General features: G+C 34.3%; 5 protein-coding genes across 9 annotated transcripts; 2 read left to right on the top strand and 3 right to left on the bottom strand.

Moving 5' to 3' along the window:
- The first annotated feature begins 24,229 nt into the window (after positions 1 to 24,229).
- Positions 24,230 to 29,551, top strand: LOC136234268 (uncharacterized). Its single transcript, XM_066024088.1, has 6 exons — positions 24,230 to 24,755; positions 24,831 to 25,478; positions 26,506 to 26,955; positions 27,715 to 27,887; positions 27,979 to 28,162; positions 29,298 to 29,551. Exons 1-6 carry the CDS (start codon positions 24,351 to 24,353, stop codon positions 29,391 to 29,393), a joined length of 1,956 nt encoding a protein of 651 aa, XP_065880160.1. The 5' UTR covers positions 24,230 to 24,350; the 3' UTR covers positions 29,394 to 29,551.
- LOC136234269 (uncharacterized) lies at positions 29,524 to 35,970 on the bottom strand. 4 transcript variants are annotated; one of them, XM_066024090.1, is made up of 8 exons: positions 35,814 to 35,942; positions 35,289 to 35,400; positions 33,865 to 34,120; positions 33,649 to 33,777; positions 33,394 to 33,552; positions 30,671 to 30,843; positions 30,477 to 30,582; positions 29,524 to 29,803 (listed from the first exon to the last, which is right to left on the bottom strand). In XM_066024090.1, exons 3-8 carry the CDS (start codon positions 34,096 to 34,098, stop codon positions 29,774 to 29,776), a joined length of 831 nt encoding a protein of 276 aa, XP_065880162.1. In that variant the 5' UTR covers positions 34,099 to 34,120; positions 35,289 to 35,400; positions 35,814 to 35,942; the 3' UTR covers positions 29,524 to 29,773. The 4 variants fall into 4 exon arrangements, with proteins under 4 accessions (XP_065880162.1, XP_065880161.1, XP_065880163.1 ...); XM_066024089.1 differs by lacking the exon at positions 35,289 to 35,400 and having other exon boundaries at positions 35,814 to 35,970; XM_066024091.1 differs by lacking the exon at positions 35,289 to 35,400 and having other exon boundaries at positions 33,658 to 33,777; positions 35,814 to 35,969.
- A 1,623-nt stretch (positions 35,971 to 37,593) lies between these two features.
- On the top strand, positions 37,594 to 43,302 carry LOC136232437 (aminomethyltransferase, mitochondrial). Of its 2 annotated transcripts, XM_066021612.1 has the most exons (4): positions 37,594 to 37,891; positions 41,163 to 41,726; positions 42,430 to 42,548; positions 42,673 to 43,302. In XM_066021612.1, the coding sequence occupies exons 2-4, from the start codon at positions 41,166 to 41,168 to the stop codon at positions 43,217 to 43,219; spliced, it is 1,227 nt and encodes a 408-aa protein (XP_065877684.1). In that variant the 5' UTR covers positions 37,594 to 37,891; positions 41,163 to 41,165; the 3' UTR covers positions 43,220 to 43,302. The 2 variants fall into 2 exon arrangements, with proteins under 2 accessions (XP_065877684.1, XP_065877685.1); XM_066021613.1 differs by lacking the exon at positions 37,594 to 37,891 and having other exon boundaries at positions 41,132 to 41,726.
- A 9,890-nt stretch (positions 43,303 to 53,192) lies between these two features.
- On the bottom strand, positions 53,193 to 54,573 carry LOC136233280 (probable F-box protein At4g22030). The gene has a single exon (XM_066022898.1). The coding sequence runs from the start codon at positions 54,560 to 54,562 to the stop codon at positions 53,336 to 53,338; it is 1,227 nt and encodes a 408-aa protein (XP_065878970.1). The 5' UTR covers positions 54,563 to 54,573; the 3' UTR covers positions 53,193 to 53,335.
- A 4,327-nt stretch (positions 54,574 to 58,900) lies between these two features.
- On the bottom strand, positions 58,901 to 60,123 carry LOC136233896 (probable F-box protein At4g22030). The gene has a single exon (XM_066023628.1). The coding sequence runs from the start codon at positions 59,621 to 59,623 to the stop codon at positions 58,994 to 58,996; it is 630 nt and encodes a 209-aa protein (XP_065879700.1). The 5' UTR covers positions 59,624 to 60,123; the 3' UTR covers positions 58,901 to 58,993.
- Positions 60,124 to 72,089: the final 11,966 nt, after the last annotated feature.

Below are 72,089 nucleotides of genomic sequence, written 5' to 3'. Positions count from 1 at the left end.
TCAAGGGTCTTAAGTCGTTTAATCTAGAGATTTTGAGTTCGAATCCTAACGTACGCATAAAACTTTAATTGGAAGAAAATTCATCCAAAAAATTTTCAACGAGTCTCGAACTGAAAAATCGGAGAAACTATAAAAAAAAACATCAGTTTCATACATTCTCCAATATCCGAAGTAAGCATTTAACCCAGGAAAAAAAATAACTGGATTTTATTTAAGAATTTTGCACATAAATGAGCGGCTCGATAAAAGCTCGGCTCGACTCGGCTCGATTTGTAAACGAGTCACTCGTGAACACGATTTACTAACTCGGTTCATAAACGAGCCGAGCTTGAACAGGCCAAAGCTCGGCTCGAAAGCTCGCGAGCAGGCTCGATTAGAACATTTATGAACAAATTTTAGTTTTGTAGAAAACTATATAGTTTTGTGTTAGTTCACAATATCTAAACTTAATATTATTTTATTTGTTATTAGATGAGTTCGTTCACAAACATAATAAATGAGTAATATACGAACTATTTGTAAGCATCTTATTTATTTATTCACGAACTTTACTTATTAGCTTGTTTATGTACACAATTAAAGAGTTATTTGCGAGCAAACTTCACAAATATAATTAACGATTTACTCACAAACAATTCATGGTTAGATAATTTTCTTAATGAACAAAGTCCAAAGAGGATTTTGGGCTCGAAACAAGCTCGAAGCTTGGCTCAAGCTCGTTGAGCAAGCCAAAGCTCGGCTCGGGCTCGGCTCGTTAATTTTATAGCAAGCTCGGCTCGGGCTCGAGCTCGTTAATTTTATAGCGAGCAGAGCTTGAACAGGCCAAAGCTCGGCTCGGCTCGGCTCGGCTCGTTTACAGCCCTAATTACAATAAGGGGAAAATCCCATAATTAAGTGCGGAAAATTTTGTTTTTGTTATTTAATTTGTTTTGTTTGTTTATATATTTTAAATATTATGGGTAATTACATATATAGACGTTATATAGTTTTGCCGATTTATATATGGGTATTTGTGGTATTTTATTTTTACAAACGCAATCATGTGGTTTGCAAAATTTTGCATTTGAGTTAACTTTGTCAGAATTTGACGGATAACGACCATGAAATGAAAATTTTCAAGAGTTAAATGATATTTTAAGCAACTTTAATTCTTCAACTTTTTAGATTTGAGGTCATTTAGGTATTTTTTATGAGAGAGAAAGTTAATGTTTAGAGGGAGAAAACTCAAAAAATGATGGTTTTGAAAAATTAAAACTATAATTCCATAGTAAATATAATATTAAACAACTTTAATTCTTTAAATTTTTCATTTTGATGTCGTTATCGGCTAAATATGCCAAAGTAAAACAAAATACAAAATTTTGCAACCACACGGTTGCATTTGTAAAGAACAATACCATAAGTATCCATCTGCAAATCCGTGTAACAACAGAGCATTTACTTGTAATTAACCTTTAAAATTTAGTGTAATCATGTATAATTTTAGGCTGAATATATCGGTATATAAATCAAATATCAGGGGCGGAGCCAGCCCAGGGCTCGGGGAGCCTGGAGCCCCCGACCACCGGCTCTGCCCTTGAGTACGAGTTGTTTTGTCCCTTGTAGCCCCTTCTAAATTTAGTATATATAGATTCTATATAGTATTATTCCAATGTCCAAAGGTAGATGAGATGGTATAAGATGCATGTTCATACTTAAGAAATCCGGTTAAACTCTCATTAACCTCATTTTATTTTAGAAATTTTTTATTTATTTTACCCTTATTTTTCAATATGTATAAAAATATGTTACCATTTAAATGGACTCTTTATTTTGATAACACTTTTGAATTCAGTTTTATTATGTCTTTTCCATTAAAAATATAATTTCTTATTTTTGAGATTCAAATAAATTAATTTATAAATTAAATTTTAATTTATAAAAAATTTAAAACTAAACGAGGGTGTAAAACATTAAAAGTGTCTAACGTGGAAAGAGTAAACATATTTAACTTTCTATTAGTCCATGCTAGTTTCTAACAAATTATAACATTTTTACAGTTTTAACGTGTTGCACGCTAAAACAATTTTGTCCAGCTCTGACGGGCTGGGCTTTAAAATTTTACCCTCAATTGCACAGTTAAAATTAGCTCCCCAAATCTAAATTTCTGGCTCCGCCACTGTCAAATATATATACACATAGTCAGCTTTTAGGGAGAGCTAACCTAGCCTATTTTTAGGGAGAGCTAACCTAGCCTAGGGCATCCACTTTAAAGAGGGCCTCTGATCAAAAAGATATTTTAATTATTTTGAGATCTCAATTGTTAAAAACCATATCGAAAGAAAATGATGGATTTTCGGAGCTCGAGTTAATCATTTCACAATGTAGGCTATTGTTTCAACAGGTTCTGTTGCTAGTCTCTCTTTTAATTTTAGGCAAACGAGCGGTGTTGCTCATGCCTTGGCATGAGGGTCACGCTCTTATGCTAACCCTTATTCTTTTGTTCATTTACCGGATTGTATTCGGCCTCTGTTACGCTCTGATTTGTTTGATATTAATTCTTAATAAAGGTTTACTTTAATTAAAAAAAAAAGTTAAAAACCATATTTGTAAATAATTATTCACTATCTAAATTTAATATAATCATATATCGAAAACAATAATATAATCAACTAAAATGGAATCGAATCGACAATAGTAGCATACACTATCATTTTTTTCCCGATAATCGGCTTTCAGCAAGAATAGCACAAATAAAACTGGTGTTTTTTTTATAGTTTCTCTGATTTTTCGGTTTGAGACTCGTTGGACATTTTTCTTATGATATCAATATTAAATCAAGCTCTTATATAATTTTTGGATTAATTTCAAATAAAACCATGGTAGTTTTCACGTTTTTGCAAATCAGTACCTGAGGTTTTTCTGTTACAAAACAAACTCTGTGGTTGGCATCGTTAGTCATTTTAGTTTGACTTTAGCAAATTTGACCGATAACGACCCTAAAATGAAAATTTTCAAGAATTAAAGTTGTTTAATGTCATATTTACTATGGAACCACATTTTTTATTTTAAAAAATCATCATTTTTTGAGTTTTCTCTCTCTAAACATTAACTATCTACCTTTTCAAAAACAATACCTAAATGACATCAATCCTAAAATGTTGAAGAATTAAACTTGCTTAAAATATCATTTAATTGTTAAAAACTTTCACTTTGAGATCGTTATTAGTCAAATTTAACAATATCAACCCAAAACTAGCGATACCAACCACAGAGTTTGTTTTGTAACAAAAAAATCATATGTATCGATCTATAAAAACGTCAAACCATATGGGCTTTATTTAAAATTAACACTATTTTTTGGGATAATGTACCAAAATAGACTTATGATTTTTGGAAAAGTATCAATTTAGACTCCACGTATAAAATAATAGGTTTAACGTTTAAAAAATGGTACCAATTTAGGCCTTGATAATGGAACGAGACACGTCATTGATATTACTCTATTAAGTTCTGTCAATTGTACGTGGAAAGAGAAATCAGAACTTAACGGCATAATAAGAATGACGTGTTCAATCATTTTTTAAGGCCTAAATTGATACTCTTTTTAAATGTTAAACCTATATTGGTATTATTTTGTACGTGGAATCCAAATTAATACTTCCCAACAACCATAAATCTATTTTAATACTTTATTCTCTAATTATTTTTTTTTATATATATTTTAGTTCGATAATTGTGGAATCCTCTCCTAATTAAATTATTATTTTTTTTTTTTTGTATATTTTTAAAATGAATAGGGAGATAAGGATAGATATTTTGGTAGTTAGATGAAGCCATGTTGGCAGTACTGGATGCCACTTTGAATTTGATATTATATATAAGTAGATAAAGTGGAGTAGTTAGAATATTTGGTCATTAAAACATTGTTGAAAATAGCTTGTTAATAAAGCATGTGTTTCAATATTATCAAACAAAGAAAATTCTATTAAATAAATATTAATTGCTAAAACAAGGAAAGATCTCTGAAGATTTTGTTGCTCAGTTTTGTTGCATTCCTCTTTTTTGAGATATTAATAATAATAAAAATATATCTGGCAATGATTATATTATTCTATATTAATTACATATATACACATACAGTAAATCTCGATAAATGAATGTTCGATAAATTAATAACCTTGTTTATATAATAAAGGGATAAGTACAAAAAAAAATGTCTGTGGTATACACTTTTTGCAAACTCGAACTGATAGCGTGCGCGCCTAGGTAGAGTTTTCTTACGACGATTAAATATGTATTGCGGTGAATGTGCTATTATCTATGGATGTGATCTTTTAAATGTTCTTAACTCTACTAGATGCTACGGCTACTTAGGGGCAAATGTACCCCGTCGTATCAAGTAATAATCCGGTTAAGACCGGGTATCGAATCCACGGGATTTATAAGTACAAGTATTAGATGACTCGGTTTCGTATGTTATTTAAGCCGCAATTACCTTGGGGTGAAGCAAGATACAACTACACACTATCCTAACTATTGGCGACTCAGATTTGTGTAGCTAAAACTCTATGAAGTGGGATGAATATTGATAAGTTATAACCACGATAATTAATGACTCTAAATGTATACGGGTAATAATTTACTCTTGCAAAGACGACTAAGTATAGTAGGACCGACCCGTGAAGCACTTAAACTACGTAATTCCTAGTCAAGGCGTGTCTAATGCGGGGGAATTAGAAACTAGGGCCCGTAAGTTCCGTGGCTTGTCAATTCCTACGGTTTCCGGTTTGTCACTTCCGGTAGGGCAACACCTATATAACTCCCTAAAGATAACTCGAATGGCGTCGGAAATCGCGTTCTCCTACACAATAGTCAATTATCAATATCAAAACAAGTAGCAAATACTAACACGTAAAGGGAAATAGAGATTATAAATCATGAAATTATAAATATGAAATGTATATAAATGGGATACAACCAAGCCTAGTACATAGGAAGAGTACAAGCTAATTAGCACGTAAAAGGGGAGAATCCGCCCTTGAAACTAGCTAACCGGACTCAAAGCCGTCTCCTAGGTCGTGGAGGTGGAACTCTCGAGCTTGGTGACGAATGGTGGAGCGGAACTTCGATGGAATGCCGGAACAACCGAACAAGCTCTCGAGGTGGAGAGTTTAGCTACAAAAACTGAATCTATACTACAACAAACAACAAAACAAGCATAGTTTGTTCTCTAGTGTGTAAATTATTTCTTGGTGTCAAATGAAGTTCAAGAGCTTCTTATTTATAGACATCAAGCAAGGGCAAGTTTGTAATTTCACAAAGCACAAGTATGGAGCAACATTATTTGGTGCAGAAATCCCATGATACGCCCCGCGTAAATTGGTCTACGCCCCGCGTAAATGCCCATTCCGTCAGAAATCTCCTGCATGTGGACCAATTCGTTGTCTTGTTGTCTCAAGCACGCCCTGCGTAAAGGATTGTACGCCCCGCGTGTTTGAGTTTCTGAAGTTTTATTGCTTGAATTGGTGCTTTTACGCCGCGCGTAGCTGAAGTACGCCCCGCGTAAAAGAGTCTCTGATCTTTTTACGTTGAAGAACTGCCTTTTACACCCCGCGTATATGGTGATACGCCCCGCGTATGGAGAGTTGACTCTGGGAGACAATGCAGTCTGACTTTCAGGATTAGGCCAATTATTGCCGACATGTGTCATACGCCCCGCGTAGAGTGGCATACGCCCCGCGTATGCTGAGTCAGTTCCACATGGCTTCTGCGGATAAGGCAATCATTACTGACACAATGTTTCACGCCCCGCGTAGAGGATTATACGCCCCGCGTATGGAGTGGATTTTTGCTCCTTTCTCGTACCTGAAATACAAAGCTTGAGAGCCGAGTTAGCTTGACGTTTTTATTTCCTAAACTAATCAAAAACGAGGAAAATTAACTGAAAGTACGAGATTTATTTTTATTTCTTTATTTTATCAAAACACTTTATTTTTGTAATTGAACTTATTTATTTTATCCAAAATCAACCCGTAAATCACGCTAAAAGATAGGGGTAAAATACCCCTATCACGAACATGTGGTTTTTTTTTTTTTTTTTTTTGCAAACAGAGGTATGTGTTACAGGCCGTTAGCAAACAAATGCTAAATTGACTAACGGTGTTAAAATTCAAAGAGAAAAGAGTTAATTTGGTCCTTATATTTATTTATTTTATAAATTAACCCCCCTAATTATCTAATTATCACAAATAAACCCCAAAATCAAAAATACCATCTTTTCCATCTCTTTTTCATTTTTTATTTTCCTTCTTCTTTCTCTCTCTTCTCTCTCTCTTCTTCTTCTTCTTCTTCTTCTTCTTCCTCCTCCTCTCCTCTTCTTCTTCTTTTCTTCTATTTTTTTTTCAAAATTTTGATTCCAGAATTCTGGAAAATTCCAGAAATTCCAGAAATTCTGGACGTCTGAAATCCAGACGTTCATCACGTATGGATTTCAAACGTTGTTCGGAATTTCTGGAATTTTCCAGAATTCTGGAAAATTTTAGAAATTCTGGAATCAAAATTTAAGAAAAGAAGAAGAAGAAGAAGAAGAAGAAGAAGAAGAAGAAGAAGAAGAAGAAGAAGAAGAAGAAGAAGAAGAAGAAAAAAAAAATGGAAAAGAGATGGAAAAAATGGTATTTTTTATTTTTGATTTTGGGGTTTATTTGTGATAATTAGATAATTAGGAGGGTTAATTTATAAAATAAATAAATATAAGGACCAAATTAACTCTTTTCTCTTTGAATTTTAACACCGTTAGTCAATTTAGCCTCTGTTTGCTAACTGCCTGTAACACATACCTCTGTTTGCAAAAAAAATACCACAGGTTCGAGTTTGCAAAAAGTGTACACTACATGTATTTTTTTTGTACTTATCCCTATAATAAATACTTCGGTTCCGACTTGGGCCAATGGACTAAAGTAATAACCTCGCTAAATGCATTAAGTAATAAAAATATTTAAATTCTTAAGGACTAAATAAAAATATAAATTAATAATTATTGAATTACATACAATATATATACCAAAATGTTTCAATCAATCAACTAGAAGCCATTTTTTCTGAAAAAATGCATCTATAGTTGATTGTTTTTTCTTTCCACCTAAACCAAAATGAACATCATCCTTAACTTTTTGTAGTACAAACAAAACTTCTGGTATATTTTGCTCATGTTGTAGCAAGTAGTTGTTTAAGGTGGCCATTGGAGGAGAAAAGAGTGTGTACTTCAAATATATCTTCTACCTTTTATAGCTAAATACTAAACCTTTTTATTTGCTATGTACATGAACTTAGTTTTCAATGCATTAAGTTTCACCAAAAAAATTAAACGTCTCTAGATTCAAGTAATACTTTAATTGATGTCTTTTGATTTTTCTTACCAAATACAATGTATGCATTTTATAATGAAAAATTATCTATAAAATAATAAATATTGATTTATCGATAAATGAATAATTTATTCATTTATCGATAAATAAATAATCTCGGTTAATGAATATTTTTTTTCGGTCCCAAGGATATGCATTTATCGAGATTTTACTGTACATAATTAGTAGGGATAAGTCGAAAAAATACCGCTAACGTTTACGGTCATATGAAATTTTAACTCATAAAGTTTAAAATGGTGCAATTTTATTCCTAACGTTAGCAGGAAAGAGTAAATTTACCTCTAATATTAATAAGTTAGGGCAATTTGAGAAATAATTAATCAAAATATTTTCTCAGTCATGAATCGTGTTATCTACAGTTTACATGTGTGTCATTTTATCGTTTATTAGTAACAGATCACGATTGAATGAATGTACATGAATTTTAAAAAAAATTATAAAGTTATATTGTATTTTGTACGAGATGGACAAAAGAAGTCCAAATATTTCGTCGAATTTAAAAATATTAATATCTAATTCTGTTATTAAATCACAAAAAATATGAAATCTTTTTTTAGAACCAACGGATAGGCAACTAGTACATAATAAAGAACAAAATATGTGTGATTTATAATAATGTCTAAAATTGATACAACTTGTCAACTTTAAGGGTAAAATATTTTTAGCTGCCAATGTTAGGAGTAAACTTGCACAATTTTAGACGTGAGGAGTAAAATTATTCTTGACAGGGATATTTTCGCACTTTATCCCTAATTAGTATTTTTCCAAGTTTAATTTTAAAAGGGATAAGGTACAAAAATATAATCAATGTTTACAGCTAAGAGCAATTTTACCCTAACATTTAAAATGATGTAATTTTACTCCTAAAGTTGGGAGCAAAGATCAAATTTATCTCTAACATTGGCAAGCTGGATTAATTTGACAATTCATCAAACTATTTTTTCGGCCATGAACATTACACTTACTTTCATTATTATGACATTTGAACTTTAAAATCGAACATTATGGACCCTAAACTTTACGATGTTCAAAAAAAATAATCCAAAAGGTAAAGTTGCTTAGAACGATAATTCATGGAACCATTGTTTTCTATTTTACAATTTTAGGATATTTCTCTCTATACAATCAGGTGAATATAAACTCGTCATGTGGCAATTAAGAGACCCGAAGTAGCACTCAGAGAAAGAGAATATGTGATGTCTCCATAGTCAAATTGAACCATACGACTCCGTATTAGAAACCTCGACTAAAGACCCAATGAGGATCCATCTGTTACAGCAATCACGCTCGATCTCGTGAATCACGAGCCTCGTGGACTTAGGGAATATCATGTCTCGATATCCGAACGCATATTAACCTATCAACAGGTGACACGTAACAGACCCCGCTCCTCAGCACATAATTGTCTTCTACAGTTCGATCACAGTATAAATAGAGTAAACTCGGCTCAAGGCACTACTTTATTTCATTAATTAAACTTACATTACATCTTCAATTTACTGTTGTGTTCATCCTCGAGTCTTGCCTCAAACTGACTTGGACATTAGAACGGATTAGTCGGACAACGGCACCCCTTTGACATTGTTTCTGTCCAATTGTGGGCTTCCAAATGGACTTTCAGGATTCAACCACATCACAATCATTTTTTCTCTCATGACCAAACAACATCTAACGAATCTCAAAACCAAAAAAGTCAAGACTTAAAATTGTTTAGAATATCATTTCTACCAGTTCTATAATGAAGACTTACCTGCTATTAGACCTGTCCATGGGTCGGGCTGGGCCAGGCATGTTGGGTTTTTAGGTAAAAATGCTCGGTCCAAACCCAGCCCAGTCCACTATTAATTTAGGCGGGCTCGGGTTGGACTGGGCTCGGGCTTAAAAATCAAATCATATGCCCAACCCATCTAAGTCCACCTAAATATAAATATAAAATTATTAATTATAAAAAATAAATATTTAATATATAAATATATATATTTATTAATTAATATTAATAGACGGGCCGGGCTGGGCCGGTCAGTGTTATTTTTATTAACCCGTCCAAAAAATAGGCGGACTTTAACGGACCTGGGCCGGCCTGGGCCTATGAACAATTTTTATTGTCCAAACCCGGTCCAAGGGACACAGGTCTGGGCGGGCCAGGCGGGTATCCGGGCCCGTAGACAGGTCTACCTGCTATTGAAAGGATCATATTGATCAATGTTAAAATGAGTATTATATTAGTAAAGTGTAAAAATTAAGGTCATATTGTTGGGTTTTGAAGTTCATGATCCATAATAAAAGTAAGTGTAAAGTTAATGGGCCACAAATGTAATTTACCCAATTATATATATATATATAGGAGAGATCAGGTGTGACACATCTCTTATGGTGTGACAAGCCTTATTGTGTGACAATGACCAATTTTGTAATTAACCAAAAGGATGTGGCAAATTTGTAAATAAAAGGAAAGAGAAAATTGTTTTATTTTTTTTCTTTTAAAATGCATTTTCCCGACTTTTCCAACCTCGTTTTTAAAAAAATTTTATACCGTTGGACTCGTCTTAATTAAACTGTCATTTTAAGATCCATGAAGCTCAAGTAAAAAAAATTCCGGTGAACGGAATCCGGGTGGGCGTTTTTCGGCAAGAAAAAAGTGTCCAGAAAATTCTCAAAAACTTTCAGAACATGTAAAATATTATTCTAAGAAACTTTAATTCTTGGGTCGAAGCGATATTTTTTACGGTTTAGTCCCAATAAAATTTTTTTCTTAATTTTATCCATTTTACATGCTTCAACAATTTGTTGGGTAAAAACTGTAAGGAATCTCGCTTTGAGCCAAGAATTAAAGTTTCTTAAAATAATGTTTTATATGTTTTAGAATTTTTTGATAATTTTCTGGACACTTTTTTAGTCCTACTTACATTGTTCCAAATCAATGTACCATTTGTTCCAACATAATACTTATATTGTTCCAACAGAAAATTGTTTTATTTCTTTTCTTTAAAATACATTTTTCTGACATTTCTAACCTCATTTTTCGAAAATTTTTATACTATTAGACTCGTCTAAATTAGACAGTCATTTTAAGATCCCTGAAGCTCAAGTAAAAAAAAATCCGGTGAACGGAATCCGAGTGGGCATTTTCTGGCAAAAAAAATTGCCCAAAAAATTCTAAAAAAATTCCAAAAAATGTAAAACATTATTCTAAGAAACTTTAATTCTTGGGTCGAAGCGGGATTTCTTACGGTTTAGTCCCAATAAAACGTGTTCCTTAATTTTATCCATTTTACATGCTTCAACAATTTATTGGGTCAAAACTGTAAGGAATTTCGCTTTGAGCCAATAATTAAAGTTTCTTAAAATGATGTTTTACATGTTTTCAAATTTTTTGATAATTTTCTGAGTACGTTTTTTGTCCTACTTACATTGTTCCAAATCAGTGTACCATTTGTTTCAAATCAGTGTACCATTTGTTCCAACATAATACTTGCATTGTTCCAACAGAAAAATGTTTTATTTCTTTTCTTTAAAATACATTTTCCCGACATTTCTAACCTTGTTTTTCGAAAAATTTTATACTATTAGACTCGTCTAAATTAGACGGTCATTTTAAGATCCCTGAAGCTCAAGTAAAAAAAATTCCGGTGAACGAAATCCGGGTGGGCGTTTTCTGGCGAGAAATAAAGTGCCCAGAAAATTTTTAAAAAATTCCAGAAAATGTAAAACATTATTCTAAGAAACTTTAATTCTTGGGTTGAAACGGGATTTCTTACGGTATAGTCCCAACAAATTGTTGAAGCATGTAAAATGGATAAAATTAAGAAAAACATTTTATTGGGACTAAACCGTAAGAAATCCTATTTCGACCCAAGAATTAAAGTTTCTTAGAATAATGTTTTACATTTTCTGGAATTTTTTGAGAATTTTCTGGACATTTCCGTTCACCGGAAATTTTTTTACTTGAGCTTCAGGGATCTTAAAATGACCGTCTAATTTAGACGAGTCTAATAGTATAAAAAATTTCGAAAAACGATGTTAGAGATGTTGGGAAAATGTATTTTAAAGAAAAGAAATAAAACAATTTTCTCTATCATCTCTTTCATTTTATTTACCAATTTGTCATCTTGCCCTTTTTAATTATCATCAAAACTACGTAGTTTTGTTATGTCACACAATAAGCTTTTTGTCACAACTTAAGCCCTTGTAACGCTGAATCTCACCCATATATATATATATATATATGAAGGTGGCAGTGGTTAATATCTGCATATATTCCTAATCATTGCATGTTGGAGAAATTGCTGCCTAACTGTGCTTCTGCTTTTTTAGACTTCTACTTCAAGTGTCAATTTTGCCCCCCATGACCTCACTGTACCAAACTATATTTTTTTCATTTTTTTTTTAAAAAACTACATATATTTTAAAGGGTAAAATCAAAGAAAAAAATGTCCAAACAAGAATTTAGGCTTTTGTTTTGCTTAAAAACTAGTATTGTTTAGTTTGACACTATAAAAATAACCGTTAACGACCTTAAAATGAAAAGTTTAAAAATTTAAATTTGTTTAGTATTACATTTACTGTAAAACTAAATTTTTTATTTTCCAAAATCATAATTTTTGGAGTTTTCTCTCTAAACATTCACTTTTCTCTCTAATAACTAAACAACACCTAAATGATCTTAAAATTAAAATGTTGAAGAATTAGTTGCTTAGAATATCATCAAGTTTTTGAATTTTTCAATTTTGAAATTGTCAACTCTGATTTTAATTTTGAGGTTATTGTTTTTAGTAAAACGAAAAACCTCAGTCATCTCCTTGTTGCAAACGAAAACCTCAACCATTTCGACAAAAAAAAAATCACATACCAATTTGACAAAAAGTAAAATTACAAGATTTTTTTTTGGACTTACCCTCTTTTTGAATTAATATAATTAATTATGCTCAAAATGAAAGGCATGAAATTAATTACAGATTTAAAAATCTAAAGGGTATGTAAAAAGTTTTAATTGAGAGAGGATCTATTTAAAGAGTAGCCGATGAGTCTCGAACTGCAAAATCAAACAAACTATAAAAAAACTCCAAACAAATTTCTTAAATTTTTTTTGGTAGGCAAAGGAAGAAAAAACAAAAGCCAGAAAAAAATTAACCCGGGATTAGCCTGGGAAAGCTAACCCCAACTTGATCAGCAGACAGTAAAGAATGAAGGAAGTCCAGAGGCGACGAGAAAGTGGAGACACCAAACATCCTCTCATGGCCCTCCACAGCAAGGCGGTCGGCAACTCTAATCAGTAAGGTGGAGACACCAAGCATCCTCTCATGACACCAAACAAATTTCTTAATTAATTACTCCCAACTAGTTATTTAACCAATAATTTAAAAGTGATATTTGTTTTTTTTTTTGAATTTTTTTACTTTATGCCCGTATACCAAATCAATAATTTAATGATATATTAACTAATTAAATACTTTTTTCTCTAAAAAAACTAATTAAAGTTTTTAGTCAATTATTTATATAAAAAAAATATATTTTAAAATATAAATCCTAAAATCTAAAAAGAATATAGTATTATCAAAAGTATTAGCCAGGACATATATTAAAATTTCTCATTTTCTAGAGAAAATTTAAACTCTATTTATATTATTTCAATTTTCTATCCATATGAATTATAAACAAACCAACTAGTTGGTGACTAAATTATATAATTTTTTATTATAAACTGTGCACTTCATTTCTCACATGGCATCCACATGGATTTTCTTTCCCATCCTACTTGTATTGTATCCCACAAGTGGAATGCCAGATAGGACTTTAGAAAAATTCCAATTAATAGTACACATATGGGTTATTTTCCAATACTATTTCATTCCATATACAAATACATTCTAGCAGTAGTAGCGGAGCGAGGAATCCATATTTAGAGACTATTTTAAACCTTGGGAGTAATTTTTCAAAATCCAATCCGTTAGGACTGGACATAAAATTTAGCTTCCAACACATTAAAATTTCATCGTTTTAATGTATCAGCTAAAAAATTAAAAATTCACAACTTGAAAAAATAGACATATTTAATTTTTTTCATAAAATCAACACTAATTTCATGATAACAGTTTTATACTTTTCCTATTTTTAGTTATAAAATTTAGGGTAAAGTATAAAACAAATACTGTGATTTTCGCCATTTGTAAACAGGTTCTCGATTTTTAAAACTGTACAAATAATGGTATATAGTAAACGGTGTTACAAAACAAATATTTTTTTTAGGATTTTTAAGTTGTTTTCAAAAGATGTTCTAAAGAAAATATACGAAAAATCCCCTATTTGATAACGAAGACCATTATATGTACAGTTTTAAACCCCGGGGATCTATTTGCAAACGACGAATTTTTGTATTTTACCCTAAATTATCTATAATTTTCATAAATTAAAATTTAATTCAGAAATTAAGTTATTTGATTATCAAAAGTAAGAAATTAATTTTTTTTATAGAAAAGAGATACAATAAAAATGATTTCGTTATGAAAATAAAAACTCCATTAAAATAATTAATAATAGTAACATAGTTCTATAATTATTTAAAAGAATACATCTTAAACCAATTCAATTACTTTAAAATTTTAAAAAATACCAATAATATTAGATGAATTATAAGAGACAGTATCACCGACCGGTGGCCGGAGGGCTCCGACCTCGGACTCTAGACTAACTCCGTCTCTGCATTATATTATATATATATATATATATATATATATATATATATATTTGATAGGTCGGATTTATGATATTGAAAATATTATGAACATAAAGATTTAGCTCAGTATCAATACATAAAATATTAATTTAAAGAATATAAAATGTTACCTAATACTCCACTATCACATACATATTGCTAATTTGTGTATAGATTAAGGCAGAGATTAACGATCAATTATTTGAGTTTCAAATGCTGATTGGGTTTTATATTATTTTTTGAGGGCTAGGGTTGACCAATTTAAGCCAACTTGATCTTAATTTTTTGACTAGCATGCTTTGTTTATTGGAAAAAAAAAATCAGATACTAAAATATAAACTTTGAGTTTATAATATAAAGGCTAAAAGCATTATTTGGTCTCTGACCTATCTAAAATTTTGTCATTTGGCCCCTGATCTATTATTTGGTCACATTTGGCCCCTGACCTATCCCAATTGATGAAATTTCACCCAATTTGTATTCAAACTTAACCGAATCGTTATCTCATTGATAAATAACGATATTTTGACACTTGAACTTAATAGATTTTAGTTCAGGATTTGTTTTTTTATTATTTTTTATTTTTTTAATCTAATTAATTATTTCCACATAATGTGGTAAAAAAAACTTTAAGAAATATCGCGTTTCAAGTTCAAGTGTCAAAATATCGTTACTTATCAATGAGATAACGATTCGGTTAAGTTTGAATACAAATTGGGTGAAATTTCACTAATTGGGATATGTCAGGGGCCAAATGTGACCAAATAATAGGTCAGGGGCCAAATGATAAAATTTTGGATAGATCATGGGCCAAATAATGCTTTAAGCCTAATATAAATTCTAAATCTTAAATTATAAGACTCGGTTTAATAATCTATTTAATAATTTAAATTAAATTATTAATTACTTATTTAATTAATTTTTTAAATTATTCAATTAAATTAAAAATTACTTACTTTAATAAATATTTAATTTAAATATTTTAAATTAAATATTATTAACTCTAATATTTTTAGGGCAAAGTAAGAAAAAAATACTCGTGGTTTGCCTTATTTGCAAATAGAGGTCCGTGGTTTAAAAGTTTACAAATAGAGGTATGTGGTATGTTTTTTTTACAAAACAAAGTATTTAAAATTAAACTTTTAAGTAATTGATGACAATAAGAGTATTTTTTTACTTTTTTTTTCAATTATATTTATGTATTCAGATCCCAAAATCAAATTGAAACGGTGTAAAATGAATTTAAATATCAATTTAGTTCATAAACTGCCAGATTAGTAAAAAACATAAAATTCCACCATATTATTTATTGTTTCGATTTAGGAAGATGTTTATTCCGGGAGTTATGTTTTGCTGATATGTAAGAATAATTTTTTTTAAGATAAAAATGTTTTTAGTTGTAATCAGAACTTAACTGTGTAATTGTAATACTTTGTTTTGTAAATAAAACATACCGTAGACCTTTATTTGTAAACTTTTAAACCACATACTTCTGTTTGCAAATTGGACAAACCACATGCATTTTTTTCGTACTTTTCCCATATTTTTATATTCAGTACTTATTTTTAATATTTACCAAATAATTACATCATATAGTTTTAGCACTTGTAATATTCAATACTAAAATACAGTTTTTATTTTTCTCAGCACATATTCAGTTTTATTAAACAACTAGTTTTTGGTCCGTGCGACGCACAGATTCATTTTCGTATATAAATATTAAAAAAATTATAATTTAATAATTAAAATTAATGACATAAAGGTGTTATCTAAATTAAATTTTGTTATTTTATTTTTTGTATTTATTTTAAATAATTTTTTTATAGATAAATATAATAATATAATTAAAATTAATAAATTTATATTATATTATATTTCTTATCAGTAAAAAAAAGAAGGAAGTGTCAGTTTTATTGTTATTATTTTATATTATCTATAGATATTATATCTTAAACTCTATATAACAAAATGTTAATTATTCCACATTTCTTAACTAGAGAGCTAAATGACTCGTTACATGTGCTATATTAGTTTCATGCTCGAAATAGTTTGCATCGTCGGTAAGAGCGATTTGACATAAAGATCTCCCGATTGATGGCTGAACCACATCATGTCGCTAAGAACTTGAAATAAGATTAGTTTTATTTATTCTCGGATTCACGCTGCAATTGAGCCACTGCTCTTCAGGGCTTAGGTGGACAATTCCTAAACCCGGAGGCAACTCTAGGATATTAACATTCTATTCGATTATTCACTACGTAGTCTATTTTAGTCGAGGAACGGATCAACGATCAATGGGGGGCGCCTTCGGTCACGGGAAGGAGTGAAATGAGTTGAAGCTTGCTTCTTCTCCATAATTTTTTTTTGGTCATCAATACGGTGGGCATGGTGGCCAACCAAGGCAGTGAAATCGAGATAATCAATCGGCTCAGAAAAAAGTAAGCTCGAATGTCTCACACACACCCTACACGCGCAATGTTCCAAGGTTTGAAGCGTGTAGAATACAAACTCATTTTTTGAAATGTTGAAATTTAATCAACAAATATGTAGTTAGGATTCGAATCTTGGACCACTTGATCTAAAAAGTTTATAAATTGACAGTTAAAGCTCAAATATAACTTTTGTTATTATCTCATATACAAATTACTTGAATGGGAGGGAGTGTTAATTATCTACTAATGTTCACATGAACCCTAATGACCGAAGTTATTAGCGTCCATATAAACACTATTGGTTAATTATCTCATATTAATTAACTACGAATTCTTATACGTGTGAGACAATTTTTGCTCTTTTAGATAACTTTTGATGTGAATTAAATTTTCATTTACATAAAATATTAAATTATTAGTTTAACATATAAACATGTGGATCCGGAGAAATTCTAGTATACTCCAATGCAATATATTTGGCCAATCAAATAATATCACTTGTACACATTTATTTTTTAACACCAATTATTTTCATTTGTACACATTTATTTTTTAACACCAATTATTTTCGTGAATTGATTTCATCCATTTTCTAATTGGTCGAGTGTATTAGACCGGTGTACAGTGGACGACACATATTCTAAAATTTCTACGTTTAAAGTAATTAATCATTAATTACTAATTAACAATAATTATATAATTAAACAATTAATGATAGAATTTCCAAGTCACTACTTCACTCTTATAAATAAGAGACAGAAGAGAGGAGGAGATCACCAAGCGATTAAAACTTTTGGCCATGGCTGCTAAATTATCATTCGGAGCTCTTCTGGTTTTGAGTATTATTTGTGCTTTGATCAATATCGGAAATGGAGGTAATGCGGTAGACGAGAAATTGAATTTCGACAATGATCAAGAAGATTCTTGCTATCGGAATTGGAGAAGTTGTGGAAACTTTTACGGGCGAGGAGGGGGTGGTGGTGGTGGCGGCGGCGGAGGAGGAGGTGGAGGTGGTGACGGAGGTGGTTCCGGACATGGTGAAGGCTATGGAGCAGGTGTAGGGAGTAATGGTGGAGGTGGAGGAGGTGGAGGTGGAGAAGGCGGAGGTAGTGGTGGGATAGATGGAGGAGGGTCCGGTCATGGTTATGGCGCTGGAGCTGGAGTTGGAAGCGGTGGCGGTGGTGGAGGAGGTGGAAGTGGTGGTGGTGGTGGAGGTTTAGGTGAAGGGGCTGGTCATGGTAGTGGATTTGGTGGTGGAATAGGGGCCGGAGGAGGAGGTGGTGGCGGCGGAGGTGAGGGTGGTGGAGGGGGTTCAAATGGAGGAGGGTATGGTGATGGGAGAGGTTTTGGTGGTGGTGGTGGTGAGGGCGGAGGAGGAGGAGGTGGTGGTGGCGGAGGAGGAGGAGGGGGAGGTGGCTTTAGTGGAGGGTATGGGCATGGTAGTGGATATGGGGCAGGTGGTGGTTTTGGTAGTGGTGGTGGTGGTGGAGGAGGTGGCGGCAGCGGAGGTGGTGGTGGAGGTGGTTCCGGTGGAGGGTCAGGTTATGGAAGTGGTTTTGGTGGAGGAGCTGGCGGTGGTGGTGGTGGAGATAAAGTTGGGAATGGGAATATTGGCATGGGATTTGGAATGGGGATTGGTTTTGGTTTTGGGATAGGTAATAATAATAATAATAATAATAATAATAATAATAATAATAATAGTAAAAATCCTTGAAGTATATAATCCTTTATTTTTCAATACTTAATACATTAATTAATCTCTGATTAGTAAGAGCAAGAACTTGTAATTTTTGCAGAGATGGAAATATAAATTTGTTTAGAAATTAATTAGTTTGTTTTTTTTGCTATTTGTTTCCCATATGATGTTTGATTAATTAGAATTCATATCAACACTATTTTTTTTTAAAGCAATCAACACTACTAATTTATAGGAGGCCAATGAATCAATTGCGTTTACAGACCGCTCCCTGAATTTGTTCAAAAAATTTGATTGACTTCTTGAACTTTCAAAGTGTTTCGATCCTTCATTTGTACAAAATATTCAGTTAGCCTTTTAAACTTACGTAAAATATAATCAATTAATCACTCGGTTGCATAAAATGTAAGCTGCATATGAAAGATGTGTTACACGAGCCTTAAAATGTCATTACATAATTCAAATAATAGACTAAAAATGAAGTTTTTACTTACTCAACTGTCAAATTTGTGTTCCCTAATATTAGAACGGTATACCCCGACTTTGGTCGTTTTACTTTTTTTTTTAGATGCATGCAATACATCTTCCGCATTTAACCTACTTTTTTTTACAACCGATTGATTAATTGATTACATTTTACGCAAGTTCAAGAGGTTACCTGAACATTTTATACAAATTGAAGGGGCTATCAGGATACCTTGAAAGTTTAGGAGGCCAATCAAACTTTTTGGACAAGTTCAGAAGACAAATGATGTATTAAGCCTTCATAGAACTAACGATACACCCTGAAAATTCGACGAGCTAATTAATTTTTCTTGCTATAGGAATTAGAGAAGCTGTGAAAATGTTAACAATCATGATCAAGAAGATTCTCAACTATCATGATCACGAGGTAATAAAAATTCTTAATGAGAACTATACTTCATTTGGAGTGAAGTATCTAGTTACAAGACTATTTATGATAGACTCACTTATGTGATCGTGGGAGTGAAGTCGCTTCGTGTGAATTTTGGGTAGAAATTCTAGAGCGTTTAATATATCGGTGTAGACGTGCATGGACATTAAAAACACGAGCTTTTTGAACTACAATCTGAAAAGGTTTGGCATGCTATAATGTTAGAGATAGAGTCCAAGACTACGTGTTACTCTAGTAAAATCTAAATTTTAATCACTACGTAAAAGTTCAAGTCAAAAAATACCTTTGTCTATGCCCGATTTTAAGTTTTGAAGTTACTGCTTAATAAAACGTTTAAAAAGTTCAACTAGGGAAGTGTCAGGTTGAAGTCTATTTGTGAATTTAGAAAAGTATTGTATTATATCTCACTTATATAACCTTAGAGTTTCACAAGGGATATATGATGTATTAAGAATCTCACTGAGAAAAACTTATCATTTACAAGAAGGGTTTATAAAGTGGTGCCTCCTAATATTGGAGTGTGCACAATAGGATGCCCATTTATAGAAGGGAGATAACCTATATAAGACTTGTTTGACTTTTGACCACAATAAATACACATGCGTCGCTGCGGTCTATCTGATCGAACCGAACCAGACCGAGTTAATATGTTGTGAACACATATTTTTGGAGAAAATATTGTATTTAATTAAATTATTACTTTTAATTATTTAATTAACTAATTTTTAAAAATTGTATTAGAATTATCTCTTAATCAATCTTCTTTTAACTAATTAATAACTTTTCTGTGTTTTTTTATGCAATTCCCAATTTTGTTTGGAAAAAACTAAAGCAAAAAAAAAAAAAAATTATCTTTATTGAAATATCATTCTAAAAAAAATTGAGTTGTTTTTTTTTCATCTTTCATCTCTCTGAATGTGGTTATTGAACGATTTTGATTCGTGCATATCCAAATCGATTTACAGAGTGGCTAGACTATTTTATCTTGAAGGCAATCAGTTATTAGTCTGCTTGCACATTCTCGAGGCAGTACTACAGACGTCTTAAATAGAGTAATTCCGTCCTCCACTCATCCCAAAAACTTCTCATTCAATATTTTGTAATTGTTCAACAAAAATCCTAAATGTGATATTGCTTTTAAAAGTGTGTCGTCCCTAAACATATTCTAAGGTCGTAAAACACGTAAAACTTGTGCATTGTGAACCAACTGATATACAACTGGTATAAAATACGTAAACCAAATATTCAATTGTTTTAATGATATCTAAAATCGGTTCAGTGTGTTAATATTAAACCCTTAATTGATGTTTTTTTTTTGGTAGAAACAGGAAAGGAAAAAACAAACAAAACACAACTAACCTGGGATTAGCCTAGGGAAGCTAACTCCAATCCTATCCTCTAAAAGAAGAGAAGAGAGAAAGATAGGGGGGGTCAGAAAGGGTAGTAACACCTAACATCCCCTCATGGCCTGCCGCAGCCAAGCGATCCGCAACACGGTTCTGCTCTCTAAAAATGTGACTGAACTCTAAGATCTCAAAGGAAGAGCAAAGCCTTTTAATAGCTTTGATAAGGTTGCGGCTATTAAGGCCCATAACATGATTCTCAGAAATCATTTTGATGGCCTCCATGTTATCAGACTCCACAGAAAGCCTCTTAACGCCCAACCTTTTAGCAAGTTTGATACCAGAGAGAATACCCCAGAGCTCCGCTAAGAAGGAAGATCCCAACCCCAAATTCTGGGTGAACCCAGAAAGCCAGGCGCCCCCCGCATCTCTAAGAACACCTCCGGCAACAATCTTACCATTGATGAGGCAGGAGCCATCAGTATTGAACTTCACAACCCCCTCTCTCGGCCTGCTCCATCCCACGAGATGGACATCACTAATCTAGGAAGACCTGACAAGGGACTCTCCTTTGAAACTCTCAATAATAGAGGAGAGTTTATTCGAGAAGAACTCAGCTAAGTTTGGCATAAACACAGTATTATTACCAAAAATCTCCTCGTTTCTCCACTTCCAAACTTGGTGACAGATAATAGCAAAGAAAATGTCACCATGCTCCATGTAAGAAAGTAACTTTCCACTAATACCATCAAAGAACCAGTCATTCACAGAATGGGCCATGAAGGAAGAGAGAATATGGTGTGGGAGAATTTTCTTCCAAACCTCTTTACTTTTAGAGCAATCCCCAAGAGCATGGCACAAAGTTTCAACATGGCCTCTGCATCTACTGCAAGCTCCTGAGTCCGCCAAATGTCGTTTGTGCCTATCCGAATTAGTAAGCAACCTGTCCTTAACTCCCAGCCACATGAAACTCCTAATACGGTAAGGGACTTTGAGGGCCCAAATGGACTTCCAAACATCCGAGGGAGGATCGGACCTATTGAGGGTAAAAGCTCCAAAGGCAGATTTGCAAGAATAAACTCCATTATTAGTCAGCGCCCAGCAATGCCTATCCATGTCTTCCTCTTGATTACTAATCTTCACTCCCCGAATTCTAAGGAGAGTCTCTAGGCTAAAGAAGGTATCAAACTTTGACCAGATCCAGTCCCCCTCAGAGTCCACCACATCGGCAATCCTCCAGTTACGGATATCACTAGGCGGGGGGGAAGTACACACATCTACTAATGGTTTATCCCCAATCCAGGTGTCAAACCAGAAACTAATGGTCTTACCATTACCCACCTCCAGACCAACCCCCAAGCAGAACTCTGCAAACACGGCGCTAAGCCCTTTTCAGAGGAAGGAACAATTGACAACTCTCTCCTTAGGGCCCCCGAAGATTTTATCTTTCCGATACTTACCACAAAGAAGGCGAACCCAAAGAGAGGAGGGGCATTGCCACATACGCCAAAGGAGTTTCATTAATAAAACTTTATTATTGTCCTTAGCTTTCCTAATGCCCAGACCACCAGAATCTTTCGGCTGATAAACCTCACTCCAAGGCACTAGATGGATCTTTCTTCCCTCCGCAGCTTCCCCCCACAGGAACCTACGGTTAATCTTATCAAGATCATTAAGCACAGGATCCGGAAGCTGACAAGCCTGCATGATGTGATTGGGAGCTGCACAATTAACTGATTGAATTAACGTGAGGCGGCCAGCGAGAGAAAGAGTCTTGGCTTTCCACGTGGCACACTTCGTATTGGCTTTATCCAAAGTATCTTTAAAGGAAACTTTATACACTCTCTCACTGTGGAGGGGAATACCCAGATACTTCCCAAGAGAATCAGTAAGAGGAATATCTGACAGATCACTTAATCTTTTACAAACTCTCGGATTCATATTCTTAGAGCACATCATCCTAGATTTCTGGATATTAAGTTTCTGACCAGAGGCCGAACAAAAACAATCAAGAATATCCATAATGACACTCAACTGCTCCTCATTACCTTCCAGAAAGATAAAGACATCGTCTGCAAAGAATAAGTGAGTCACCTGGGGACAGAAGCTATTGATAGCCACCGGGTGGAAACTCCCATTATCAATTGCATCTTGAATCAGGTGAGATAACCTCTCCATAGCAATAACGAAAAGGAAGGGACTCATAGGATCACCCTGACGGATTCCCCGGCCCGGGGAGAACTCCTCCGACATATCCCCATTAACCATAACTTGAAACACATGAGAAGATATACATACCTTAATTAACTTTCTCCAGCTGTCCGGGATCCTAGCTCTCTCCAGACTCTCCATCAGGAAATTCCAGTTGATGCGATCATAGGCCTTCTCCAAATCCAGTTTCGGAGCCACAATGCCTTTCTTCCCCTTCCTAATCTTCATAGTGTGGACCATCTCTTGGGCAATCACCACATTATCCATCATTTGTCTACCAGGCACAAAACTACCCTGATTCTGACAAATGATCGTCGGAAGAATGCCCCGGATTCTATTAGCCACAATCTTTGTAACCGTCTTATAAAGAACATTACAAAGACTGATAGGTCTCATATGCAAAAAGGAAGAAGGCTTATCAATTTTAGGAATTAGAACCAGGAGGGTTCTATTTACCAGCTCAATATCCTTAGAACCATTAAACACACCTATGATAAAATTATAGATACCCTCATTCACAACATCCCAATGCTTATGGTAAAAGCCAGCAGGCAGACCATCAATCCCAGGAGCTTTAGACGCCCCAATGCTGAAGATGGCTTGGTCTATCTCTTTTCGATGTTTTTATAACATTAGAAATAAAATTATTTTTGGATGACAATAATATATATATATATATATAATTATTTTCAAATTATTTTTGTGATGTTACTTTTTGTTGCAATATATAGTCGTTAAGCAATTCAACTACATAGAAATAGAAACAGAAATTCAAATTTGAAAAATTATTTACAAGTATATCAAGTACTAATTTAAATAATATTAAATTAAAAAATTTATTGTTTTTTTATATTTAAAAAATATGTTTTATGAATTAGGGGTTTAAAGGCTATGCTTACTTTGTTTTTAACAAAGTAAGCCCTACTTTGTGTGTTTTCATCATTGGATTAATTTTATACTCCATCATCCAACAGTGAAAACACACCAAATAATGGTACTTTGTCAAAAACAAAGTAACCATAGAAGGCACCGGGGTTTAAAATATATTTTTTTGGGTGCTTTCTATGGTTACTTTGTTTTTGACAAAGTACCATTACTTGATGTGTTTTCACCATTGGATGATGGATTAGAAAATTAATCCAATGGTGAAAATACACAAAGTAAGCATAGCCTTTACTTATTTTTTAGGGTTTAGGATTTATGAATTGAGATCTAAAATTTATAAATTAAGGTATAAAATCATAAGTAATTTGTGATATATAGAAAAAATGATATATATTTTTTTTGTTTAACGAAAGAAACAATGACATATTGAGAATTAAGTTTTGTAACATGATTTAATTGTAATTTTATAATTAGATATGATTTTAATGTAACTCGAGAAAGATATCGCCCATGGGCCATTAGAGGAAACTAACACTAAAATGGAACTGGCCCATTAGGGCCCAATAAGATATCAAATATGGGCCTCAGTCCCAATAGGATTATAGGATCAAACCGCGCAGTTTTCCTTTTCCGTGCGTCTTCCTCGTTCAATCGTCCTCTGCCTTAAACCCTACTATAGTATCAAATTGAATCTCTTCTAAAACCTCCGACTCCAATTCCCCCGTGTCAGCTCACAGAACTCGAAAACAATGGCGGACACGGTGCAATTCCGGCTCGAGCGCATGGTCGGTGAGCTCGATGATTTAGAGAAGCGCGGACTTTTCACACGTTCCGAGATAGCTGAGATAGTCAAGCAGAGGCGAAAGTACGAGTATAGATTGAAGCGACCTAGTCCGATGAAACAGGATTACTTGACCTACATTGAGTATGAGACTCAGCTGGAATCGCTTCGCCGCCTGCGTAAGAAAACGGTGGTGCGTGATCTCAAGAAGAGCGGAAACAAGAAAATGAAGATCTCGGTTTCTGATTTTGCCGGTGTTTCGAGAATTGTCAATATTTATCGGTTAGCCGTAACTAGATTTAAAGGAGATGTTGAGCTTTGGTTTCGATACTTGGAGTTCTGTAGAGAGCGAAGGAATGGAAGAATGAAGAAGGTAAGTAATATGAATTTCTATGATTTGATTTGAATGGAAGATTGAAATCTTATATTGTTTTTCTTTGCTTTTTAGGTTTTGGCTCAATTAATTAGGTTCCACCCGAAGGTCCCAGGGGTTTGGATTTATGCTGCAGCTTGGGAGTTTGATTATAACTTAAATGTTGCAGCTGCTCGTGCTCTGATGCAGAGTGGTTTGAGGATTTGTCCAACTTCAGAAGATCTTTGGGTTGAGTATCTTCGGATGGAACTCACATATCTTAACAAGTTAAAAGCCCGAAAAGTTGCCCTTGGAGAGGACAAAGGAACTCTTGTTCGTGATCATGACGAACAATGGAGAGAAGAAAACAGTGATGTGTTTATGTCAATTGATGAAGAAAGAAGAAATAGTGACGAGTTAAATGTTAATGGTGAGGATTCTGAAGGGAAAGTGGATTTGTTTAGAGAACAAGGGCTGAACATTCTTCAAACTATCTATAGTGGAGCAGTAGAAGCTCTTCCTGGTAGTATGAGCTTGAGAAAGCGGTTATTGGAGATATTGGAGGCAACAGAATTGGCACATTCAGAAGATATGCGTAATACGATTTTGAATGATATGAAGAGAGATTTTTGTAAAGATGCAGAGTACTGGGACTGGCTTGCTAGACTTGAAATGACTGACTGTAGAAGTAAGCAGGAGATGAGTGATGGAATCATGCCACTGCAACTACAGAAAGCAATTGAGGTAAAAATGCTTGTAACTAAGTGAAATATTTGTCACTTAAGATTCATTGCTTAGTCTTTTTAATTTCTTAGGCTTAACTCTTGGCAAAATTATCCAATTGTCGCCCTTAACTTTTGAGATATCTCATTAGCCCGTCAATTTACTTAAAGTGACATGATTAACTCCCTAGTTTCTATGTGGCAGTGTAAGTGGAGGATTTGGGTAAGTTGAAATTTATATCACTTTAACGGAGTTTAGTAGGTCAATAAGTCATTTTAAGCAAGTTGAGAGGCTAATGAGACACTATGTTGCACGGATTTGGACACGGAAACGGGCACCTGGAATGTTATTTCTAAAACATAACCTTGATAGAATAGCCTTCAAACGATAATGGACATGGACACGGACATGAAAAGCAGAAATGCTACTAAAGAGGAGTGTCCGTGCAACATATATGACACTTTTTTAAAGTTTAAGTCATTTTAAGCAAGCTGATGGGCTAATGAGACACTATGTTGCACGGATTTGGACACGGAAACGGACACCTGGAATGTTATTTCTAAAACATAACCTTGATAAAATAGCTTTCAAACGATGATGGACACGGACATGAGACGTAGAAAAGCTACTAAAGAGGAGTGTCTGTGCAACATAGATGAGATATTTTTAAAGTTCATCATGGACTAGTAAGATTATTTGGCCAAGTTCGGAGACCTTATGTATTAAGCCAGTTTACTATTTATTTTTGACTTGTGTGCAGCAGGGTATCAAAATGGGTTTTCATGTCATAATCTTGTTATGTGCTATGTTCCAAATGATTATATATGATATAAATGCAACAAAAATGATGATGAGTCAAGCGGGCTCTCTCTATAAATCGTGTTGTCGTGTCTTAAATTGACAGCCCTACACTGTGCAGTCTTCATAGCTGATATGTATTCAGAATGTTTTCTCTGATAGTGAAATTGAAATCTAATTTTATTCATGGTTTGAATACTTTTTTGCTTATTGCAATCTCATTACCACTTCTATTTTGTTGAATGTATAGGTTTATGAGGAGGCTGTGCAATTTCTACCTTCTCCTGCTATGTTTAAACTGTATGCAAAGTTTTTTATGGATGTTCTTACCCCTAAAAGAGAAGAGAAGGAATTCTCTGGATTATCCAGTCATATTGAAGATTATATTTCTCATCTGTTGAAGATATACGAGACAGCTGAAACATTGGGAATCATTTCTGAGGATCTTGCTTGTGAATATGTTTTATTGCACTTGCAACTAAGGAGGCTAGATGAAGCCAGGAAGCTAGCAGAAAAACTTTGTACTGGGAAGCTATCAGATTCAGTAAAATTGTGGCTCTTAAGGGCCTCAATCGAAATTAGATACGTCACAAAGAATATTCCCCAACCAAGTAAAGCTGATATGGATTCAGTCTTTGAACTCCTTAGACGCGTTTTGACGAAAGCAAAAATAGCAGAAGCTGAGGACTTCTGGATAATGGTAAGTTTTTGTACTCATTTATTCTTGCATTTTCTGCTGTCAAGTTTACATTTTTTTATTACTATTAGTTGTTTCTTTTATGTTTGCACCTTATTGCTCAAGTTTTTTTGTTTTCCATATGGAGAATTTACCTATCACTGATTTCTGTCGAGTCGTGCATAATTTTCCATGTGAAAGAAGTGTCCGCCTTATGAAATATAAGATGAAATTTAGACATACAGCTTTCTGATGTTTGAAATAGATAGGAAAGGTATTCCTTTTTTAGTGGGTAATCCAAAACATCTAGCAGCTAGTTTAGGTGCAGATCCAACGTTCTGCTTTATAAGCATTGCGACACTCTTAATTACTTGGGACGAATGTTGGTCGGTTTTAGTCTTGTTTCTTCTATATCTGCATCTTATTGCTCAACTTTTTTGTTTCCCGTATGGAGAATTTACCAATAACAGATTTCTGTTAAGTCTTTGCATAATTTTCCATGTGAACTATGAAGTGTTTGCCTTATGAAATATAAGATGAAATTTAGACATACAGCTTTTGAAGTTTGAAGTATATAGGAAAGTTTTTCCTTTTTTTAGTGGGTAATCAAAACATCTCGCAGCTAGTTTGCGTGCAGATCCAACGTTCTGTTTTATAATCAGTGCGACCTCTTAATTACTTGGGATGAATTTTGTGTGTTTTTTTAGTACCAAAAAGTCGGAAACAATTAAATTACAAAGTTTGGAGGTTGAGAACTAGTTTTAACAAGATCTCATATTGCAGGCAATCAAATTTTTCGTATCGGAAAAGCGCTACTTTAATAAACTGGTCGAGTTATCGTTCACTTCAGTAGCTAAATACGGTGGCAGTGATGATGGGTTCTCCCTTCCTTCTTGCTTGACCAATTGTGTTCTTCAGAAGGATGGAGTTCAGCATGCAAGAGAGATGTATAAACGGTATAATTGCTGTTGTGCATTCTGTTTGTTATCATTTCGCCAATAACTAGAAGCAACTTCATCCCTCGTCTTGTTTTCTTGTCAATTGCAGTTTTCTCGCGCTGCCACGCCCAGGTCTTGTTTTGTACAAAACTTGCATAGAGTTGGAAGAGAATCTTGCATCTCTTGGCGATAAAGCTTGCCTCGAAAATGCAAGAAAAATATATGATTCTGCACTTTCAACTCATGATCAGAATGTGAGATTGTGGCGAGATTACCATGCCATGGAGGTTAAGGTGATGTGGCTCTCTCTTTTCTTTCTTCAGAATTCAGAAATGGATGTGCTCTTCTTGTTTCGGTTGCTCAGTTGTCTATGAAATCAGAGTAACAGAATGGTAGAATACATGCGACACCCGTTATCTCGGTTGTCTATGAAACAAGAATAACAGAATGGTAGAATACATGCGAAAGGTGGCAATTTCGTGTTTCGTGTCAAAATCGTGTTATCTCGTATATATGTTCCATATGGTTGTATATGTTATAAATGCTAGAAAAATGATTTGCGTGTCAATCGTGTCGTGTCAGTCGGATTGTCTCTATAAATCGTGTTTTCGTGTCAGAAATTGCTACCCCTACGATGCGACAAACGTTATCTTGTGATACATTAGTTAATCAAGCACTTGGTAATTTTGAAGTCAGAATATGGCTGTGCTCTTATTGTTTTGGTCGCTCGGCTGTCTACAAAATAAGAGTAACAGAATGGTAGAATACATGCGACACTCGTTAGCTCGGTTGTCTAGGAAATAAGAGTAACAGAATTGTGTTTCTCGGTTGCCTATGAAATAACGGGGCGTTTCGTATTCTATTGGAATATGGATAAGGATAAATGGTTGGGATAAGGATAAAAATATGATAGTCTAGAATTATTAATCAATGTTTGGTATGTGGAATAGGAATAGGGATAAAATAATACATTTTACTATTTTAACTTTATTTAAACTACATGGTATTAATTTGAGGGATAAGATGGATTTTTCCATCCTCTTAAAATCGCAGGAGCTTATCCCATCTCCTTATACCACCCCCTCTTGGGTATAGGATTTGAGGGAAATAAACATTGGATAACTCATTTCAATTTTTTTTATCCCTATTTCTATCCCCATATCTTTATCCCCTCTAACAAACACCCTCTAAAAGTAATAGAATGGCAAAATACATGCAACATGCGTTATCATGTGATATTTTGAAGTCAGAATATGGCTGTGCTCTTCTTGTTTCGGTCCCTCGGTTGTCTGTGAAATAAGAGTAACATAATAGTAGAATATGTGACATTCGTTATCGTGTGATACATTAGTTTGTCAAACACTAATTTTGAAGCATTTGCATCTTTCTAGTTTTAATATACTAACAAATGTTCAACTTGTTTTGCAGCTTGGAACATCTGAAACAGCAAACGCTGTATATTGGCGTGCGCGGAAGGTTCTAAAAGACCCTGCCGGATTTCTTACTTCTCCTGACATCTTGTAACTTGGATACGCACTACCCGCTCTCAGTTTTGGTCTTTACCAATTTTGTTCGAGTTATTTATGTAATTTAGCTTGATACACATAAAAGATGTAAATGGCACTAGTGATTCGTTCCAAAGAATTTCCGGAAGTTATAGCAAGTTTTCTGTTTCAAGTTTATTTATCATGCATCAAGTTGAATGTAACTATACAGTAGTGAATTATTAGACAGCATCTATAACTTCCAGGTTGAAGCAACATCATTGTTATTTTATATTGCAATTCGGGATGCTTCGGTACATATAACTTTACACGGACACTTTTGCTTTGTGAATGTTGAATGCAAACCTGCTACTGCAGTGAATTGCGAACTTCAAATGGAAGAAGAAACCCGATTCGGTCCTATACCCTTGGCCATTGCGGACTTACAACCTGCAAAAATATATGAATGTTACATCCATTGACATCCTCCGGAATCATAGGTATGTACTGCGATTTTTCCTTGGAATAATGTTGTTTCGGAGGAAAAACCTCATTTGACACGTTTGATATCTGATACCATGGGTTAAATGCATTATTGGTCACTGATTTTATATGGATGTCTCAAAATGGTCATTCAGCTACAATTTGTCTCAATAAAATCACTCAACTTTGAGTTTTGTCTCAATTAGGTCACTCCGTCGATTTTAGTGATTAAAACGCATCGAAATAATGACATGGGTGACACGCCAATATGAGTTAACTCAAATCTCTAATCGAAACGTGACAGCTATATTTCGGGTACTTTTATGAAAACATAAAAAACATCGACATGTAATAGCCAGGTGGCCCATATGTGCATGTCGTGTCATTTCGGTTAGAAATATGAGTTGTCACATATTGACGCATCACTTATATCATCATTCCGATGTTTTTTAATTACTGAAATCGTCATAATGACCTAATTGAGACAAAACTTAAAGTTGAGTGATTTTATTGAGACAAATTGAAATTAAGTGACCATTTTAAGATAACCATGTAAATTAAGTGACCAGTGGTGCATTTAACACCTGATACCATTTTTTAAACATTAGCATCCGGTGTTTTGAACACGGTTTTTTTTCACCTCAAGAGTGCTAAATACTAATTGCATTCGGCTAGCAACAATGGATGGTTCCTCAGAGTACCCGACAACTGCCATTTGCTCTAACTGAAGAGTCTTTACGGGCATCCTTTACCAAATAAAACAACACAATTTACTCAGTTTGAAATGAACAACAAAAACATCGACGGAGATAATAAATAATCGGGGGCGCTCACCATGCCATTCCCTTGACATAGTATGCATTTGCTATGAGGGCACAAAAACCTTTCCACTGAAGTTGTACTTCATCTGATACTGGAGCTGTAGCTGACCATCTAACAACGGTCGGTTGTGGCGTACACAATATGGTAATGAATACAATGCTCGACCATAGAATACACTCATCGACCTGCACAACAGAATGTAGTGAGGAAGATCGATAGAGCGTAATGAAGAATTCGTCTTTTGGACTCCGATGATTAAGTTAGTTAAATGTGCATAAAGTATAGAGAGAAGCGAGATAGGGCATAATGAAGAATCCGTGTTTTAGTAAAGAGACTTCATTCATTCCCTCGATCACAACTAGTCTCAATACACGATATATGAAGGTCCCGACATCCACGAACTCATGAATGAAGAGTCCCATAGAGGGTCTTTACCGATCTGCTCATAAACTATAAATACTAGAAATCATCATTCCAAAAGACGGGTTCTTTATTAGCTATCTCCTTTCTCGCTCTATATACTTTATGCACAATGATCACTAACTTCACAATTGGAGTTCGTGGATGTTGGGACCTTCATATATCGAGCGTTGAGACTAGCTGTGATCGAGGGAACGGTTATTTACCGACTCAGCTCATAAACAATAAATATTAGAAATCATCAATCCAAAACAGGGTTCTTTATTAGCTCTCTCGGCTTTCTCGCTCTATATACTTTCTGCACAATGATTACTAACTTCATAATCGGTGTCCATACAAGGGGCCGACCCCAAGACAGGACCAACGACTTAACAACCATCAACATACACATATAATCATAAGTTTTTTATTCATTATCAAGGTCAATTAACAATATAAGAAGTTGGGAAGCAAACATTTCGCAATACTCATCGACCTGCACAACGTAATGTAGAGAGGAGGAGCGATAGAGCATAACGAAGAATCCGTCTTTTGGACTCCTATGGTTAAGTTAGTTATCAATGCGCACAAAAGTATATAGAGAGAGGATGTAGAGAGGAAGAGAGATAGAGCTTTATGAAGAATCCGTATTTTGGTAAGGAGATTTCATTCATTCCCTCGATCATAACTAATCTTGACACACGATATATGAAGGTCCCAACATCCACGAGTCTTTACCGACTCTGCTCATAAACTATAAATATTAGAAATCATCATTCCAAAAGATGGATTCTTTATTAGCTCTCTCTCTCCTTTTTTTCTCTATATACTTTATGCACAATGATCACTAACTTCACAATCAGAGTCCATACAGGGGCCGCCCAACACAGGACCAGTGATCCAACATCCACGAACTCATGAATGAAGAGTCTCTTAGAGAGGGTCTTTACTGACTCCGCTCATAAGGGCGGTGCACTACACGTCCCCACTAAGCGAGGGTCCGGGGAGGGGTCCCACCACAAGGGTGTATTGGGGGCAAGCCTTCCCCTGCCAATATTTTTGGCAAGAGGCCGCTCCTATGACTCGAACCCGTGAGCTTTCGGTCACACGACAACAACGTTTACCGACTCTGCTCATAAACTATAAACATTAGAAATCGTCATTCTAAAAGACGGGTTCTTTCTTAGCTCTCTCTCTCTCTCCTTTCTCGCTCTATACACTTTATGCACAATGATCACTAACTTCACAATCGGAGTCCATACAGGGGGCGGCCCCAACATAGGACCAGTGACCCAACATCCACGAACTTATGAATGAAGACTCTCTTAGAGAGGGTCTTTGGTCTTTACCGACTCCGCTCATAAACTATAAATATTAGAAATCATCATTTGAAAAGATGGGTTCTTTATTAGCTCTCTCTCTCTCTCCTTTCTCGCTCTATACACTTTATGCACAATGATCACTAACTTTACAATCGGAGTCAATGCAGGGGGCCAACCCCAACACATGACCAGTGACCCAACATCCACGAACTCATGAATGACGTTTCTTAGAGAGGGTCCTTACCGACTCCACTCACGACAACAACGTTTACCGTTGCGCCAAGGCTCGCCCTCATCTTAGGTACTCCATCAACATATAAATATAATCATAAGTTTTTGATTCATGATCAAGGTCTATTAACAATATAAGAAGTTCGTTCACTCTCTCGATCACGGCTCCGCCCCATATACGAAGGTCCCAACTTCCATGAACTCATGGATGAAAAGTCTCTTAGAGAGGGTCTTTACCCACTCTTACCATCATTCCAAAAGACGGGTTCTTTATTAGCTCTCTCTCCTTTCTCACCCTATATACTTTATGCACAACGATCACTAACTTCACAAACTTAGTCCATACAGGGGCCCGACCCCAACATAGGACGAGTAACCTAACAACCTCATCCTATGTACTCCATCAACATATAAATATAATCATAAATTTTTTATTCATGATCAAGGTCTACTAACAATGTAAGATGTTCATTAACTCCCTCGATCACAGCTCAACGCACCATATATGAAGGTCCCGACATCCACGAACTCATGAATGAAGAGTCTCTTAGAGAGTGTCTTTACCCACTCTGCCCATCATTCCAAAAGACCGGTTCTTTATTAGCTCTCTCTCCTTTCTCACTCTATATACTTCATGCACAACGATCACTAACTTCACAATCGGAGTCCATACTGGGGGCCGACCCCGTCCCCGAACACAGGACCAGTGACTTAACGACCTCAACCTAGGTACCCATCAACATATAATATAATCATTAGTTTTTGATTCATGATCTAGCTAACCTCCTTTGCAAATATCTTAGACTTAACACTGGTGCTTCCTCCATACTTCTCCATAGCTTCAATTTCGACACCGGATTCCTTCATAGCAATAAGTTCTTTTCGCAATCCTTCATCGGTACAACCTAGAGCATACGCATTCACTCCAGCACTGATGAACTCCTGATATACATAAACATAACAGATACAGTTCGGTTCAATTCAATTCAATTCAATACATTGCAGCCTTATAGATACCAAAGCAAACGAGCAAATTACTGAATATACTTTGAGATTGTCACCTCCTCCTCGATCAATAACATTCCTGTACCGTCTAAACAAACTGATTGCTATGTTTCGAGACGAACGATACTCATCATCAGGCGAAACGGAATCATGTGATCGACACTGCAGCGTTTTAATAAACCAAGTCATATTGATAGCTCAAATGATAAGAAGCAAAGCAAGTTAGCAGAGAGGTATTCTAGTGCTCACCAGCCATCTGTTGGAAGCAACTCGCTGCGGTACGTGATGATGAGTCCGGAATTGGCTAGGTTTAGTCCAATCAAGAGCAGAATTCTGAAGTGTAATATGAAACTGAACACACAAATTTCTAGAGAAGGGAGTTAAATGGGTGATCTTGGATTTGGGAGGAGCATTTTTAAGTCTGTTATTGGCTATATAGAGATTGTACTTGCTAATACTTCCAGATAGATAGACCATTACCATGGTTGAACCATGATATCATCACCTTCAAAAGAAGAAGAACAAAAATATTTTTACACAAATTACAAAATCAAAGTAAACAAATGAAAACATTTCCTATTTAGGGCTGTAAATGAGTGAGTGGCTCGGCATTCGGCTCAATTTATAAACGAGCTGAGCTTGAGCACAGTGAAATTTGGCTCGAAAGCTCGCGGGCAGGCTCGGTTATAGGTTCATGAAAAAGCTCTCATGAACACACTCGTGAGCAAACTTAGTTCAACTATTTTTTTTTATAATAATAATTCTATAAAGGGAGAAATATAAAACAACGTAGTTTTGTGTAAACTTTAGTTTTTACGTTTCAAAACTATGTAATTTTAAAGAAATTTCAAATGGACATAATAGAGGGCGAGCCTTGGCGCAACAGTAAAACGTTGTCGCCGTGTGACCAGAGGTCACGGGTTCGAGTCTTAGGAGCGGCCTCTTGCCAATTAAATTGGCAAGGGAAGGCTTGCCCCCAATACACCCTTGTGGTGGGACCCCTCCCCGGACCCTCGCTCAGCGGGGACGCGTAATGCGACCGGGCCGCCCTTTTTTTTTTTTTTTTTTCAAATGGACATAATCAATGAGTTGTTTGTGAGCGCAGTTCATGGGCAGAATTAATGGAACATGCTTGCAACAGGATATTAAGCTCAGGCTAAAGCTCGGCTCGGCTTGATTACAGCTCTATTTCTATCATTAATTTTGCAAATCCATATAACATAATTCCATGATTGTTGATGATTGGGATACTAAGTTTTACCAAAAATTAGTGTTGTACATGAGTTGAGCCGCTCATGATAAAAGTTCGAAGGTGTTTGGCTTGATTTATAAATGAGCCGAGTTTTAGCACGATTATGAGGCTCGATTCGTAAACAAAACTAGTTGAGCTTGAGCAGGCTCGATTATAGGTCCGTGAACAAATTCGATTATAATGTTCATGAATAGGTTCGCGAGCAAGCTCTTCGATTTTTTGAAATAATAGTATTTCTATGAATGAGGAAATTTAGAAGTACGTGGTTTTGTGTGAAAATTTAGTTTTGTAGGTTTCAAACTATGTAGCTTACGAACATAATTAATGAGTTACTCGAGACTAAAGTTCATGAACATAATTATGAGGTGCTTGCAAGGCAAAGCTCTTGAACAAATAAACCAATTGTTTGCGAGCAACTCACAATCACATAATTTTCTTAATAAATTGAGCTTGAACAGGAAGTTGAGCTTGATCTGGTCCATTTTTTGCCGAACTGAGCGTGAACAGGCCAAAGCTCGGCTTAACATGTTCCACTGGAAATTGGATCGCTGCTGTTAATATGTAACACGACAACACAATTTACATAGAAAACCCGCTTAACATGACCAGTTAGACATATGCATATCTCCTAAGAGCACAAGCTGAAGCTCAAATATGCATCTCTCATAAGAGCACAATCTCAAGCTCACACATATGCATCTCTCCTAAGAGTACAAACTCCAAAACTTTAAATAGACAAGCAAACAAACCTAATGAGAAAGAGTATTTTAACTCCAGAAAAGTTTTTAATTCCTATTCTAATTACCATAATCAAACTAAATAGGATGCTAAGCATACCTCTAAATCAAATCATGTTCTTAAACCATTAGCAGAGAAGTAAAATTTAGAAATTGATAATCTAATTAGGTTGTGGAAGTAAAATTAAATAGAACAGAGAAGAAATTACCTTATTTAGGATTTGGAGGAGACCATCAAAGGGGAGAGGAGAGAGAAAGAGAGGCGTGGAAGCAAAAGAATCTTCGGAGTAGTAAATGAAGCAACCAATTTTAACCAGAGATTTTGGGGTTAAGGGAGATGATGAAAGCTTTGTCATTTTCGCATTTTGTGTCGAAACCTGGTTCACAGCTAGATGATTTCCGCGCCATCATGAACGGCGTCGTTTACTGTTTTTGAAACGATGTCGTGTTTTCTTTCTATCTTTCTATATAATTTTCCCTTGATTTTTAAGTTATGGCACGATCCCGCCTAAATTAATTTAAATTGTACATATTGGATCTCACAGTTTTAAATTAATATCAAGCTGATTGCTATTAATTTAAAACTGTGAGATCCAATATATGCAATTTAAATTAAAACATATAATATAATATCAATATAATATTAGATTATGTTATTACAATCGTGATGAACTAAGGGGAAGTTGATAGACGTATAACAACCGTGTTAGAGTGGATGATGCTAGACAAAAATAAACTCAATATCACATAAGAAATGAAGCCAAAGTTATTAAAGTATATTAGTATGATGTTGTTCTAGATGTGTTTTAAGTCGTAAAGTAAAATCCATGCTCACTTTTTAGGACGGTAATTGAGTCGAACCGATCTACATTTTGACCTGTTTATGATTGACTTGTTAGAAAATTGACGAACTCAAACTCAACATTTTGTTCGTGCGCTTCTCACGAGCTGTTCGCGAGCAGCTCGTTAATTCAGTTCATGAACTTCGCTTGTGAACAACCAATTAATTATTTTTACTAATTAAAATATTAATTTGCAATTTCTTTAGCACAAGTCTACGTAGTTTTGAAATCTACAAAAAGAATTACATTGTTTTATATTTTCCCAAAATTATTATTATTAAAAGGGATAATATGTAAAAATACCTCTAACATTAACAGGTAGGCACAATTGTACCCCTAACGTTTAAATTGACGCAATTTTACCCTTAATATTGGTAGCCTAGAACAATTGAGTTAATTTGAGAAATAATTCATCAAACTGTCTTCTCAGTCACAAATTTTATCATATGCGCCATTTTATTACTCATTATTAACAGATCACAAACACATGAATAGACGTGAAAAAAATAAAATAAAAAAATAAAAAATTATACTGTATTTTGTACGAGTAAACGGAAAAATTTAAATATTTATCGAATTTAAAAATATTGATCTATAATTCTATTACTAAATCACAAAAATGTGAATTTTTTTAGAACTAACCGATATGTAACTGCTGCATAATAAGTAGCAAAACATCTGTATTTTTTATAATCATATCTGAAATTGACTCAACTTACCAATTTTAAAAGTAAACTTGGTATTGACTGCGAGCGTTAGAGGTAAAATTGCTCATTATTGTCAACGTTAAGAGTATTTTTGCACCTTATCGCTTATTAAAAGAATAATTGAATTAAATTTGCTCACGAGCGTGTTCATGAATTTATAAATTGTTCATGAGTCCAGTTCGTGAGCTTTCGAGCCAAATTTTATCGTGTTTAAGTTTGGCTAATTTATAAATCGAACCGAACACTGAACTGTTCATGACTCGATCCGAACCCCTGAATCGCTCTACTCATTTACATCCCCACTCACCCTAATTTATTATAATTGCACTTGGTAGAATCTTTCTCAAATCTCACCAACTATCCTTTTTCCTTTTCTTCCTTTCTTTTAACTCCACATCTTAACATCTCAAAATCCCCTGTTCCCACTTCCACTGCTATTCACCATACACTCTTCATCTTCACTCCGTTCTAAACTAGACCCACAACAAAGTCTTAAAACCACTCACTTCAGATGGGGTTGAAATTGGCTGTTTCTTTCTTGATTTGGCACAGATAAAACCTCCCTCCACCCACCTCCTTACATTACCCACCAAATATTTTATATTAAAATCACTATAATAATACCCTACACATATAAAAGGTTGAGCCTTTATTTCCCCCATATCTAGATTAGTGCAGGGATGTTCTGCTTCTCTCTCCTCAGATTTGCTCTCTATTGAACCACACACTATCACCACTGTAAGTTTCTCCACTTTTCCCCTCTTTTTGGGTTATGGGTTATTCGTCTTCCAAAGTTTCAATATTGTTTCAATCAGATTCTGTTTTGATTGTCTGATCTGAGCATTGAAAATGAGATCTTGATTGGGTTTTCTTTTCCGAATTCACATTTTCTGATTCAATTTTCAATTGGGGTTAAGTTGTTGTGTTACTTCTTCTGGTTTCTGAGATTGAATAGCTGCATTTCTGTTGAAAAGGCCTGATGTGGCTGCCATGGCATTTCCTCATTTTACAGTGGTTGGATTGAATCTAGCCAGAGGTTCATATTTTTAGGGTAAATTACATCAATGGCTATTGAACTTTAACTCATTTTCACAGTATTACCATTAAACTTCAAAACTTTAACATAAAAATCACACTTTATAGAGTTTCTAACATTATGACAACTAAACTTCAATTAACGCCTCAAAATAGAAATTTTAAATATTAAGAATTAAGGATATTCTAAGCGACTTTAGTTATTCAACTTTTTCGTTTTCATTTTGAGGTTATTTATGTGTTGTTTGGTTAGTAGAGAGAAAGTGAATTTTTAGAGATAGAAAACTCGAGAAATTGTTGTTTTGGAAAATAAAAAATGTGAACCATTTCATTTTGAGGAGTTCAACTGTTATTTTGAGGCGTTAATTGAAGTTTAGTAGCCACAACGTTAGAAACTGTGTGGTTGAATGACTTTTATGTTACATTTTAAAGTTTAGTGGTCATACCGTGAAAATCAGTAAAGTTCAGTGTCCATGGGTGTAATTTACTTTACCCCATCTTTTTACATGTTTGGGAACTAAATTAGATTGTTGCTTGTTAGAATACCAAATTTTTGGTTTATGGGTTTTTCCGTCAATACACAATTATGTTGCAAAGTTTGAGTCTTGTTTCAATCAGATTCTGTTTTGATTGTCTGATCTGAGCATTGAAAATGAGATCTTGATTGGGTTTTCGTTTCCGAATTCACATTTTCTGTTTGAATTTTCAATTAGGGTTAAGTTGTTGTGTTGTGTTGTGTTACTTTTTCTGGTTTCTGAGATTGAATCAATACAATTAGCTGCATTTCTGTTGAAAAGGCCTGATGTGGCTGCCATGGCATTTTATCAGTTTACAGTGGTTGAATTGAATCTAGCCACAGCTTCATCTTTTCACATGTTTGGGAACTTAATTAGATTGTTGCTTGTTAGAATATCAAATTTTTGCAGCAAATTTTGGAACATATGAAATGTAAAAAGTTCCAATTTCATCAACATTTCTGCTAGCTACTAGTTTTCATCAGGCTCAATGAACTTTCAAAAGTTCCAAATTACCCGTATTGTTGTCTAATTGCATTCGATAACTCCGTTGATTTGACTATCTCGGTTCTCGAGGGTTATTGAATTTAATTGGACAAGGATGAGGTCATTTGGAACTTTTAAAAGTTTCAGAGGGATAGTTGAAGTTTCTTGTCTAATTGCATTCAATAACTCCTTAGTTGAGGTCATTTAGAACTTTTGAAAGTTCTCGAGGTTATTGAATGCAATTGGACAAGAATGAGGTCATTTGGAACTTTTGAAAGTTTCAGAGGGACAGTTGAAGTTTCTTGTCTAATTGCATTCAATAACTACCTTGGTTTGACTATCTCGGTTCTCAAGGGTTACTGAATGCAATTGGACAAGAATGAGGTCATTTGGAACTTTTAAAAGTTTCAGAGGGACAGTTGAAGTTTCTTGTCTAATTGCATTCAATAACTACCTTGGTTTGACTATCTTGGTTCTCGAGGGTTATTGAATGCAATTGGACAAGGATGAGATCATTTGGAACTTTTAAAAGTTTCAGAGGGACAGTTGAAGTTTCTTGTGTAATTGCATTCAATAACTCCCTTGGTTTGAATATCTGGGTTCTCAAGGGTTATTGAATGCAATTGGACAAGAATGAGGTTATTTGGAACTTTTGAAAGTTTCAGAGGGACAGTTGAAGTTTCTTGTCTAATTGCATTTAATAACTCTCTTGGTTTGACTATCTCGGTTCTCGGGGGTTATTGAATGCAATTGGACAAGAATGAAGTCATTTGGAACTTTTAAAAGTTTCAGAGGGACAGTTGAAGTTTCTTGTCTGATTGCATTCAATAACTCCATTGGTTTGACTAACCCGGTTCTCGAGGGTTATTGAATGCAATTGGACAAGAATCAGGTCATTTGGAACTTTTGAAAGTTTCAGAGGGACAGTTGAAGTTTCTTGTCTGATTGCATTCAATAACTCCATTGGTTTGACTAACCCGGTTCTCGAGGGTTATTGAATGCAATTGGACAAGAATCAGGTCATTTGGAACTTTTGAAAGTTTCAGAGGGACAGTTGAAGTTTCTTGTCTGATTGCATTCAATAACTCCATTGGTTTGACTAACCCGGTTCTCGAGGGTTATTGAATTCAATTGGACAAGAATGAGTTCATTTGGAACTTTTGAAAGTTGCAGAGGGACCGTTGAAGTTATGGACCAAGTACAGGGCAACAGATGTATTTAGGCCTTTTTATTAGTTCCTTTTGCTATAAACAATGTCATTTGAATGTATGTTAAGATATGTCTAGAATTCTATTGAGTTTTGTTTCGGTAATTAAAATATGAATCGGAAACTTTCTCTGAGAGTTTTGAAGCTTGTGCTCTTGAAATATGTATGTGTATGAGTGTTTGGGTAATAATCGTGTCTAAATAGTGACGGATCCAAGATTCATTGATAGGGGTCCTTCAAAAACTATGGTTGCTTAATCGAATTATTTTAGGTATCTTTACCCTGAAAAATTGAAGTTCCGTACACAGGTTCAATGGAGTTTTCCGACGACCAGTGTGTGCTCAACTCCCTTTCGACCCCCTAGATCCGTCTCTAGGTCTGATGGAATTTGAAAATTAGAGAGTTAGGTGTTGTATCAACTTGTCAATTACTAATGAATTATGTGTTTCTCTTCGCCTTTGGTTGTAGGCGTAATTAGCCAAACCATGTAGATCTCTTGTTCTTGCGATTGCACGTCTTATCTTTTGATTTTTGATTCCACCAGTGTTGCACGGATACTCCTCTTTAGTAGCGTTTCTGCATTTTGTTTCCATGTCCGTGTCCTTTCCCTTTGTCGTTTCAAGGCTATTTTATGAATGTTTTGTTTTAGAAATAACGTTTCCCATGTCCATTTCCGTGCAAAATAGCTTGTTTGTATTATAACGGGCCTCCCGAAACTTCTAATATAAGTTGCATTCTAAGATTTTCTATGGTTATTTCGTCGTAGAAAATGAGAGGAGGCGGCCTATGGCAACTTGGCCAATCAATCACTCGACGTCTTGCTCAGGCGGACAAAAAGGCTGTGGGTCGTCGATACTTCGCCTCAGAAGCTGAACTAAAAAAGACTGCTCTTTATGACTTCCATGTTGCCAACGGCGGGAAAATGGTGCCGTTTGCTGGATGGAGCATGCCGATTCAGTATAAGGACTCCATCATGGACTCTACGATAAACTGTAGGCAAAACGGTAGCCTCTTCGATGTCGCCCATATGTGTGGATTGAGCCTCAATGGCAAAGATGCTGTTCCTTTCCTCGAGAAGCTCGTTATAGCCGATGTTGCTGCGCTTCCACACGGAACTGGGACTCTAACGGTGTTTACCAACGAGAAGGGAGGGGCAATTGATGATTCCGTGATCACCAAGGTCGGTGATCATCATATATACTTGGTTGTGAATGCAGGATGTAGGGATAAGGATCTGGCTCACATTGAGGAGCATATGAAGTCATTCAAGGCAAAAGGCGGAGATGTCTCGTGGCATATCCACGATGAGAGATCTCTCCTCGCCCTTCAGGTAATTCTTCATATTTATTGAGTTGTTTCGGTTTTTTCATGACTCTCTTTTATGCTTGTATGTTGATATAAGTAAGCCCTATCAAATAGCTATAGTGATGAACACGGCAGCCTTGTGATTCTTCATATTTATCGAGTTTTTTCGGGTTTTTCATGACTTTTTTTATGCTTGTTAAAGATTTGATTTTGACTCCTTCGTTGATATAATTAAGCCGTATAACATAGCTATACTGATGAACATGGCAGCCTTGTGACTCTTCATATTTATCAGAGTTGTTTCGGTTTTTTCACGACTCTCTTTGATGCTCGCTAAAGATTTGATTTTGACTCTGTTGTCTATATAATTACGCCCTATCAGATAGCTAAAGTGATGAACATGGAAGCCTTGTGATGCTTCGTATTTATCGAGTTGTTTCGGTTTTTTCACGACTCTCATTTACGCTAGTTAAAGATTTGATTTTGACTCCTTTGTCGATATAATTAAGCCCTATCACATAGCTATAGTGATGAACACGGCAGCCTTGTGATTCTTCATATTTATCGCGTTGTTTCGGTTTTTTCACGACTCATTTTATGCTTGTTAAAGATTTGATGATTGTTCCTGAACCTGTTTCGTTTATTCCTCGTGTATCGCATCTTTAATGTTGCCAGATATCTCTTGTCATTGGCATTCACAGCGGATTTTCCCGATTTTTCTATCACAGGGTCCTCTTGCTGCCCCGGTTCTTCAACATCTGACGAAAGAAGATTTGAGCAAGATATACTTCGGGGATTTTCGTATGATCGACATCAACGGATCAGCATGCTTTCTCACTAGGACAGGGTATATTTTAGTATCATTTTCGTGCCTACATTAGTATATTTCCGTTTCCATTACCGTTCCCTAGCTATTCTTTTAGAAATAACGTTTCCATGTCCATGAGCTTCTGCCGATTTGGGAGTTTCAGGTACACGGGTGAAGACGGCTTCGAAATCTCAGTCCCTTCGGAGAATGCAGTGGATCTCGCCAAGGCGATCTTAGAAAAGTCCGAAGGAAAAGTTAGGCTGACCGGGTTAGGTGCACGTGACAGTCTCAGGCTCGAAGCTGGCTTATGTTTATACGGTAACGACATGGAGCAGCACACTACGCCTGTCGAGGCAGGGTTAACATGGGCAATCGGGAAGAGAAGGAGAGCAGAAGGCGGGTTTCTTGGGGCAGAGGTAATTCTCAAACAACTCGCAGAGGGTCCGAAAATCCGTCGTGTCGGATTCACCTCAACCGGACCGCCTCCGAGATCCCACAGCGAGATTCAGGATGATAAAGGGGCAAATATTGGGGAAATTACAAGTGGAGGATTTAGTCCTTGCTTGAAGAAGAATATTTCTATGGGGTATGTGAAATCTGGATTACACAAAGCAGGGACTAAAGTGAAACTTTTGGTACGCGGTAAGGGCTACGATGGAATTGTGACGAAAATGCCCTTTGTACCTACTAAATATTACAAGCCAACTTAATTTTTCTGGTGTTTTAGGTCCTGATTTTGACTTGTTTCTTGTTAAAATTGAATACTTTCAATGATAACTTGTGTCTTTTTTGATGTTGAATTGCATCATATTGTTTGAGAAACATGAATAATGCTATTGGATGTTTCAATTGGAGAGCAAATTACGTTACGGGTGGAAATTCGTGTAGGTGGGTCGTGTTCATGTTCGTGTTCGTGTCAATTATTAGGTTAGTGTCACTGTACTTGATTCAATTTTTTTTTTGTGTCACGAGCGTTTCGATGTGTTAAATAGGGTTGTAATTGAGCTGAGGTGAGTTTTGGCCTGCTCATGTTCGATCGATAGAAAATGGACAAGGTCGAGCTCAACGTCCTATTTGAACTTGGTTCATTAAGAAAATGGTTAATTACATATAGGTGCCCTGTGTTTTCACTGATTTGTAGATGGACATCTGTGAGGTTTTTTTTTTTTTTTTTTTTTTTTGCAAACGCTGGTTTGCAAAATTTTGCATTTAGGTTCACTTTGTCAGAATTTGACCGATAACGATCTCGACTGAAATTTTTTAAGAGTTAAATGATATTTTAAGCAACTTTAATTCTTCAACTTTTTATATTTGAGGTCATTTAGGTATTTTTTTATGAGAGAGAAAGTTAACGTTTAAAGAGAGAAAATTCCAAAAATGATGATTTTGAAAAATTAAAAATATGGTTCCATAGTAAATATGATACTAAACAACTTTAATTCTTAAAAAATTTTAATTTTGAGGTCGTTATCACCAAATTTGGCAAAGTAAAAAAATGCAAAATTTTGCAAATCACTGGATTGTGTTTGTAAAGGAAAATGCCAGAAGTACCCATCTGTAAATTCGTGTAACCACATGACATCTACTTGTAATTAACCCTTAAAAATATTATCTGATCGTGAGCTATTCGCAAGCAACTCGTTTATTTGTTATGAGTTTTGCTTATGCGTAGTTTGTTAGTTCTGTTCATGAACTTCGTCCGCGAACAACTCATTAATTATATTCATAAGCTACGTAATCTACAAAATTATAGTTTCATATAAAACTAGGTAGTTTTATATTTTTCCTTTATAAAAAATACTATTATTAAAGTGTAGTTTTATATTTTCTCCTTTATAGAAATACTACTATTAAAATAATAATCGAATCGAGTTTGTTCACGAACATGTTCATGAACATTATAATCGAGTTTGTAGATGAACTTATTCACGAACCTATAAATGAGCTTATTCGCGAGCTTTCAAACCAAATTTTACTGTGCTCAAGATCAGCTCTTTTATTAATCGAGCCAAATGCGATTGAGTTTTTATTGAGCTGAACGCCGAACCCACTCATGAACGGCTCGAGTCATTTACAATTCTACTATTAAATATCTCACGTTGCTTAACAAGTGAGTTATATGACTTTTATACAAGTGAGACAATTCTCATATTATCAAGTAGCTTTTATGGTAAGTTAGACCATTGTTTATATGATATTGTGATGATGATGCGTTAAATATCTCACATTGCTTAACAAGTGAGCTATATAACTCCTTATACATGTAAAACAATCCTTCGTCAAATACATTTTAGGATCAGTGTTGTGCATTTGTTTACACATCTCAATAGAGTTAGGGTCTGTTTGTTTTACCTATTGTTTACTGTTGGAAAAACTAATTTCCCAAAAAGTAGGGATTCTCTATTTTTATAAAAAAGACTGCTTTTCAGGTGTAAAAGGTAAATAGGAGATCACTAACCAAACACCTAAAACTCTCCATTTGAAGTGAAAAGGCAAACAAGATGATAAAAATGAGCTAACAAACATTCCCTTAGTGTCGTCTTTATGTTCTGCTTATATTATGTTAGGCTTGTATAACAAAATTAACGTGTACTTAGATACAATTGATATTGTTTGAAAATAAAGGTAAAATTGATCTTATTTGATAATGTGGGGATAAAATTGCATTATTTCATATATTAGGAGTAAATCTGTAATTCTCCAAAAACGTTAGGGCAAATTTACACCTTATTCCTAATAATATAAATAAGGAAATATGCAAATAAACCTTATGGTTTGACGGATTTGCAAAGACAATCCACGTGGTCTAAAAGTTTGCAAACATGAGTCTGTGCATTTTTTGCAGTTTACAAATCATTCCTTTAAAAATCGTTGTCCTTAATTATTTACCCCAAAAGGGAGCAATTTGAAGTAATTAAAAACATTGACTTCGTAAATTATCCAAAATTCAAAGTCTAACTTTGCAAATTAACCAAACCTTAAATATTGTTTAGCACTGTTCAAAACTAAGACCGTCTGGATCGCCTAGGTGCTCGAAATCGAGAATTCACCCTGATTTTCTACGGTTAGTTTCTTTAGGCATTTTTTTGACCCCTAACCGATTTTTAGCCGTCTGAGCTTTACCTAGCCCACCTCGACGCCACTTAAGAGACGATGAACAAACACATTTTTTATTGTGAATTTATTTTTTGCTTTATCATAATTTACTTTTGAGTAGTTTCAATGATATTGTTGTTAAAATGTTGATGTTTGCACATTTTTAAAGATATATATTAAATACGTGTATTTCTATATTATTATTTTTTAGATAATATAATGCATATTTTAATTGAATTTATATAACAATTTATTGATTAACAAAAAAGGACAAATTCGATCAATTCCCGACTAATCTTCGGTGTCATTGTCTGCCCGACTAGCACCTAGTGTTTTTTACCACTTTATTGTTTAGTCGAAAAATTAACTCATATATCATTTCATATATCATTTAACTGTAAAATTCATAAAATACTAATTTATATTTGTAAATTTTTAAACCACGTGCAATATATATATATATATATATTTTTTGGAAAATCCGCCATATCAAGAGATTTATTTTATAATTTTGATTCTTTTTAAAAAGATAATGGTTTTTTTTTTTCCTAAAATCTCCACCAAACATTAAGTAATTAACAAATTTGTGAGATTGTATAAACAGTTGTTAACTTTAAAAAGGGTAAATTTCAAATAAAATCCATGTAGTTTCACTAATTTTCAGATAAAGGATTGTGATTTATTTTTTTTCAAAGTAAGAACTGAGGTTTTCATTTTTAGCAAAATAAAGACTTTTTCGTTTGATACTATTAAAATCACCATTGACGATTTAAAAAATGACATATTTTAAGAACTACTAATATTCTAAGCAACTTTAATTCTTCAACTTTTTTATTTTGAGATTATTTAGATGATGTTTGGTAAAGAGAGAGAAAGTTAATGTTTAGAGATAGAAAGTTCTAAAAAAGATGATTTTCGAAAAACGAAAATGTAGTTCCATAGCAAATATGACAATGAACAACTTTAATATTTGAAAATTTTCATTTTCGTTAAAATGGTTTTAATAGCATTACTTCAAAAGGTCATTGTTTTTTTAAAAATGCGAAATCTCAATCATCGTTTTGACAAAAAGTAAACCACAATTCTTTATTTGAAAATTAGTGAAACTACAAAGGTTTTATTTGAAATTTACCCCTCTAAAAATTACAATATTTTAGACTGGACTGTTAAAATTGACCAGTCCTATTTGACCGGACCCATTCCCTGTCTTAATTTTCGAATCTGAAAAGTCTTCCACACAACTTGGATTCCATGCATACACAAGTATAGATTATTCAAGGCTTAATATATCACCTATCAATAGTAATAGACTGAGTCCTTAAATTTTACAAGTGTCTCACAATCTCTTTGAATTTAATTATTTCGTATTACTAACTTCATGAACTTGTCCAATAAAGTAAATTAGCTCATTGAACTTTATAAGTGTCTCATCAGTTCCCTGAACTTGCTTATTCCATAACAATTGAATACAAAAACCTATTAAATTTAAGTTCTCAAAACACATCTTCATCTATTCGAGAGGTAATTTTTTCTATTCTCCTTTCAACCTATTATAAGAATTAGTGTTGCAGGTTTGAGAGGCTGAATTGGATGAGGATTGAGAGTTAGCATTATGGTTTTTGTATTTAGTTGTTACCGAATAAGCAAGTTTAGGGAGTAAGTGAGATACTTATAAAGTTCAGGGAGCTAATCTACTTTTATTGACAAGTTCAGAGAGTTGGTGATACGAAATGAGCTGGTGAGACACTTGCAAAGTTTAGGGAGCTAATCTACTATTATGGACAAGTTCAGGGAGCTGATGATATATTAGGCCATTATTTAACGGGATCTTTACTTACCATCTCTACCTAAAAAAATAAATAAAACCTTTAAATAACATACCACTAGGAAGATTTGTTACTTCTTTTTTTTTTGGTAAACAAGGAAAGGAAAAACAAAACGAAACAAGCACAACTTAGCCTGGGATCAGCCTAGGAAAGCTGACCCCGATCCTGTCTTCAAGCAGAAGGGGTAAGAGAAAGGAAGGAGGACTAGAAAGAATGGAGACGCCCAACATCCTCTCATGGCCAGCAGCAGCCAGGCGGTCCGCAATACGGTTTTGCTCTCTGTAAATATGTCTGAACTCAACAGATTCAAAATCGGAGACAAGCCTCCTAATGGCTTTAATAAGGTTTTGGCTAATAAAACAGATAACATGATTGTCGGAGATCATATCAATGGCCTCCTTATTATCAGACTCCACTGAGAGCCTCTTGACACCCAGACTCTTGGCAAGCTTAATCCCAGAGAGGATACCCCACAGCTCCGCCGAGAAGGATGAACCCATACCAATGTTATGAGAGAAACCAGACATCCAGGCACCCCCTCCATCCCTTAAAACCCCTCCGGCCGCAATTCTCCCACTAGCCAGACAAGAACCATCTGTATTGAGCTTCACCACCCCTTCCTTGGGCCTACACCAACCGACAAGACGCTCCTCCTTATTCTGAGAAGCTCTAACCAAAGAATCCCCTTTAAAACTTTCAATAACTGAAGAGAGCTTCCTCGAGAAAAACTCAGGTAAGTTATGAACATACATCTCCTTACCACCAAAGATTTCTTCATTTCTCCACTTCCATATTTGGTGACAAATGATAGCAAAGATAACCTCCCCATGCTCAACCTTAGCCAGAAGCTTCCCACTCACCCCAGATTGGAACCAATCAGCCTCAGGATAGGCAAGGAAGGACGGAAGAATGTGAGGAGGAAGGACTTCCTTCCAAACCTTCATACTTTTAGAACAATCCCTCAGAGCATGGCAAAGGGACTCAACATGGCCAGAACACCTACTACAAGCACCAGAGATAGCAAGATGCCTTCTGTGCCTATCGACATTGGTCAGCAATCTGTCTTTCATTCCCAGCCAAATAAAGCTCCTGATTCTGTAAGGGATCTTCAAAGCCCAAATGGACTTCCAAGAAAAGGAGGGCTGACCGGACCCATTACAAGAGAAGGCTTCAAAAGCAGACTTACAAGAATACATACCATTATTGGAAAGCGCCCAACAGTGCTTGTCCATATCTTCCTCCTGAGTACTAACCTTGACTCCCCTGATCTTAAGGAGAATATCCAGACCAAAGAAGGACTCAAACATAGGCCACTTCCAATCACCCTCAGCGTCAACCACATCCGCAATCCTCCAATGGTGGGTACTGGAAGGCGGGGGAACGCAACAGATATCTATAAGAGGTCTATCCCCAATCCAGGAGTCATACCAAAAACTGATAAATTTGCCATTCCCCACATCCAGACCAACGCCTGAACAGAACTCAGCAAAGACAGCACTAAGACCTTTCCAAGTAAAAGAGCAATTAGCAACCCTATCTTTCGGACCACCAAAGATCTTATCCTTTCTGTATTTACCACGAAGTAGCCGAACCCAAAGAGAAGAGGGAGACTGCCACATACGCCAAAGGAGCTTCATCAAAAGGACTTTATTATTATCCTTAGCCTGTCTTATACCGAGCCCTCCCATAGATTTAGGCTGGCAAACCTCCTTCCAGGGAACCAGGTGGATTTTCTTCCCTTCTCCAGACTCCCCCCAAAGAAAGCGCCGATTAATCTTGTCAAGGTCATTAAGAACCGGCATGGGCAGATTACAGGCCTGCATGATATGATTCGGAGCTGCACAATTGACAGACTGAATTAAGGTAAGGCGCCCAGCAAAGGAGAGAGAATTAGCTTTCCAGCTAGCACATAACCCATTTGTCCTATCCATAATCTCCTTAAAAGAGGCTTTGGTCACTCTTTCACTATGGAGCTGAACCCCCAAATACTTCCCCAAGGATTGGGTAAGAGGAATACCCGACAAATCGCTAAGCCTCTTACAAACACTTCTATCCATATTTTTAGAACAAAGCATTCGAGACTTATGGATGTTAATCTTTTGACCAGAGGCAGCACAGAAATTATCCAGAATATTCATGATAACACCAATTTGCTCCTCATTCCCATCCACAAACAGCATCACATCATCTGCAAAAAACAAATGGGAAATAGGAGGGCAAAACCTATTAATAGACACAGGATGAAGGGAGCCGTTATCCACCGCTTCTTGAATAAGGAGGGCCAGCCGCTCCATAGCTATCACGAGGAGAAAAGGGCTCATCGGATCCCCTTGCCTAATACCCCTAGACGGAGAGAATTCCTCAGACATATCCCCATTAATCAGGACATGGAAGACAGGAGAAGAGATACAATCTTCAATTAGCTTCCTCCAGTTCTCAGGGATTCCCACTCTATATAAGCTATCCATAAGAAAGCTCCAATTTAAGCGATCATATGCTTTCTCCAAATCGAGCTTAAGGGCCACAATCCCTTTCTTGCCTTTCCTAACTTTCATAGAATGAATCATCTCCTGGGCGACAACCACATTATCCATCATTTGCCTACCAGGGACGAAGCTCCCCTGGTTCTGACTAATAACCCCAGGAAGGATAATCCGAAGACGATTGGCTATAATCTTTGTGACCGCTTTATAAATAACATTACAAAGACTGATAGGCCGCATTTGCAAAAAAGAAGAGGGTTTCTCAACTTTAGGGATCAGGACGAGGAGAGTTTTATTAACCAGACTGATGTCAATGGAACCCCCAAACACCCCAAGGATAAAGTTGAACACACCATCCTTGACCGTATCCCAGTGTTTATGGTAAAAACACGCAGGAATACCATCGATCACAGGAGCTTTAGTAGCCCCAATGCTAGAGAAGGCGATCTCAATATCTTTAATGCTAATAGGGCGAAAAGCTTCGACCCTAACATCCTCCTGTAACCTAGGAAAGGAAATCCTGGAATGAGCTCTGCTCAGATCCACCTCTTCAGCTTCAAAGAGGTTCTTATAGAAATCGAGAGCAAGGCGGCGAATGATTTCCTCCTCATAAATCCAATCACCATTGGAGTCTTTAATAGCGTCGATTCGATTCCTCTTCCTCCTGATAATAGTTGAAAGATGAAAGAATCTAGTATTCCGGTCACCATCCTTAATCCAAGCTTTTCTAGACTTCTGGAACCAGAGGAGCTCCTCCTGTCTAAGAACCGCTTCCAATTCATTCTGGAGTGCTCTAAGCTGGCAACTCAAACTGTGGTCGAAACGAGCCTCCAAACAACGCTGAAGCCCTTCCATCCTGTTCAACAACTTATTCTTCCTTCGGACAATATGTCCAAAGATGTTTTTATTCCATCCAACCACCTCCCTTTTGAACTCCTCTGCTGCCAGGAGAACATCAGAATGCGGTTGCCAATTATCCTTAACAAAGTCACCAAAACCAGGATGGGCATCCCAAGCAACAAGGTACCTAAAAGGCCTATTCCCTTTCAGCTCATTACTCTTAACCAATCTAACCAGAATAGGACAATGGTCAGAGTGCCGGAAAGGAAGATTCAGCACATATAAATCAGGAAATCTGTAAAGAGCAGCCATATTCACATAAGCTTTATCCAGTCTTACAAACACACTATTCCTTTTCCAAGTGAATTTATGACCAGCGGCCCCCAAATCAGACAGCCCACAACGGACCATATCCTGCTTATGATTAAGGCACCGGTTAACATAATGATTGCCCCCCCTCTTTGATCACTCAAGAGGGCAATATCGTTAAAGTCCCCAGCAACAATCCACGCATCCACCATGCTAGTGCTAATGGAATACAACAGCTCCCAAAGGCGTTTACGGTTAGAAAGAACCGGATCAGCATAAACAAAAGTCACATAGAAGGGGTTACTGCCAGGATAACAAACCTTGCTATGGATACACTGTCTATCAAGATTAATAATATCAATCCTAATTCGATTAGGCTTCCAAAACAGCCAAATCCCCCCAGCCCTACCAGTAGCCTCAGATCTGATACAACTCCAAGACTTAAATTTACTCACCACCTCATCAGCCTTGACTCCACTAACCTTAGTTTCGAGAAGGGCAAAACAAGAGGGATTAAACTGCTTGATAAGGTCGTTTACATGAATGCGGGTAGCCTTACTAGCCGCACCCCTAACATTCCAAATGCAAAAGTCCATCAGAAAAGAGGAAACTGGCCCAGACCCAAACCTTAAGCAAGGTATTTATTAGGGGCTCCTGAGAGCCTAGAGGAAGAGCCCGCAGGTCCCCTCTTATCCCAAGAACCCAAAGAATTCTGGCTCTTTTTGGGGTTACCTTTAGGCTTCTTCAAACTCACCTTGTTAACACCCATAGCTTTCACAGGAGGGCACTCCACAGGGGATATAGAATTACTGACTTTACAGGGGAAGATTTGTTACTTCTAATTTTAGTAGAACAATTATTAGTAGGGTCTATTTATCATAAAACACTATACATTCATTCAATTAATATATAATTAATAATTTTTATCCAAGATAATAATTTATTCAATATTTATTATTAATTCTATAAAACATATTTATCCAACAAAATAGTATGAAAAAAATTGAAATGAAAAAAAAATGATTGAGTTTCTAAAATAAAAAATATAATATGAAAAATATATGGAAATGAAAAAATAAATAAATTAAGGGACTTAAAAATAGTATGAAATAAATTAGATTGAGAGATTAAAATCCGGAGAGAAAATGGTTGTTACCTAATTTAGTTTTATTGGGTAAAAGATAATAGATATCAAAATATTTAATTAACATTGAAAATAATTGATTACAGGAAAAATCAATTAATTATATTAGTGACAATAAATAATAATAAATGCAAATAATAATAATTAGAGGATACCTTTTATTTTAGGAAATTTTTTATATATATTATAGGATACGTTTTATGACCAAATTTTTGTTTTATATGTGAAGGTGTGTTAACTAATAAATCTCATACAAACGAGATCCACAAGAGAGAAAAAACATACACAAAGGTATAAAAAAAAAACACCACAAAAAGACAAATTTAAAATAAAAAAACAAATAATGTATTGAAATGATATATCAATACTCTATCAAATGATGAGCCCTGTTTCGGGTGTTGCTATTTACTGCCTTCAAAATACTAGTTAGGATAATTTTACTCTTTTCAAATTTTTTTGAGAGAACGTTTTGATTTTGCCCACCTAGGGTAAGAAAAAATTTGACCCCAAAATGCAAAATCGACCACTTTTCTGTGACGAAAAATGCAAAATTGTCCATTTCTTGTGACAAAAATTATAAAATCGTCACATAAAATATACATTATTTCATGATTTCGTTGATAAAAAACATAAAATTTAATGTTTCCGACTCGTAATCATCCATTTTCGGGGTTTTCGCGTCACACATCAATTATTTTCCTAATTTTAATTATTATTGTTTGGGTTTGTGATTTTGAAGAGAGAATTTTCAGTTTTTAATAAAATTATGAAAGGGGAAAAAAATTCAAATGAGAGCGGTAGTAGCAATCCACGTCCAAATAACATCATTGAAATTTTCGAAGATTTCCGTCTTTCTTATTTCTCTTTCCATTTATATTTTTTTATCCCTATGTTTGTGTTTTCATAATTCTGTGTTTTCTTGATTTTGTTTGAAATTCATATCTCTGATTGGATCTCTTTTTCGTTTGCTCAATATTCGTCACCCAGAATGAAAATTTCACTAGTAATATGTATGAAATTGTATGAATATGTAACCAAATTTACATTTCCTCTATGTATATACACAACGAATTAATTTCAAAAAATAAAGAATGAATAAATAAGGATACGAATCGTATCAAGACAATTTTAGAAGAGCTTGCTAGCAAATTCATCAACATCGTTTCCATTTGATTTCCGACCAAGATCTCTGAGCTCCGACAAACTTCTTCCAAGCTGTAAACTCAAATTCATTTCAAACATTTCACCATTCTCTCTTCTCTCCACGTCACTTTCTTCCAACGTAGATTCAATCGTTTCCTCCATAAGTTCAAAAAATCCCGCACAATTTCTATACATTTCAACCACCATTCCAACTTGTCCACCATGTTCTAATGTATTCACCGTACAAGCCAATGCCCCCGCCGTGGCTGCCACTATCCCTCCCCAACTCCCATTCCCCGCAAACACAGATCCCGCCGCCGCAATGCCAGTCAACAACGGTCCCGAAACCGCCAAAATCTTATTAATTTTCAATGCAATATTCCCCAATTTCATATAATCTTCACTATCTTTCCCTTTTATAACTCGAGCAATTTCTCTCATCTCCGACTGTAATTCCTCATTCCATCCATTACCATTACTATTACGGTTTCCTTCTCTTATCGTCTCCGATTTGGTCCACCAAATCGGAGCTTCGAATCTCGAAGGGAATTTGTTAATCATTTTCCCTAATAAAGGAAGTGGAAAAGCTTCATCCAAAGCTAAAACTTTCTCCATTATTGCGTTCACACTAACCGCACTCCGATTATTATGATCGAGAGTCGCGAGTGTGGTTTCGATTCGTTTATAAAGCTGTTTAAACAATCTGGTAGCGTTTCGCTGTTCTTCAGCGAGCTGGGAGGGTTGGATTTTGTTGATAATAAGTAGCATTCCGGTAGCAGCAGTGAATAAAAGAGTGGAAGATAGGTTTAAAGCAAGATGAGAAGAATCTCCGGTGGAAGTTGATGCAATTCCGGCCATAGTGGTGGCGGATAGAATGATCATGTTGGTGGAGTTTAAGAGGAGTTTGTTCCAGTTATCTCGTTGAACGGCGACGTTTTGGTGCATCTCTATTCTGTCTGCTACAGCTTCTAAAATAGCATAGAGTTGGAGGGTTTGATTTGAGTTGGGAGATTTGGGATTGATGAAAGTTTCATTCTTTTGTGGGGGTGTTCTTCCATTTCCATGGTTGAATTTGAGTTTCTCGACTAAGTTTGATGAATTTTGTGGTTTGGGGATAATTGGGAGACGAATTGAAGGAATTTTGGGAACAGAAATGGCGGATTTTAGTGTTGTTGATGGGAAGAGAAGAGATGAAGTTTGTAAAGAAGACATGATGATCAAGTTTTGATTTTAGGATCGATGAAGATGAAAGATGGATTTGGGGGAATTTATAGAAATTGATGAGAGGAAGAGGAAGGAGTCATGGAGGGAGGTTGATGGCTGTTCATCAAAGTTTTGACTTTGACAATTATTTGAATGGACTTTTTCTTTTCATTACATTATTTTCAACTTCAAAGTTTTGTAATCATCTTAATTTAAGGGAACAGGACGAGAATTTTCTGTTTTCAGCAAAGATCTAAATAGATGAGGATAGAGAATATTTAGGTTGTTAACTATTGTGCGTACATCTCCAACACAGGTCCAACGAGAGGAGCTGAAACAACGAAAATGGTAAAATTGAAGTGACATGCCATGTCACTTCCTATTCGGCGTGTCATCTTGGCTTGGCGTGCGGCAGTCGTGTGAAGGGGGACAAAAAGGCCACGGAGGAGCAGCGTGTGGGATAGGTGACTCGGTGTGTGGATCATATACATTGCATTCTTCACCAAACCGGGATTAGAGGGGACAATGGTTGGGTCATAGGCTTGAGAAAAAAGTTTTTTTGTGGATTTAAGATTAAAAATCTTCGTCTCGATTTCAATTTGTATCATTACCTTTTTGTTTAGTTTAACTGATTTGAATAACTGTTTGGTTGTATAAACTTATTTGGTAAAATTTAGCTGATTATTAATAACTGTTTGTATAAAATGATAAATAAAAAAAAGACTATTATTTGATCTTTTTTATAATTCACATGCATGGGACAAGATAGAAAAATGCTCAAAGAGAGATTTGAAACGGTGAAGCCGCTCTAATACCTAATCCAATAAAGGAAAAGATACTCAACAATATAGATGGAGATTTGTTAAAATCGTTATCCCCTTAATATATGGTGATATTTTGACACCTAAATTTGACACATGACACGTCTTTAAAGCTTATTTACCACATAGATTTTTTTTATATAAAATTATTAATTAGATTAAAAAAAGAAAAAAAAAAGCGAATCCCTAAAATAAAATTTATCAAGTCCAAGTATTAAAATATCATCACGAGTTAATAGGATAACAATTTTGTTAAGTCTCCGTTTAAATTAGATGAAATTTCACCAATTGAGACAGTTAAGAGACAAAATGTGACCAAATAATAAATCATGTGCCAAGTGATAAAATTTTAGATAGATCGAGAGCCGGCTAAAGATTTAAGCATTCATTTTAAAAGGGAAAATAGCTGAATAATTAATATTAATCAATAATTTAAATGAAAATTAGATTGATAAACATATCAGTACACATATTGAGAATCTAACTATTAATAAATTTATCTACAAATTTATATTATAGTTAATTGATAGATAGATTTGAAATTAGTTGAATTTATCACTGTTATACTTTAATTATATATAATTTATAATAAAATTAATTTTAACTGTCAACAATATAAACATTTTTGTATCTATTCATTTGAATATTTGTGAGGTTTAAATGTTCAAATTTAGTCAAATTTATGCAGAAATTGATATTAATAAATAATTAAACTACCAACGAACTTGTAAATTTGATAACTTAATTTATCAATTAAGTATTGTTACTCAAAGTGTATTTAGCTAAACTTTTATATTTTATTACTAATTCATTTTTGTCTGCTGAAAGAAAGATATCATAGATTTTAGCGAAGCATATAAATTAAGGCAAATGATATATACAGCCCTTAGGGTTGTATATAAGCATTAATTATTCACATATAGCAACAAAAAATAGAATTTTAATTTTAAAATAAGTATTTATTTGTATTGGAAATATAACAATCTATTGGCCCTATTTGGGAATTAGCTGTTAGCTGATTACATTAGCTGTTAGCTGTTTACATTAGCTGTTTGTGTAGACCTGTTTGGTAAAAATTAGCTGATTGATAATAGCGGTTTGTGCAAAAAGATGAATAAGGGCATTAATTTTGGGCATGAGAAGAGGGAGTCTATCTATTAGGGTTAAAGAAGTCCATTAATTTTAATATTCCAAAACGCTAATTGAAAAAGCTCATTTTAAGAGCTTTTTCTAAATTAGCGTTTTCATCCCAAAACTCTCTCCCAAACCTTTCTCCACCAAACACTCCAATCAGCGGTTTCAGTGGTCAAACTTCTAAAATTGGTCAAAACCGCTCTTTTTATCCCAAAACGTTCTTTACCAAACAGGGCCATTATGAATATATGCATTTAAATATTTAAGCATTTAAGTATCAATAAATTTTATGTATTGAAAAACTAAATGAACACTAATAATAGGAATTTTTGGGTTTTATTTACAGCCCTAAGAGCTGTAAATATCGGAACCCATAAATTAATTAATGACCAAGAATAATTCAACAGGCTACAAAATAAATATAAAATAAAATTTAGCATTTGATTTTGTATAAGCTTGGATCTACTAAAATGGCTGCTGGTAAACTACATCCAACCTTCAATTTTCTAATGATTTTTTTTATCCTCCCTAGATCTTATTTCTAATAATAATATAATTAAGGGTAAATAATTATCTAACACACAGTTAGATAAATTGCGGCTGGAGGGGTTCTGAGAGATGTTGGTGGCAATTGGATGTGACTTTACTCAGAATCTGGGGATAGGCTCTTCCTTTACTGCTGAGCTCTGAGGTATCTTCTTTGGGCTTAGATTGGCCATTGATCTGGGGCTGAAAAGGCTGCTCGTGGATTCTGACAACTTTGAAACAGTTTATATGATTGCTAACAACAAGGCTATGTGCTTGAGTAGCCAAAACCTTGTTAAAGAGATTAGAAGATTGTGTTCTTCATGTGTACAGGGAGCAAAATAGGGTCGCAGATCGCCTTGCTGCTGAGAGTCATGCAAGGATGCCGGGAATTTCAACTTTCTTTTCTCCTCCGAACTTCCTTTGTTCGATTCTGTCTGATGATCGGGTGGGGGTTAGCTTCCCTAGGCTAATCCCGGGTTAGTTGTTGGTTTTTGTTGTTTTTTCTTTCCTTTTCCTAACAAAAAAAAAGTTCCTCTATTTTGAAAAACATATTACAAGATTCTTATTTTTTTTTTTTTTGTTAATATTAACCCTTTGGTCATTCTGTCTATTTTTTTTTAGATTTTTAACCATTACACTTAACATAAACAGACAAACAGAAAATAATAGAGTAACATATTTATTTTGTATCGGATTTTGTATTATTTATTTATTTATTAATCAATAAATTGTTATAAATTTAATTAAAATATGTATTATACTATCTAAAAGTAGTAATATAGAAAAACACGTGTATTTGTAATTTATATCTTTAAAAACGTACAAACATACACATTTAACAACAATATTATTAAAACAATTAAATATAAAATATAATGTTCACAAGTAATATAATTCACCAAAAACTATGAAACAATATATTTAAACACTTATATCATATCATGAAAATAAGTAGAGAACACAATTAAACCAAAATATCTAAAAACAATAATCACAATTCAAGAATAATCATGCGACGATTTTCAAAAGTGAACTATAACAAAGAAAAAAAACTCTTTTATTCATTGGATACCAAGCGGCGCTTGGGCGGTCTCGGTAGAACCCAGACGGTTAAAAATCGTCTAGGGTCCAAAAAAAACTCTCAGAGGGATTAATCGGAGAAAATCGGGACGGATTCTCAATTTCGAGCGTCCAAACTGTCTTATTTTTAAACAAAGATAATAGATTCAAAATATTTAGTTAAGACTGAAACATAATTATTGACAGTTATTTTAGAAGGAAAAATCAGTTAATTACAAGGGCTTCAAGTACCTTAAGCTACATTTCGAGTTCGAATCCTAGTATACACAGAAAGCTTTAATTGAGAGATGATCCACCTAAAGCTTTAATTATACTAATAATCACAAACATGTATAATTCCACACAGTAGAAATATATTAAAATTTACAAACGAGATCCGCAAAAGGAAGAAAACATATCACGAAAGGCACAAAAAAACACCATAAAAAGCAAACTTAAAATAAAAAAAAAACAAATTATATATACAATGATATATCAATATTTTATATAAATGATATGTAAAAAGATAATTTCAATCCAAATAACATTATTGAAATCTTTCGAAGACAAACGGAAAAATAAAAAAATAAAGTTTGTCTTCATTTTTTCTCATCCCATCCATATTTTTTATCCACATATTTTCTGTGTTTGTGTTTGTATTTTCGTATTTATGTCTTTTTTTTTTCATTTTGTTTGGAATTCATATCTCTAGTTAGATCTCTTTTTCGTTAGCTCTACATTAGTCACCCACTATGAAAACAAAAGATTTCACTATAGTACTATGTATGAAATTGTATGAATATGTAACAAGATTTACATTTCCTCTATGTATATACACAGAATTAATTTGAAAAAATAAAAAAAAAATAAATGAGGATTGAATTGTATCAAGACAATTTTAGAAAAGCTTGCTAGCAAATTCATCAACATCGCTTCCATTTGATTTCCGACCAATATCTCTAAGCTCCGAGAAACTTCTCCCGAGCTGTAAACTCAAATTCATTTCAAACATTTCACCATTTTTTCTTCCCTCCACATCACTTTCATCCAACGTAGATTCAATCGTTTCCTCCATAAGTTCAAAAAATCCCACACAATTTCTATACATTTCAACCACCATCCCAACCTGTCCACCATGTTCTAATGTATTCACCGTACAAGCCAGTGCCCCCGCAGTCGCCGCCACTATCCCTCCCCAACTCCTATTCCCCGCAAACACAGATCCCGCCGCCGCAATGCCAGTCAACAACGGTCCCGAAACCGCCAAAACCTTATTAATTTTCAACGCGATATTCCCCAATTTCATATAATCTTCACTATCTTTCCCTTTTATAACTCGAGCAATTTCTCTCATCTCCGACTCTAATTCCTCATTCCATCCATTACCATTACCATTACCGTTTCCTTCTCTTTTCATCTCCGATTTGGTCCACCAAATCGGAGCTTCGAATCTCGAAGGGAATTTGTTAATCATTTTCCCTAATAAAGGAAGTGGAAAAGCTTCATCCAAAGCTAAAACTTTCTCCATTATTGCGTTCACACTAATCGCACTCCGATTATTATGATCGCGAGTTGCGAGTGTCGTTTGGATTCGATTATAAAGCTGTTTAAACAATCTGGTAGCGTTTCACTGTTCTTCAGCGAGCTGGGAGTGTTGGATTGAGTATTGGAAATGAGATTCTGATTTGATTTTTGAATTGATGAAGATGAAGATGAAGATGGATTTGGGGGAAAGTATTTATATAGAAATAAATGAGGAAGAGGAAGGAGTCATGGAATGGAGGTTGATGATTTGACTTTGACAAAAATATTTTTTTGAATGGAATCATTCTATTCACTACAAATCCTTAATTTTATAATATTACATTATTTTCAGCTTCAAAATTTTGTCATCCTCTTGATTTATGGGAAGCAATGGGGCGAGTATTATCCGTTTTCGATAGAAAATCTCTGAAATGTTTGTCCATATATAAGATATTTGTCCATATATAAGATATGTATATGGTCGATTCGGAAGGGTGTGTAAGAAATCCGATCGTAGGGGCCTTTAAATAGGGATGACAACAAGTATTGTACTTATGGGTATTCGACACTATCCAACTCTAATGAGATTAATCGTACTTTGTATAAAAGGGTATACTATCAATAAAATTACCCAGGTATGAGACGAGTATGAGAATATCCAAGGATACCCGATATTCATATATTTTGTCACGTCCGTGTCTAAATTTCTAAAATTTATATTTTGATATTAGTATATATTATAATTATTGGGTGTGTGAAGTTAATTTGGTGTTATAGGAAAAGTTTGGAGTTAATTTGATGGTTTTATGTGTAAATTAAAAGTTTAAAAGATTATAGAAAGATGGAGGATCAAACGTAATATTTGCCAAACTTTTCTCAAATGTTCCAGAGTATTTGAGATATACTCCATCGTGATCATCAATTTAAATTCCTTTTCTTTTTCTTTTTCTTTCATCTTTATCATCAATTTTCTCTGAACCGTTTCTCTACCGTTTCTTTGATTTACGAAGATTCGACCGTCCGAATCATTCGAAATTGAAACCATAGTTGGAATTTGATTGTGAAAGGAAATTTGAGCATGTTATGATTTTATGATTTTATATCCATCGAGAGTTATCCGGATCAGTGGTTTTATATTTGAAGACCATGTTCAGTGAGGGACATGGTCTGTGTACACAGTCTGAAGACCTATTGGGTATGGCAGTGAAGTGTTGGGTAAGACCATATGGGATAGGCAATGTTAGGAGACGTCTCGACTATATATGTGGTTATGGATTGATACTTAAGGGGAGAAACTCGAGGATGGATACACTGTTTTAAGTTCATTTGGATTATGTTTTCGGTTATGATTGGTTTTGATATAAGATTTTACGTTTGATTGATTACGAGTTGGTTTGATAAAATATTTATTTGATTACAAGTTGGTTTAATAAAACATTCATTTGATTATGAATTGGTTTGATGAAACGTTTATTTGTTTTGATTCGTTTTGACAAGACAAAGGTTTTGATTAACTCCTTTTATAAAGTATATATGTAGCTATGTTAAGTAAAGTTGGTTTTTATAGTTGATAATTCCTTACTGAGATTTTTGTCTCACATTTTTAAATGTTTTAATGTTTTTAGGTGAGAAAGTACAGAATATAGAGAAGGTTACCGACCGATTAGGCGAGGTTTGGAAGTTGGCTACTTATTGTTAGATTTATGGTTAGAACTTTAGTATTTAATTGTAATATGATGAAGTTGGTAAATCTGTTGAGGTTTTAATGTAATAGGAATATGGATTTATTTAGAATATACATTTAAGAGGAATATCTAGAAAAGTGATATTTATGATATTTGGAGACTATTAAATGTTGATCGTGATCTTTCTATTTCACGCCCGATGTCGATTGAGGTCGTCTAGGGTCGGGTGTGACATATTTACCTATTTATTTTTTTAGTGTATTTTAATTTTTTGGTAATCGAAGTGATTTAGAATTTAGAATACTTTTTAAATTTATAGATGAATTATTTATGGATGATTTATTAAATTTATTCTTTGTTTGTAATATTTTTTGTTTTATACATTGATTTTTAATGGGTAAGGGTACCTGCAGGTACTCACGATTTAAATGGGATATCAGATGAATGAAAATGAAGAAGATGAACTTGTATTGAAGAACATTGAATTACAGAGTTTGCTCTCAAAGAAAATATTTTCATTAAATCTAAACAAGCCTATCTAACTCCTTAAATAGCTTTTAAGCTAACGGTAACAAAGACATAGAAAAATACTAATCTATCCCCACTCCTATTACATAATTACAGCTGTACAATTTCATTATAATCCTTAATACCCCCCTCAAGTTGGAGTGTATATAGATTGAACACCCAACTTGCATATGGGAGAAGAGAACTGTCTTGGTGGAAGTGCTTTAGTCAGAATGTCTGCAATTTGGAACAAAGTAGAAATGCCAAGAGGTTTGATAAGGCCAAATAAGAACTTTTCGCGTATAAAATGGCAATCAATCTCTATGTGTTTAGTACGTTCATGAAATGTGGAGTTTTTGACAATTTATAAAGTAGAGACATTGTCACCAAATAAAGGAGTAGGTTAAGGATGAGGGATTTGGAGAGCTAAGAACAAATAGTGAAGCCATTGGATTTTAGTAGAAACAGAAGAAAGGGATTTATATTCTGCTTCTGTGCTGGATTTAGAGACCGTAGGCTGTTTCTTACTCTTTCAACTAATCAAAGAGTGGCCTAAGAAGACACAAAATCCTATTATAGATTTTATGGTGTCCAAGGAGGTGGCCCAATCAACATCAGAATATACTTGAAGTTTCATCCTTGATTTTGCTGAATAAAAAAGTCCTTTGCCTGGATCTTGTTTCAAGTAGTGTAAAATAAGAACTTTTCGCGTATAAAATGGCAATCAATCTCTATGTGTTTAGTACGTTCATGAAATGTGGAGTTTTTGACAATTTATAAAGTAGAGACATTGTCACAAAATAAAGGAGTAGGTTAAGGATGAGGGATTTGGAGAGCTAAGAACAAATAGTGAAGCCATTGGATTTTAGTAGAAACAGAAGAAAGGGATTTATATTCTGCTTCTGTGCTGGATTTAGAGACCGTAGGCTGTTTCTTACTCTTTCAACTAATCAAAGAGTGGCCTAAGAAGACACAAAATCCTATTATAGATTTTATGGTGTCCAAGGAGGTGGCCCAATCAACATCAGAATATACTTGAAGTTTCATCCTTGATTTTGCTGAATAAAAAAGTCCTTTGCCTGGATCTTGTTTCAAGTAGTGTAAAATAAGAACTTTTCGCGTATAAAATGGCAATCAATCTCTATGTGTTTAGTACGTTCATGAAATGTGGAGTTTTTGACAATTTATAAAGTAGAGACATTGTCACAAAATAAAGGAGTAGGTTAAGGATGAGGGATTTGGAGAGCTAAGAACAAATAGTGAAGCCATTGGATTTTAGTAGAAACAGAAGAAATGGATTTATATTCTGCTTCTGTGCTGGATTTAGAGACCGTAGGCTGTTTCTTACTCTTTCAACTAATCAAAGAGTGGCCTAAGAAGACACAAAATCCTATTATAGATTTTATGGTGTCCAAGGAGGTGGCCCAATCAACATCAGAATATACTTGAAGTTTCATCCTTGATTTTGCTGAATAAAAAAGTCCTTTGCCTGGATCTTGTTTCAAGTAGTGTAGAATGCGAAGTGAAGCTTTGTAATGTATATCTGTTGGCTTGGAAAGGAACTGGCTTAGTGTATCGACAATAAATGTAATGTCTGGACGAGTGTTGGTGAAGTAGATCAATATGCCAATGAGTTTTCTGTAAGAAGTAGAGTCTGAAAGAGGAATGCCATCTGTTTTGGTTAATCCGAGGGAAGGATCCATGGGAGTTGAAACTGGTTTTGTAGCCAAAAGCCCTGCATCACTAATAAGATCAAATGTATATTTCCTTTGGGAAATGATAATTCCTAGTTCAGAACGAGCTATTTCTAAACCTAAGAAATACTTTAATTCACCTAGATCTTTTATCTTGAATTCAGTATCTAGTTTATATTTAATACTAGAAATTTCAATGTCATTAGTACCTGTAAGAATAATGTCATCTACATATATCAACAAGATGGTACTTTTGCCATTGGAATTTTTAGTAAACAAAAAATGATTAGTAGGAGACTGTTTATAACCATGTTGAATTAAAAAGGAAGATAATCTAGCAAACCATTGTCTGCTAGCTTGTTTTAATCCATAAAGAGAGTTTTCAAGCTTGCAAACAAGGCATGGTTCAGGAAGTACAAGGCCTGAAGGTGGCTCCATATAAACTTCTTCATCTAAGAAACCATGTAAAAATGCATTATTTACATCACATTAATACAATTTCTAGTTTTGAATGGCTGCTATGGCTAAAACAAGTCTAACAGTGGTTAGCTTGACAACAGGAGAAAAAGTATTAACATAATCTAAACCTTCCACTTGTGTATAGCCTTTGGCTACTAAGCGGGCTTTATATCTTTCAAGTGAGCCATCACTTTTAAGTTTGACCTTAAAAACCCAAAGACAACCTAGCTTTTTCTTACCTGGAGGTAATTTAGTAAATGTCCATATTTATGTTTTATTGAGAGCATCTAACTCTGATTGCATGGCTTGTTTCCAGCAATCATGTTTAGAAGCCTCTTTATAATTCTTTGGCTCAGGAATTATACTGAGATTACAAATTTGTAGGATATAAACAGGGATACTGTAAACTGTAAACTAATGATCTTCTGTGGGAAATCAACCTGTGCAGTTGTAATGTATTTGTAGCTGATTAAATTAGTCATGTTTTGGTATTGAATTTTTTTTTTATTATTGAATTTTTTTAGGACTTGGCGCAACGGTAAAACGTTGTTGCCGTGCGACCTGAGGTCACGGGTTCGAGTCTTAGGAGCGGCCTCTTGCCAATTAAATTGGCAAGGGAAGGCTTGCCCCCAATACATCCTTGTGGTGGGACCCCTTCCCGGACCCTCGCTCAGCGGGGACGCGTAATGCGACCGGGCCGCCCTTTTATTGAATTTTTTTAGGAGAAAAGTGTATTGCAGATACTTATTTTTCCGAAGAGAAAAATGCATACCACTTGTCTATGTACTTAGATGTTGCACATGGATGGAGTAGATATGGACAATTCATGTTGGATGGGGTTAATGTGGTTAATGAGGCCCATAATAAATACTCAATTAGATATGCACATTTGCATATGACTTGTTTAATCTATAATTTATTGGGAAGGTAGCTAAAAGTATCAAGGTTTGTTTGAAATTGATATTAAAATAGATGTAGCATACATAATTGAGTAGTATAAATTGTTCCATCTTTGTATTTTTTTTTAGTATAAATGGTTTTATCCTTGTAAAGCACACTTATTATAGTTTCATTTTTTCCTAAATTTTTTTTATGATTATGATACAATAATTTTTAAATAATCTAGTACCTAGACATGTTCCATAATTATTTTTGTATTTGTTGATATATATATATATATATATATATATATAAAAGTTCCCTTCGATCCAAATCATTAAATAAAAAATCACAATTTTTAAATTTTTTGGAAAATAAAATAAAATTTCAAAATTTATGGCCCGAAGTTACTTTGGCAACATAACAGTTGTTACTATTAATATAGTATTAGCAACGACAATAGTTGCAGCAAAACGTCAACAATATATAGCAACAGCAGGTCTTGTTGCGGTACATCAAAATATATAGCAACGACACATGTTGTTACAGAAAACTAACATGTATAGCAACGTCAGAACTTGTGAAATGTTACAATATATAGCAATGATATGTTGTTGCAAAAGATAAGTTTTATTCTCTCACCTACACGTAATATTTGGCAACAATTAATCTTTCACAACGAGCGTGTTGTTGCCAAATATATATTTTTGGCAACAACAGTTTGTCGTTGCAGAAACCTTTAGCAACGGAACTATTCAAAACGACGGGAAGTTGTTGCAAAATATGACATGTCGTTGCGAATAATATGTTTGGCAACGACTTTTTACGTTGCTAAAAATCAAATTTCTTGTATTTAAATATAATGTTTGTAATCACTTGAAACTTTGTCATAGGAAACCACATTAGATAAAGAACGTGAAATAGAAGAATCAGTGGATATCACCTGATTACAGTGAAAATCTTAAAGATAAGTAGGAGCCTGTTTAGGTCTTGAAGATTTTCTGAATGGAGGAACATGAACAATAGGTTGAACAACAGCTGTAGGAGCAGGAATTGTAGTATTAGAATGGCCAGGAGATGACATAGAATGAATAGGCAAAGTTTGTTATTCCTGCAAAGTTGGAGTAACAGAAGTACTAGATGGTGTGTGATTGTGTACATTAGAATAAGACCATTGTTCTAGATCAACATTGGTAAGTTCCAAAGCTTGAGTGAAATTATCACTAAGAGTTGGAAAAAGTGCTGGTTCAGTGACAGAACTAGACTTAATAGCATTATATGGAAATATGTGTTAAAAAAACTTTACATCTCTAGAAACAGTGTATGTGTGAGAGTGAAGATCAAAAACTTTGAAACCTTTGACATTAGCTTTGTAGCCCATAAACAGACAAGGTCTAGCTCTAGCATCAAATTTACCTTTGTATTTCAAATTAGAAATGTAAACCAAAGACCCAAAAATTCTTAGATTAGAATAATCATATTCAACTTCATAACCTAAAATAAGGAGTACTATTATGCAATAGAGGGGTAGGCATAATGTTAATAAGAAAAGCAGCATGAAGTATACAATATGCCCAAAAAGAAAGAGGTAAAGATGCTTGAAATCTAAGAGACCTAGCAACAGCTAAAAGATGTTGATGCTTTCTTTCAACAACACTATTCCGTTGAGGTGTATAAGGATAACTAAATTGATGAATAATACCTTTTTCTAAACAAAAAGATTCCAGTTGTAGTTCAGGTGCATTATCAGTACGAATGCTTTTAATAGCTACATTAAACTGAACTAAAACATGTTTATAGAATCCTTTAATACAAGCAGGAGCCTAAGCTTTATTCTTTAACAAGAAAATCCAAGTAAATCTAGCATGATCATCAATTATAGTAAGGAAAAACTTATATCCATTATTAGAAGAAGTAGCAAAAGGGTCCATATACATCAACATGAATTAAAGAAAAAGCAGAATCTGTCATAGTTGTACTATCAGGAAAGGGTAAGTGTTTCATCTTAGACAATGGACAGATAATACATGTAAAAGATTTATCATTACAACTAAGAACGGAAGAAGTACTTTGCCTAATGATATCTATCTTATTGAAAGGTAAATGGCCTAATCTATAGTGCCACAATTAAGCAGGATCAAACAAACTATTCTGTGAAATAGAATGAACAACTGCATTATTAGTACTAGGTAAAGTCTTATTCAATGCATGAACAGAGGATTGAGAGATGTCTGATTTGGCTGAATACAGATAATAGAGACCTTTACGAATGGCAGCCTCTGCAATCATGATATCAGCTGAACCAGTCATCTCCAGATGATTGATCTCATATATCTGACAAGAGCCAGACATAAAAATGCATTGAAGGGCTGTGTCTTGTACTAATTGACTAACCGAAATAATATTTAAATGAAATGTAAGCATATAAAACACACTATGCAATAACAATTTATCAAAAACCTTGACATCTCCTATATGAGTAACAGGAACATTAACATCATTTGGTAAACATACTCTAATGTTATGCAGAGGTTGAAGATTAACAAACAAATCAATAGAATTGGCAATATGATTAGTTGGACCAGAATCAAGTATCCAAGCAACATTATTAATTGAACCACAATTAGCAAGGATAGCATTAATACCTGATTCATGAGTAGCAGCAAGATATTGCTAACATGATGAGGAGTGGATTGAGTATTCTGTAGCATTTGCATCAATGCATCCACTTGTCCTTGAGTAAGTTGAAGATTAGCAAGACTCTGTGTTGGTTGTGTATATGCAGGAATAGAAACTTCTGAGAAAGATTGCGTCTCTGTGCCTTCAGCAAGATTAACCTGAGAATGACTACCAGAACTGCTTTGAGAACCTTTCTTGGTAAACTTGAAATTCTGAGGAAATCCATGCTTTCTGTAACTTTGATCAACAGTGTGACCAGGCTTATCACAGTGATTGCACTTCTTCTTAGAATCAGGCTTAGAACCTTTAGCATAGTTGATAGAGGACTCCAAAGCAGGCAATTGAAGGCCAGAAAGTTGTCTTTCTTGTTGAATAACCATAGAAAAAACTTCATTTATCTCAGGAAAGGGCCTAATAAGAAGAATTTGAGACCTAATAGCACTATATTCAGGATTAAGACCTCTTAAAAACCTGATAACATAGTCCCCATCTTGATACTTCTTAGCTTGTTTGAGTAATGGAGCACAAACACAATTAGGTTCACAAGAACAGATCTGTAAGGGGCGATAACTAACTAGTTCTTCCCAAACAATCATTTGACAAGTGAAATACTCATTTACAGAATAAGAACCTTCATTAAAAGTATAAAATTCATCTTGAAGTTCAGAAATCTTGAGTGCATCACCTTGAAAAAATATCAGTGTTGTATAAGTCGTTAGGCGCTAGTCGGGCGGACAAGACCTCCAAAGATTATTCGGGGATTAATCGTTGAGTGCATCACCTTGAAAAAATATCAGTGTTGTATTTTTCTATTTTTTAAATTTATATTAAATAAATATTATATAAACACATTTAAAATATAAATTATACTATCTAAAAATATTAATAATAAATATTATATAATAGAAAAATATTAATATTTATTTTAAATAAGTAATAAAATAGTTATTAGTTAATAGTAATTACTTGTATTATTTTTTACTAATTGTAATTTATAAATTGGGCCGATTTTAAACCATTTCATCCGATTTTACCTGTTTCAGCCGATTTTTTTTCCGCCTAGACCGATTTTTCCTGCCTAACCCGACTTGTCCGACTTAACCCGATTTGAACCGCCTAGGCGGAAGAAAATCGGGCTCCCAACTTATGCCGACCAGTTATATAAAATCGATCGGTGTTGTAAAAATCACTGATATATCGGCCGATTAGTCGCCGACTTGACCGATTTTTACAACACTGAAAAATATGGCCTTCAAATTGTCCCAAGCATCACAAGCATTCTCAAACTAGGTAAGATTCTGAGCAATAATAGGAGAAACAGATCGAGTCAACCAAGTAAACACCATAGTATTACATCGATCCCAAGCCGCACGCAAATCACTACCAACAACAGGCGGTTTAACAGTGCCATTAACAAAAACAATTTTGTTTCTAGCACGCAAGACGCACTCTATCTCGCGACGCCAAGGATGATAATTCGTACCATCAAGAACCTTAGAAACAAGAAAAGGACCTGTATTCTCACCAGGATGAAGATAATAGTGGCTAGATGGATTGAGCGACGGATCTACAGGAGGAAGATTGTTCGGTTGAGTACCGCGTGGATCTTGAAGAGGAATTTCACGATTAACATTACGATCATTAGGAATTGACATCATGAGAGCAAGATTGAAAAATTAGGGTTTCGATTGAATGAACAAATCAATAGCGATGAGTTCAAAAAATGAGATTTTGTCCAAATAACATAACAAAAGAAATAAATTCAACACAGAAACGTTGAATAATAAAAGGAAATTCAAAGATTGAAGATGAATGCGGAAGCGAAGAAATCTAATACCATATCAGATGAATGAAAATGAAGAAGATGAACTTGTATTGAAGAACATTGAATTACAGAGTTTGCTCTCAAATAAAATATTTTCATTAAATCTAAACAAGCCTATCTAACTCCTTAAATAGCTTGTAAGCTAACTGTAACAAAGATATAGAAAAGGACTAATTTATCCTCACTCCTATCACATAATTACTGCTATAATTTCATTATAATCCTTAATATGGGACAGAAATGAGATTCATGAAGTATACACGTTAGGGTAGTGAGATGGGTACGAGTAATGAAAAATAAACGGGTAAGGGTTTGAAATTGTCACTATCCGTGAATACCTTATCCGTTACCAACCCTGCCTCTATTTAAAAAATATTTTAACTATTTTACTGAAAAATGAGCTAAAAAATGCTATTAAGATATATTAAATTATTTAAAACGATTTAATTATTTTCAAAATGTATTTATAGTTTATAGGATATAATAAAGTAGTTTTTAAAAATGAAATGTTTATAATGGACCATGTCATGAGAAGAAAGAAAAATTAAATGAATTAATTTTATTATTTATTAAATGTGGATTTACTTGAATATATTAATCATAAGAGTTTAATTAGTATTATGCTTAAAAAAGATAACTATTTTTTATTTTATTTTTTAAAAATTATTTTAACTATTTTACTAAAAAATGAGCTAAAAAAGATAACTATTTAACTATTTAACTATTTAACTATTTTTTAATTTTATTATTTATTAAATGTGGATTTACTTCAATATATTAATCATAAGAGTTTAATTAGTATTATGCTTAAAAAAGATAACTATTTTTTATTTTATTTTTTAATCAAATTCTAAAATATTATAATTTCATTTTATTAGTTGTGTACTTAAATTTTATATAGGGCACAAAATCTCGGGTAGGTTCTGGATAAGAGAAGAATAAAGGATGACAACGAATATAATATCTGCCCGTTTATTTTTTTTAATTATATTCGTAGCCATCCTATTACCATAATGAGTATAATTTTTAAAATCAATACGCTTTCCATTTAAATCGAAAGTATCCTTATCCGTTAACCAATATGTAAAATTAATAAATTACAAATCTAATAAAATATAATTTTAATAAACAGTCCATGGATTAAATAAACATTCTAAATCAAAATTAATAAAATTGAAAAATTAAATGAATTAATTTTATTATTTATTAAATGTGGATTTGCTTGAATATATTAATTATAAGAGTTTAATTAGTAATTATGCTTAAAAAAGATAACTATTTTTTATTTTATTTTTTAATCAAATTCTAAAATATTATAATTTCATTTTATTAGTTGTGTACTTAAATTTTGTAAGGGTACAAAATCTCAGGTAGGTTCTGGATAAGATAAGAATAAAGGATGCAACAAATATAATATCTGCCCGTTTATTTTTTTAATTATATTTATAGCCATCCTATTACCATAATGAGTATAATTTTTAAAATCAATATGCTTTCCATTTAAATTGCGGATATCCTTATTCGTTAACCAATATGTAAAATTAATAAATTAATAAAATATAATTATAATAAATGATCCACAGATTTAATAAACATTTTAAATCAAAATCAATAAAGTTACTTAAATTATATTTATAATAAACCATTAAAAAAATTAAATGAATTAACTTTATTACTTATCGAATATGCATATTTATATTTAAAGGGTAAGAGTAATCTAAAAGATGTCCATACCATAATATCCCACTTGTGACCTGACGCGAAGAGCTAAAACATGTATTTTAATACAGATTAATGACAAGTGAGTTAGTTTTAATCTTAAATTAATAAAAATATTCGTTTTTAGCTAAACTAGAAGGAGGGAATCCCAAAATTTACGAACTAAAACTCGTATGAATCAAAGATCCTCATTGATAAATAGATGAACTCTAATACTTCTCAAAGAAAAAGATAATAAATTGATTGATAAAAAGTTTAGTATTACAAATGAAAGAGATGAATTTATATCATCTCTAAACCTAAAGATGAAATTACACAAAAGGGTAAATGCATACAATTACAATAGATGGAACTTAAAAGGTAAAATAAGATAGAGGTAAAGTGGTGGCATGAGTTGTAAAGGGATGACAAAACTGTAATTAGTGAAAAACTGGAGTGGAGGTAAGATTGATCTTTTACATCATTTTAAAAATCCACACGGCGTGTGGGCTTTTTAAGTCGAAAGAAGGCTGGTTTTAGTAGCCCACACAGCATGTATGATTGTTGTTGAACCTCTGATGGTCATTCCTATTAGATATGTGCTTATTAAATATAAGTCTTAGAATACTTTGAATCTCTATGCTAAAATTCTAATAAATTTAGATTTAATAGTAAATGATTAAATACTACATAATTATTAAAGTTCATGCGATCAAAACCGATGTCAAATAATATAAAATTCTATCAAATTTATGCTCATTGCATGCCTTGTTCTTATTCAACAAACATAGATTTTTGAGCAATCAACGTTAGAATAGGATCTTTTATTTGAATCAGGCACGGAGAAGAGGAAGACTCTGTTCTTTATCGTTGAAAAAAACTGAACTGAACTAAACTGAATGCTACTGAACTGAACCGAACTGAATGCTACTGAACTTAACAATAATTATGATATTAGACTTTAAAATAATTTTAATAATAATATTAGACATTAATAAGCTTATAATATAATAATAATAACGGTTTCTAATAATAATAATAACA

This window comes from Euphorbia lathyris, chromosome 6 (assembly GCF_963576675.1).
Source record: "Euphorbia lathyris chromosome 6, ddEupLath1.1, whole genome shotgun sequence".
In the NCBI taxonomy this organism is placed as follows: Eukaryota; Viridiplantae; Streptophyta; class Magnoliopsida; order Malpighiales; family Euphorbiaceae; genus Euphorbia; species Euphorbia lathyris.
This window is presented reverse-complemented; position numbering and strand designations above follow the sequence as displayed.

Coding starts and splice junctions, on each gene's coding strand:
- LOC136233280 (XM_066022898.1), bottom strand. CDS start 54,562: ATGTCTTCTTTACAAACTTCATCTCTTCTCTTCCCATCAACAACACTA.
- LOC136234268 (XM_066024088.1), top strand. CDS start 24,351: ATGGCGGACACGGTGCAATTCCGGCTCGAGCGCATGGTCGGTGAGCTC. Junction 24,756..24,830: donor GGAATGGAAGAATGAAGAAG/GTAAGTAATATG, acceptor TTTGCTTTTTAG/GTTTTGGCTCAATTAATTAG. Junction 28,163..29,297: donor ACCATGCCATGGAGGTTAAG/GTGATGTGGCTC, acceptor CTTGTTTTGCAG/CTTGGAACATCTGAAACAGC.
- LOC136234269 (XM_066024089.1), bottom strand. CDS start 34,098: ATGGTAATGGTCTATCTATCTGGAAGTATTAGCAAGTACAATCTCTAT. Junction 33,778..33,864: donor TTGCTTCCAACAGATGGCTG/GTGAGCACTAGA, acceptor AAAACGCTGCAG/TGTCGATCACATGATTCCGT. Junction 30,583..30,670: donor TATGTCAAGGGAATGGCATG/GTGAGCGCCCCC, acceptor TATTTGGTAAAG/GATGCCCGTAAAGACTCTTC.
- LOC136232437 (XM_066021612.1), top strand. CDS start 41,166: ATGAGAGGAGGCGGCCTATGGCAACTTGGCCAATCAATCACTCGACGT. Junction 41,727..42,429: donor GATCTCTCCTCGCCCTTCAG/GTAATTCTTCAT, acceptor TTTCTATCACAG/GGTCCTCTTGCTGCCCCGGT. Junction 42,549..42,672: donor TGCTTTCTCACTAGGACAGG/GTATATTTTAGT, acceptor TGGGAGTTTCAG/GTACACGGGTGAAGACGGCT.
- LOC136233896 (XM_066023628.1), bottom strand. CDS start 59,623: ATGGAGAAAGTTTTAGCTTTGGATGAAGCTTTTCCACTTCCTTTATTA.